Source organism: Passer domesticus, chromosome 1, assembly GCF_036417665.1.
Source record: "Passer domesticus isolate bPasDom1 chromosome 1, bPasDom1.hap1, whole genome shotgun sequence".
In the NCBI taxonomy this organism is placed as follows: Eukaryota; Metazoa; Chordata; class Aves; order Passeriformes; family Passeridae; genus Passer; species Passer domesticus.
Window position 1 is genome coordinate 2871608 of NC_087474.1, and position 72089 is coordinate 2943696.

The following is a 72089-nucleotide window of genomic DNA, read 5'->3' on the forward strand; positions in this document are numbered from 1 at the left end:
AACTTTTATTTCTAACAAAAATCTTTTTTGTGCGTTAGAAATATTGTCCATCTTTTGTCCAAAAGTCCTCAATTATCCATCCTCATTGCCCTTCCTTCCTTTTTTTTTTTCATTTAAGGCCCTTCAGACATTGTCTTTTTTTATTTATTTTTTTTAATGAGGGGAATATTTCTGGCTTTTATGAAACAGCTTCATAAGGCATGAGCAGAATTATGGATCAGTTCTTAAAAATATTTCATTATCCCTGATGTGCTGTAATTAGCTGACAAGAAGTGCAGCCTTTCATGTGTGTCACCTGGTTGGTGAAGGAAAAACCAATAGCCTATTTATAAAGATTTTGAAGCCAAACGAGTACATAACTTGAAACCCTTTGATTAATTTCAGTAGGATTCAGACCTAAAATTCTCAAAACAATGGATATATTTCCACTTAACAGACTATGACCTTGTGTGTTTCCAGTAACTCCTCTGCCCTGTATTTAAATTCTATAATCCTGGCCCAAAAGGGAGCAAGACAGGTACAACAGGTTACAACATCCATCTTGGAGTTCAGTGCTTGGAAGCTTTCCTTGGCATCTTTGATAGCACAGGTACTGCTCTGGAATACTCTGTAATTTCCCTTGCTAGTTATTTCCACTTAAAACAAGATTTTTTTGTGCTGCTCCCCAAGCCAATGATCTTCATCTCTGGTCCCACTCCTTGTTGTTCCATTATCCATTAACCTTTCTTGAGGGTGTCTGTAGTGACTCTCCAGTCCCACACCATGCCACTGAAAATGCATCTTCAGGAACTGTACTTCATGTGGCAAAATATTTAGTGAAGCAGTTAATTACTGATTATTCCAAGGCTGATCCCTTTGGATAATGACTCCATTTGCTAATTCTCTTTTTATAACAACCAATTTCAACCAATCCTTTCCTTACTTCATCCACTGCCTGCAGTTCTCCCAATGTAAGATGTAACCAAAAGTATGTATTCCATTTCCAGGTGGGGCAGCGTTCTTGATCTTTTCCATGATTCATCCCTCACCATTCCAGGGGGATATCTTCTGTTCATGGCCACTGAGTGTCCCTGCAGGGCTGATCAAATTCCAGCATCCCATGGGGAGATGCTCCGCCCAGGGCAGGAGCCAAGCATTCCTACCTGGATACAATCTGAGCCTGGAACAGCACAGCAGCCTTTGCCCACTGCATTCCCAGAGGAGCAGCTTTCTCCTGCCCTGCATTCCCAGAGGAAGAGCAGGCCCATCTGCAGCAGCCCTGGAGCTGCAGAGGAAAACTGCAGCCTTGTGCAGGATCCCTGCTCCAGCAGAAGCACAGCTGGCACTGCAGGAGGGCTGAGCCCCCATGGGATGGGACTGTGCCACCACCCTGACACACAGGGGCTCAGCTCCTGCTCTCACTCTGGCAGTGGTTTGTTTGTACTATTGCATTTGTATTTTTAATTTTCCTAGTAAAGAACTGTTATTCCTCTTCCCATATCTTTGCCTGAGAGCCTCTTAATTTCAAAAATATAGTTATTTGGAGGGAGTGGATTTACATTTTCTATTTCAAGGGAGGCTCCTGCCTTCCTTAGCAGACACCTGTCTTTTCACAAAAAGACATCCAACAACAGCTGGTCCCAAAGTGACTCCAGTGAGAATCTGACTTTGTAATTTTTCCTAACAGGAAAATTCACCCGTGAGTTTTTCCTCACTCCAGTCAGTATTCGTTGGATCCCTACACTGTACCTTTGCCATTGGTACAGCTCTAAGGACCTGATGGTGCAATTAAGGATTCTTTTTCCCAATAATCCGTCTCCAAACAATGTGAATATGTGTTTCTCCCTACTGACACCTTCCCCCCCAGTAATTCCAATTTCATGCTTGTAGTCCTGATTCTCTCTGAGATCCACACCCTTGCTCCATGGTATTACACATTTTCTTATCTGTTCACATGTAGATGTTTCTATAGCTGTCATGGCAGAAAGGGAGTCAATGAAAGACATGATAAATACAAGTAGAGTTATGGCAGTTCCACTATTTAGGAGTTCAGATGTTCGAAACAGTTTCAGAGTTACAGGTAGAGACCAGGATGGAAAAGGCTTCTCTAGGCTTTCAAAATCACTTAATGGGATTTAAACACTTAAGCTCTTTTTCTGAATCACATTTTAGTTTTACTTGAGAAGTGTTTGGGAATTTGGAATGGATGGATTGAATATTTAGGGAAGTCCTCTGTTAGAAGATCAGAACTGAAGAAATTCTTCCCTGTGAGGATGGTGAGGCCCTGGCACAGTGCCCAGCGAAGCTCTGGATCCCTGGAAGTGTCTGAGGCCAGGCTGGATGTGGCTTGGAGTGCCCTGGGATAGTGAAAGTTGTCCTTGCTCATGGCAGGGGGCTGGAACTGGTGATTTTAAGGTCCCTTCCAACCCAAACCATTCTGTGATTCTTTCAATCTATAACTTCACTCTTCTCAGGTTTAGTCATTTAATCTAACGTCATGATCAAACTCTTTCACAACCAGTGGAAAGGCACAGATTTCCCTTTAAATATTTATTTTGCTATGGCCTGACTCTGAATAAATCTGTCCCTCCCTCAGATTTCAAAGGGAGTTTAAATGACTGGTTTAATTTCCAGTAGCTAAAATCAGATGGGTTGAATCCTCTTTTCCATACCAGTTCTGTGGTTGGTGTCAGCCATGGAAAACTGGCCTTAGAGGTAAGATTTTATCTTCCAGTCTTTATTATCTGACTTGACTAAGTATTTCAGCAGACCCAACAGATTTGCCATCAAGCACATAAACAGCCAGGTTGTGTTTAACATTTTTGGTTCCACACAAACGCTAAAGGTAATGTTTAAAGTGGGAAACATTAGTGTTTATATTCCTTAACCACAGAATCATAGTCATCAAATAATTTATAATGAAAGGACCTCTAAGATCATGAATATACAAATCTTACCATTTTCTGTAAAAAGATGTGACAAAGATATTATTGTCCATAAAGTGATGTTTGCTGATAGGACTTTTTACTGCTAATGTACAAAGATGGGAGCTTTGTCACTGAGTGAAAATGAGTTTTTAATGTGGAACTGCATTACTGCCCAAGGCTTGGTTATGTTCAATTACTGCTATAATGGTGAAGTTTCAGTGGCTCAGTCACTGATTTCACACAGTACTCATACAACTGAGAAGAGGTTTTGCCATTGATTTCATAATCCAGTCTAGGACATACTGGAAACTTTTTCTGTTCTTCTGCTTTGACTGAAACTTTCCTGTTACTCATCTCTTTAGCATCAAGATGCCTTGACAGGCAGGCAGGCTGACAGATAAAGTAGAGGTGGTGAGGAAAACAATTCTTTTGGCAAGGTATGTCCTCAGCAAAGCTCAGAAATTTCTTCAGGCTAAGAAAGAAAACTTATGAAAGGCTGACAACTGAAACTTTCTCTCAAATCACTGGAAAACAAAAATACAGATAACCAAGACACTCCTTTAAAGGAAAAAGAACCCAAATCAACAGAAAACCAAAACCAAATATCTATGGACTTTAAATTGATAAAGATATCTCTCTAAGTAATTGTTCTGGACAGTTTTATTTCAATTTCTAAGCCCCCTATAGCTGCTAATAATTTTAATTATTTCATTTTAATTATTTCATTATTTTAATGTCATTTTTCCTATTGTAACGATGGGCGACCAAAAACAAAAAGAGCCAAGCCCTGACCAAGATTATTCAAGGAGTCTGTGGAAAATTAGAGAATTGAACAAGGTCCCTTAACTTCTAGGCTAAGAACATATTTAAAACCACCAGCCAACAACAGAAAGATGTCAAAAAATAAGAAACAACCATAAGTCACCCCCCGCCTTGTTGTTTTTTTTTAAGTAGCATCTAAGGTGTGAGAAATGTTTTTCACCAAAGGCTGAAGAAAAAGCCCCAAAGCCTCACTTTGCACCTTCAGAGCTGAGCACCATGAAGTGAACAGCATTTTGGAGAGCCAGCACTCAGCTGCAGTCACTCAGAAGTTGTGTGCTGTGTTTTCCCTCGCTCCTCAAACACTCAGGCACGTTTTCTGATGACAGCTTTATGCAAGTGACAGCTTCTCTGTCAGCAATATGCTGCTTCATGCAGGCAATTTGGCAAGCAGAAAGCCCCTTTTACCAGAAACAGGGTGTGAGATAATGTCATTTCTCTACAAAGATATCTTCTCCTGGAGGGGACTCAGACCAGTGAAAATACCTTCCCTAATAAATATTTTACAGCTTTTTTTTGGTTTTTTTACAGCTGTGCTGTTCAAATCCTGCCTTCTATGTATGCACACCACAGATAAAGTGTTGTAAATCAGTTTTGTGTGCCTTTGCTTTGTGTCTTGCAGAAGCAAGGCAACATTTTGGAGCTGGGGATGCTCAGCCTGGAGAAAAGGAGACTCAGGGCTGCCCTCATCACTCTGCACAGCTCCTGAAAGGTGCCTGTGCTCAGCTGGAGCTGGGCTCTTTCTCCAGCAGCACTGACACAACCACAGCACACAGCCTCCAGCTGCACCAAGGGAAATACAGGCTGGATATCAGGAAAAAGTTTTTTCCCAGAAAGAGTGATAAAGTTCTGGAATGGCTGCCTGGGGAGGTGGTGCAGTCCCCATCCCTGGGTGTGTTTAACAAAGCCTGGATGTGGCACTGGGTGCCAGGGTTGAGTTGAGCTGTTGGGGCTGGGTTGGACTCAATGACCTTGAAGGTCTCTTCCAGACTGGGAATTCTGGGAATTCTGGAAATTCTGTGCTCCTTGCTTTGACACTGAGATTTGGGGTTAAAGGCTGGATTTGTGTCAGGGGAGATACATCTGACCTGCACAGAGGGAGGCAAGGTGGAAAAATGTGGGGATGACTCCAGAGGTGCTGCTCATGCCTTTGGATGAGAACAGGTGGAGGTGTCACAGGCACAATGTTGGGAATTTGTTGTAATGTAAATATAGACCTTCAGTGGGGTGGAGCAAATCTAGGAAATGAGCATTGCAAAAAATTGGCAATTTTTTGTTTCTTTTCTTATACTTGCAATTAATGAGTTGTCATTCAAATTTTGTATTAAATTCCATTTTGAGATTATCCTCATTCATTTTATTTTTTAGAATAAGGATTGCTGTATTATGTTTTAGTTCTATTTGACATCATGGTAGTTTTTAATTTAAATTTAATCCAGACTAATTTATCCTTATAATCTGACTGCTGTATATAAGCACACAACTATTTAAACACACAAATGATCCATGAAGATTCAGAAGCACAGATCTATTACATATAAAAATGTAGACAAAATCCATCTGTGTAGGCATAAAAAAATGCAGATTAAAAACCAAACTGTGAATTTATTTCTACTTCTTTTTGAATTTATTCAATTCAAAGCTTGAAAACAAAGCTGGCATAGAAGACATCAAATATACCGAGATATGTCTAGCACAAGTCAACATAAATTGTACTGTCAGTGCTGTCTCCTTGCTTACACCACCAATTTGGGAACAACTTTTAGCTTTGATTCAAATGCCTGCTCATTTTGAAAATGACAAATGAGTAGGAAAACATTTTTACTGACATGGGGACATTGGTTTCTTAGAACCCTCGGCTACAAAAACACTGGGTGGTCAAAATTATGAAAAATTGTATTCCATTTTCCCTGGGAAAGATGTATCTGAGACTGCCCAATTTCTTTTTATGCACTGCCACATTTATTACTATAGTAACAACATACAGCTTTCTAATTTGCTTGATTGCAGGCTGGGGATCAGAGAGAAAAGCAGATTGGTGAAATTTTCACTAAGATATGAATCTTTCTACTTAAAAAATTGTCCGAGAAGGAACATTCAGTTCTCTGCTGTTGCTATACAAAAATGAAGCCATTTTATTTTTTGTCCTCAGCAAGACCTGATGGAAGAAAAAACAAATTACTTTGGCTTTCTTTTAGCTTTTATTTCTTTTAGTTTTGTCACTGTGAGAATAGAACTTTCAAAAAACTTCCCCAACATCGATGCTCTCCATCCACTGTTCTGCTTTTTTTTTTTTTTTTAATTTCATTTTGGATTGTGGGGTTTTTTTGTCATTGTTGTAACACCAGCAGCTCTAAAATCCAAGATTCCACTTAAATTTGTTTTCTCTTCAAATGCCTCATACAAAGAAAGAGGAATCTTCTCGTTGCTATCATTGTACAATGATTTGTGGTTAAGAGAAGTGGATTTACTGATTTTTTGGCACATCCTTTGCTCTGTTTTTAATCTTATGGACAACAAACACCATTTGTGTATTTATCCTCCTGTACTTTCAAAAGGCTTGTGCTGGTAAATTGGAATATCTGAATTTCTATTTGCCAAGTAGGGCAGCAATGACAAATTTTCCTGTGCTCCAGATGTCTCCTGTAGTTACAGACACACAGAGAAATGTCCAGAGCAGGATTTCTCCCTACATTCTCTATATATATATATTTGAAAACCTCTGGCAGAACTGCAGGAGAAGCACCCACAGGTTCTTGACTTAGACATTTACAAACAACCTGGTTGAAATGCAGCCACTGCCACACTCACTTCAAAGCAAAGAGTGCATTTTTGCCCTGCTAAAGCTCAAACCTATTTTGGTGAATCTATACGATTCAGATTCCATAAAATCAGAAAGCCATTTTTTATGCTATTTTTCACTTGAATGTGAAATGCTGTTATCCTGGGAATGCAAAACAGGAAATGAATTATATTTTGCTTGAGAAGAAAGTATTTTCGATAGGAAAAAAAAAAAAAACAGCTCACTTGCCTGGAGCTGTTATTATGTCTACCAAAACCAAAAGTGCTCTTAAGTTACCCTTAAAGCAGCATAATATGCACACAGCAAAAAGTATAAAGCAGAATCTCTGCAAGTTACTCTCCAGTGTAATTCATTCTCAGGATCCAGCTCCTCCAAAGTCATTATACACTTGGTAATAGAATGCTGCAAACCAAATACAGGATATGTTTTCTAAAGCCTATTATGGCTGACATCAAAAGAGTCAGGAAAGCAGAGATTTCATACAATTTAAATAAACTAATTTAAATGCACTGCATCTGCCCAATGATCAAAACAACGTGTGGGACTGATAAGGCTTTTTTCTTTTTTAGTTTTCCTCTTCATGCTTTCAAGGGTGGTTTTTGTTACCATTTCCATCCTAATGGCCACAATTTGTACTTTTTGAAGGAACTCATAGGAGATTTAAGTGAAAAACAAGGAGAGAAATACCAACATCTACATGAAAGTGCAGAGGTCATACAACTTCATACTGAGCAATGTATAAACTGAAACTCCATTGAGCAAATTGGCAACAACTTCTGGAAAATTCCTATGGATGTAAAGGCACCATACCATGGAGAAGAGGATCAGAAATATGACGTACAGGATCCTGAAAATCAGGGAATCATAAAGTGGTTTGGATTGGAAAGGACCAAATCACAGTTTGGTTTGGAAAGGACCTTCAAAATCATTCAGTTCCATCCCTTGCCATGGGCAGGGACACTTCCCACCATCCCAGGCTGCTCCAAGCCCTGTCCAGCCTGGCCTTGGACACTTCCAGGGATCCAGGGGCAGCCACAGCTTCTCTGGGCACCCTGTGCCAGGGCCCCAGCACCCTCACAGGGAGGAATTTCTTCCTAAACTCTAAACCAAGTTTCCCCTCTTCAGTTTGAAGCCATTCCCCTTGTCCCCAGTCCCTCCCCAGCTCTTCTGGAGCCCCTTCAGACCCTGCCAGGGGCTCTGAGCTCTCCCTGGAGCCTTCTCTTCTCCAGGTGAGCACCCCCAGCTCTCCCAGCCTGGCTCCAGAGCAAAGTTCTCCAGCCCTCAAAGCACCTTCGTGGCCTCCTCTGGACTCATTTCAGCAGCTCCACATCCTCCCCGTGGTGTGATGAACCCATCCCCACCCGAGGCTCTTCTACAAGGTTATAATGCACTAAATCCTATACCACAGCCCCATAGGATGATCCCAGTGATAAGGATAAGGCCCAAAATACTCAGGAGATAAGGAGACGAGGTGAAGTCAAGCTTTTCTTTGAAAAGGGGGGAAAATCAGTTCCCTAGCTTGAAACAAGTTCTCCACTTTTAAACGGTTTTGTGTTGGCATTTTTGGTTGGTTCCTTTGTTGGGTTGGTTGGTTGATTGGTTATTTTGAGGATGTATTTTTTTTTTAAGACCAACCATACCCATTGAGAAAGGTAAAAGATCATGAGTTAGCACGTGCAAAGGCACAGTAGAAGCATGCAGCTTAATGGATATTTTGGGATGGTTGTACTCCTCTTAACTCATAATAGGAGAGAGAAAAAGAGTTCAAAATGTGATAGATGTGTCCTCATTTAATCCTTTAAAAGATAGAGGTCTAATCTGGAGACAGTCACTGCCTTTGACATCCATGGAGAGAAATAAACCCTCCCATGGGATCATAAAATTAATCAGATGAGTGAGCTCTGGGGGAAACTGCTTCCAGTGACAGAAGAGAGCAGAAGGTGATCACTGATGTCTTTGACAGAAGAAAATACAGAGGAAAGAGTTTAATGTCTTCCAGAATTAAAAAAAAAAAAAAAAAAAGAGTTACTTCCACCAGAATTTCATACACTCTCCTAAATTAATAGGTGTCTGATAGTTTTGCACATGAAGGCATGACCCACGGTGAAGCAAAGCTCAGGAAAAATGTTCCTTCAGATGAATTCTGGAAGGTGTTTTTCTAGGAGCACAGACATCCACTTCTCCCAATAATTACATTAAATATGAACTGGGTTTGGCACAGAAACAAGTTAATAAGTGTGAACCACTCAGAAGAGATGCTCCTCTCATTTTAATCAGTTTCACATGGGTAACTGTTAATTTCCTAGCAAAGTGAATAATCCTGTTGGAGAAACACAAATATGTGAGAGTAAACAAGCAGACTATAACCTTCAGCTGAGAGGGAAGGGGAAGGACTTCCAGAGCATGAAGTACAGTGAGTGAAAAATAAGCCATATGCCAGCTATTACCCCTTGATAGTTGCTTTGGATACCGAGGAGCATTACTCTGTCTGTTTGTGCAACGTGAGAAGTGGAATTAAGATTTCAGAAGCACAGTTTATTATTCAGGGAGGCTAATACATATGCATAAGTTAGGAGCATTAGTTTTAATAAAAAAAAAATCATTACATTACCTAGAAGCATTTTATCCATTTTTATTAAAAATCCAAGTGATACTCTGTTACAAATAAATTACTGCTGGCTGATAAGCCCCAAATTATTTAACTTCAACCTACTTTGTTATTTAATGCAATGAGAGTATATGGTTTCTTCAGTGCTTTTGTGAAATGGGGGAGCTATTAATAAATCTGATTTTGCTTGGCTTTCTCTTCAAGGAGATCTTTAAAATACTCATATATTAATATTGAATTAATTTTTGGGGAGGGACAGACCCTTAGCTGGAAATCACTTTCTCTTTTCTGCCAAGGGCATGATTTATGTTAATTTACTTCAGGTGAAAACTATGAATATTTCCATACATTTAAGTTGCTGAAAACACAACTAGATCCTAAAAGGGGCAGAACTGCAAGCTTCCTCTGCAGTCTCTAAAGCTCCATGTTCAAAGAATTACCTATAGATAAAGTCTCTTTTGCATTAGTAATCTCATCAGAAATTAGAGGAATTTATTTATGTACCTGGAGAGGAGCTCAGGTACCTGATTCCTTTATGGAGGTCTCAACTGCAACACCTAAATTTACAATTTGGGAGCCTTTAGAGAGAGGACCTGAATTGCACCCCTAAAAATAAACACCACAGCTTCTGTCCCTCTTTTTCCAAGAAGTTATTTTCTCTCAGTCTCATTTAAAGGTCTTAAAATTTTAGAGTTTGGACAATTCAATCCCAACTTGTAATGGATAAAGGAAGATAAAATTAATGACTGGGGGATTTCCCCTAAAACTTTATTACATTCTAAGACATCTGAGGAATAATAATTTAAATAACCCATTGTTGCAAAGAAATGATCAAACCTACACTTGTCTATTGTGTTTATTTAATAAAATTCTGTGGCTTTTAAAACCACACAGCATTTCCCATTCCAGCTTTTGTCTGTGGAGATTGGAACCAGACAGCAGAACATTTTAATGTGCAGTGAAAGTCAGCAGTGTAAGGTCTCTCTTTTTCAAAGAAAATAGGGCAATGAACGTGGAGAACCATGCTGGTGACAGACTGTGAAAAGGAGCAGGAATGTATCAAGGTCTTTAATTGAGCTCCTTCATTCTTAAAATGAATCCCATGCAGCAGCTCTTTGGCAGGAGTAGCTGGGCTGCTCTGAAGAGCTGTCTGACAGCAACCACAAGGCCACATCAATTCTCCTGACACCTGAAAGCATCACACCATCACATGATGACTTCATATTCATTAAAGTCTCTCCTAAACCACCTTTGATAAGCTGCAGGACTGCAGAACAAAGAAGAAATAGACTTGGTGAAATTACTGCTCCTAATTTGTAGGACAGAAGTCGAAATTATCACTTTCTGTAACTCCCTGAAAAGAGGATGTGGTAAGGGGAGGGTCAGCCAGTGGCAGGAAGAGAGGACCTGGCCTCAAGTGACAGGGGAGGTTCAGGCTGGACACCAGAAAGGATTTCTACATCAAAAGGGTTGTTAAATATTGGAATGTGCTGCCCAGGGAGGTTTGGAGTCCTCATCCCTGGAGGTGTCCAAGGAACGCCTGGATGTGGCACTCAGTGCTCTGGGCTGGGGACAAGGTGGGGATCGGGCACAGCTTGGGCTTGATGCTCTTTGAGGGTTTTTTCAACCTCAATCATTCTGTGAAATTCTATTCCATTATCCTTTTTGAGGCTTTTTGTCTTCCTGACTACAGCATGAAATGAGGAAGTGTTTGATATTGCCCTTTAGCCAAGAAGTGCTGGCTGATCATGTCCAAGCTGCTGAAGTGGTGGTTGACCATGTCCAAGGTGTATGAGAAGTGGAACCCTCTGGGAAAGGAGCCTTTTCCTGATATCCAACCTAAACCTCCACAGAAATCACATGAAAACTGTGTTTTCTTTTTTAAAAGGCCAGTTTGGCTTCCTTCATAGTTAACAGAGGCAAAGAGAGAGTTATTTCAGGACACGCTTTGTTTAATCTATTTTAGATATTTATTTGGCAAGGGGTGAGTTGGTCACACAATCCACTGAATCTCCACTGTCAGAGGCAGTCAAAGGTCAAGTATAAATATTGAAACTATAAATATCTACACTTTGAATATAAAATCCATATTCCACGTTGAAAATCAGCCAGTCCCCTGGTTCCCAAACAGCCAATCTTGGGGAAAGCAGCAGGCAGCAACCACCATCAGCCTTCCCACTACCAGAAACAGTTCCTACAGTGAGTGCACTTCCAGCAGTGAGCTCCCAGGAGCAGATAAATGCTTCCTTTGGGATATGCCCACAGCCATGTACATTTGGATGGCACGGAGCAGCCGAGCGTGTAATTCATATTTATGTGCTGTCAGGATTTAAAACCCAGTCATTTCTCCCAATCCAGTGAAAAGACATACAGAAAGGAATTTTTTTTGCTGAAATTATAGGTTCAACAAATTGAGGCATTTTCTTTTTTTCCTTTTTATCCAGTAGCTTGTGGTGAGATTTGAAATTTTTCTCAGCCAAGGAGAGCTAAACCCACGTAAACCTTTTCTAACCACTAGGCTGAAGTCTGGTGGGTTCTATAATTCTCTTGCCAATATTTTTTTTTGTTATTCATGCTAATTACCAGTTACCCATGCTCAAGAAAGGAATAGGATTTGTGGTTAGCTGATGCACCCAGGAGACAGGGAGCTGCATGTTCACCATGCTCTGATGAATGCATACATTACACATATTAATTGGAAGTGAGACTGAAACCTTGCTCCCTTTCCTCCAGTAAGTAACTGGCCTCTGGGGCTCAAAATCACATTTACTAATCTCCCTCTCTCTCAGTGGTCCAATTCATGCTGAATTATTTCATGCAAAGTGGAGCAGCCTAAGGAGAGAGTGGAAACATCTGCTTCCCACACACCAGACAAGTCCCCAGGAGCTGGGAGCCTTTTGGCTGGAGGTTCTTGTGCACACACAGAGGGTTCATCTTTGGGATTATGCCAGGGTTTCTCACCCTCAAGGGGGAGGTTCTGCTTCCCAGGTAAAGGGTGGTAGCATTTCCTTCATGGAAGAAAGGATTCCTCTCTGTTTTGGGACTTATTTTTGGTTTGTCTGTTTGATTTTTTATATAGACAAAAGACTAGGTTGTTAAATTCCAGGAGCATACATAACTGTGAATTCCCCAGAAAGAGAAGGCAGGTCTTTACAGTTCAGCATGAAACACTGAAATCCTCCAGAGTAGTACAATTCAAGGGACAAACCTTCTTTAAAGTTACTTTTTGCCCAGCCAACATTTTCCCATAGGCAGGACTGGCTGTTTTAGCTCTCTTCCTCCTGCAATTCCAGTTTGGATGCCTCTGGATTGTGCTCAGCAGCCTGGCACCTGAGGGCACTGCCACCAGTAGCACTGTGACACATTATCCACCACCCTGCATGTGACACAGAGTGATTTATTAACTCTCACACAAGAAGTGTGTGGCAAATGGCAGGGCTGAACCTGTTTCCTGAGCCTTAATGTAATATCTTATCTGCTGGACTATGCTTTCTCTGAAGGTTTAAATTCTGAAAGTTTTGACAGCCAGATGCCTTTCAGTTACAATTTAATGTCTCAGAATTCAGTCATGCACATATTGCCCTGGTCAAATTCTGATTTGTGGTATCAAAGTCAATTATTTTTCATTTTTTGCTTCCTGGGTAGGCAATTTGTAATGTGAAATGTAACTTGACTGTCCTATTTGATGTATTGATGGCTCCTTTCCTACTTCAACTGGAAAAGATTATTATTTTCCTAAAACATTTTTCACATGCAATAAAATAGAATTAGTCCTTTCTCTTCCTCCCCCTTCTTTTTCTTTCTTTTTTTTTTTTTTCCTAACACAGCATACAAGGGACTTCTCATTCAGGTTACTGAAGCTTGAAAGAGAAGAGCAATATCTCCAACAAGGCTTGAGTCCTCAATGGAAATAAAAAGTAGCTGAGCAGGACTATTTGGACTAAAAAAACACATTCATTTACACTATTAATTTTATTCTGTGTGGGAGGGTTTAGTCCTCAAAAATTAAGGACATTTTACACCTAACAAAATAGTATGATTATCCTTATAAATCTGAACAAACCAACTTGCCCTGCCTGCATCCAGTCAGCTAAATTTCAGACTTTAGGGTGCCAAAATCCTAAATCAGGGGCAGGGAGATGATGACACATGACCAGACTGAGGAAGGTGATTCTCCCTCTCTGCTCTGCTCTTGTGAGATCTTGCTTCCAGGTCTGGGATCCCCACTATCAGAAGGATGTGGAGTTATTGGAGAAAGTCCAGATAAGGCCACAGAGATGCTCCAAGGGCTGGAGAACCTTGATATGACCCACCTCTGAGGGATAATGAGTGAGCGTCTTGCTAATAGATCCCCTGGGTGAATTAGAGTGAAACAAAACTGATTTAAAATTCAGGTTTATTAAAAAAACAGTGGTTGCAATGGAAAGAAGGTATTTGGATGTTATGGTTCCTTTCTGTAAAATATAATGAATATTTATGTAAAGGAAGGAAGGAAGGAAGGAAGGAAGGAAGGAAGGAAGGAAGGAAGGAAGGAAGGAAGGAAGGAAGGAAGGAAGGAAGGAAGGAAGGAAGGAAGGAAGGAAGGAAGGAAGGAAGGAAGGAAGGAAGGAAGGAAGGAAGGAAGGAAGGAAGGAAGGAAGGAAGGAAGGAAGGAAGGAAGGAAGGAAGGAAGGAAGGAAGGAAGGAAGGAAGGAAGGAAGGAAGGAAGGAAGGAAGGAAGGAAGGAAGGAAGGAAGGAAGGAAGGAAGGAAGGAAGGAAGGAAGGAAGGAAGGAAGGAAGGAAGGTAGAGTGGCCTTTCTTCCCAAAGAAAGAAAAAGAAAATAGTGCAGATGAAAGATATCACAACCTATGCATCCAGTGGCAAGTCTTGAACCTTGTTCTGTTGTTTAAAATACACAAATTTAGTTGTCTAAACACAGATATCCACATATGTGCAAAGAATCTGAGTGCTTCTGATGGCCAGTGAAGGTCTGATCAATGCTGTGGACTCGAGAGGGCTGTCCCAGGCACCAGGTGGAGGATGGAACACCAGGATGGATCTTCCAGCACCTCCCTCAGCAGGCTGGGTTTGGTTTTTTGGAGTTTTTGGTGCCTTGGGCCACCAGTGAGTCACAGTGGATGACTGTGAGCATCTCCAGGACCAGTTGACGCTTGTGTTATCACAGCAGAATCAGGGGTGGGGTCTGGACACATTGTCCTCTGTGCAGGAACAAGGGGCTGTTTGGAGAGAGAGGGAGAGAGAGATCAGAACTGCAGCCTGTCTGCTTTCACATGGGAAAATATTTGCAGACCATTTGCCTCTTTGGGGTTGAACAATTTCCTTCTCCAGCAGAGCAGGGAGAAAAGGTCACTCTGATTTTGAGATAATGGCTGCTGTTATCTACAAGAGGGACAGGATGTGAGCACTGAAGCTCTTGCTTTGTGTATTCCAGACCATAAATTCCAGAGGGTACATTATTCTGAGAGTTTCTTACAGGGAGGGCTACAAGATTTCTCTTCTCTAATGAGCAGTGAAGGAAGGAACGTTATGTAAGAGGTGAAAAAGTCACAGAATCACAGAATGGTTTGGGGTGGAAGGGACTTAAAGATCATCCCAATCCAAACCCCTGCCATGGGCAGGGACACCTCCCACTGTCCCAGGCTGCCCCAAGCCCTGTCCAGGCTGGCCTTGAGAACTTCCAGGGATCCAGGGGCAGCCACAGCTGCTCTGGGAATTCCATCCCAACTCTTCCTCACTCTCCCAGCCAGGAATTCCTTCCCAATATCCCACCCATCCCTGCCCTCTGGCAGTGGGAGCCATTCTCTGTGTCCTGTCCCCCCATCCCTTGTCCCCAGTCCCTCTCCAGCTCTCCTGGAGCCCCTTCAGGCCCTGCAGGGGCTCTGAGCTCTCCCTGGAGCCTTCTCCTCTCCAGGGGTATATTCCCAGCTCTCCCAGCCTGGCTCCAGAGCAGAGGGGCTCCAGCCCCCAAAGCATTATATTAGATAAATATTTATCTCAAATATTTGAGACACATAATATTCTCAAAGAACATTTATCCTACTGCCCCAGTCACTTTTTAGTTTTCACTTTCTGGTTTTGGTAACTGCCTCTAAAATCTAGCAGCAGCTTTTAATCCTCATCTCACTTTCTCCTTACTTAATTTTTTACTCTGGAGTAACAATCAACCAACCATAGTGCCAGGGATTCACAATTCCTTGTTGTTCTGTGTCTCAACAGGAGGATTCTCTGGAGAGCTGGGTTTGATTCTTGACTCTGACATTGAGCTGTGGCACAGTTTTGGGTAAATCCCCTTTCGATTTTGTGTTGGTTGGTTGAAAATTCTCATCAAATTTAATTTGTTTAATGTCCATATTTCTGTTTCTAATCTTAGGTGAGATTTATTTATGCAAGGAGGGCTGGTTGCCTTTCAAAGCCTGACCTAGTCATCCTTTAAGATCAAAATTACCTTCTTAGGTGCCTATTTTTCCTCAGTGACTCTAAAAAATGGAAGTCTTGCATAGACTGAGAGATGTAACTTTTAAATATTTATAATTAGGTGAGATGAATTTCATGTTTTATAAGTAGGACCTCAGGCAAAAACACTTTCAATATGTTGCTTATTTAAGTGGCTTGAATTGAGAGCTCTCATGGTAAAATTAATTGTGATCAATTAACATATCAACCTGAATCCTTCTCTAAAGCTTGGAGAAGCATAACATCTTGTGGTTTGCATTTGGCAGCAAAACTGAGAAGAAAAAGAAAAAAAACACAGTTATGAAAGTTTTGGGGTTTGTCAGCTTTATTTTCTGTCATTTATGTGGTCAATTAACAAAAAAACCATAACACAAATATTTTTATTTGCCTTTTTTGCTTTGGGATTTCAGCAGGGGCAGACTGCATAAATAGAATTATTTTATAAAATAATATTTTATTTTAGAATTTTATTTTAGAATTCTTTATTTTATTTTTGTTTTATAAAATAATTCTATAATAATAATAAAAAAATATAAAATAAAAAGCAGGGCCTCCCTTGGAGAAGGAATATAGGCATCCTCTGGAGGGCTTCCCAGCTGCTTTCCAATGATCTTTTTGGTTTTATGCTTGTCTGCAAGGAAAATCTAGAGAGCGTGTCTGTCAGGCCACGGCTTTCATTGAGAGGAAATTGAAGGAAATCAGGACCCAGGCTGCACAGAGAGCTTCCAACCAGCCAGCTGAGCTCCTTGTTAGTGATACATGACGCAAAATGCACAATGATAATTTTGGAGGTTCGTTACAGCATCAAATTTCATGTTTATATGATCTCCCAAATGCGTGTTGTTATTCCTCTGTTAGCCTCTTCAATCATTTAACAGCACAGAACAAATAAATTGGCTCTTTTTAGGCTACTTGGAAGATGCTTGACAGGGAAATGCTTGATTTCCTGGAGCAGCATGTGCTATGGATAAACAGGCATGGAAATGGCTCCTTTTTCTCATGAATTAATGGCAGGGGGAAGAGCTTTTCTGGCATCCCAGTCTGGGAACAGTGGCTGAGCTTTTCCCTCCTGTGCTTTCCACAAAAAGGATTCTGGAAGGCATTAGGTCTGGAGTGGCAGAAGAAAGGTGGCAGGAAAAGTCCCTTCTGAGCAGAACCCCATCCACTTGATTAATGTGTGGAGAGATGATTTATGCTGGATATTAACAGCACCAACTGTTTGCTGTGGTATTTTTAATGGCAGCATCTGCAGTTAAGTCCTGACCACAATAAAAATCAAGCACTCATCCTTAATATATAAAATCTTATATATTTTAGAGAACGCCTCTCCCATGCTGGGTTTCTGTTGTGCTTCCTTGTTTCAGCTGTCCCTGACTCAGCTCTTCTGAATGAGAATTGCTTTCATTTTCATCCAACTTTCCCTCTGCAGGGAGGAAATCATTCCGGGCTGTTCCACCAGGGAAAGAAAACTGCTGATGTTCAAGTGGTTTGAGCAGCTCTGTGTTTGCTACCAGCTGACAACGAGTCCTGCAGAGCAGTGACTGGCAGATGATGGACAGATATTGCTGCCTGGAAGAGATGAACACGTAGGAAAACAGTCAGACAAGCCAGCAGATGAATAGATCTGCTGCTCCCTGATTGTTTCTGCTGCCGAGATTACAAGTGTAAGAGACTGACTGATTGATTATCTTCCTCCTCAATACTTAATGGTTATAATAATAGCTGGGGTCAATCTGCCAGCAGTTGCTCATGAAAAGTAATTAATCTGGTTCATACCCTCACCCAGGGGAAGATAAATTATGGATGTATCTTCCTCTGGTTGTCCTTTGCAGAATTTCCTGGCTTCTAAAGCACTCTCACTCCAGATACAGAGTGAGAGTTTCTTTATGGAGAGAAATAGAAACTTAATATCTGTGAAAGCACAGAAGGAAAATGTCAATCATCTAAAGGTGAAAGCAATAAACTTGGAGTCAACTCTTCATCTCTGCATTCACATCCTTGGTACCCAGAAGGAATTGAGTTCTCTGTATGTTCACTGTCCTGCAGTACAAACTGCTCGTGGGGATGAACAATCATCTTTTGAAATCCCATTGTTTTGGGCAGACAGGTGAAACTGGATTAATTTAATCTAAAAGCAAAGTGTCTTTTGAAGTGAATTCATCAGATGGTTGGGCTGGATCGTCATTGTAGGTCCCTTCCAGTGGAGAAATTCTATTCTATTCTATTCTATTCTATTCTATTCTATTCTATTCTATTCTATTCTATTCTATTCTATTCTATTCTATTCCATTCCATTCCATTCCATTCCATTCCATTCCATTCCAGTCAATTTTTGAAGCTAAATGTGTAGGTGGTCAGGGGAGACACAGAGATTCACTCAAAAGTCAGTGAATCTCCCTCTAGGATGTGGCCAACAGAGGCTGGATGAAGTAGAGGTGGGAAGTTCTGGATTCCATCTCCCTGGATTTCATTTTAATGACAGTAGAGATGTTCTGCACAGCCAGCTGAGATCTGATTCCTAACTTCAGGCGAGCTAAAAGAAGGCAAGAGAACTTCAGCTGTTTACTTGTTTTGTCTGCACTAATTAATTTCCATCACTCACTGACACTGCTTTTCTGTCTCTGAAGGCTTCCTGAACACATTCCTGCCACCATTTCCCACAGCCTCCCCTGAGGCAATGTCTAAAAGTTACAGTGATGTCTAAATTAGGGATTTAAAGCTTGCTCCAGCAATTAGCCATGTAGGTTTAATTACCATGCACTCAGATTTATGCATCATCTGTTATGCACCTTTGAAAAATCTTTCCCACCACCTAAGCAATAAAGATACACAAAGACTCTCTTCTGCTTCCAGGCCTTTAGCAGCTAAGAGGACTAAACACTACAGAGATGCTCTATGGGGCCATGAATTTTGATTAATTCCCCTGCAATTTGCATACCTAACTAAACAGATTTCCTTCATCATCTGAGCACTGCCACAGTTCTTAGGATTATGTTTGGTTCTCTTTTCAAAGCTGCATTTTAACTTTAAAAGAAGTATTTCATAAAAGAAAATGCTGCTTCTTCAATTTCTGCTGTTCCAGTTCCTTCAGACTTTGTTTTTCCTGAGACTCTGAAATGCTTGAAGTCTCTGTGGTTTCGTTTCCTTTCTCTTGAGGAGACACTACAGAGAGAGACCAGAACCAAGCCTTGCCTATGGCTTCCAGCCTCCAGACAGGCTTTACAAATAAAATAAACATTTTCTCAACTCTAACACTGAAACCCTGTGTCCATGGTAACAGTGTCACTGGGTGAGTGCTGAGATCAGTTTTTGTGGGACCCATTGTAGCTGGCCATTCTGCATTGCCCTGGGTCTGCAGAGCTGCTCCTCTCACATATCCTCACTCCTTTCTCTGGATGAAGTTGCAGGTGGTTTCCCCCCCTTTTTAACTCTGTGCTGCCAGAGTCACTCCCACTGTCACTGATGGGATTGGCCTTGGACAGTGGCAGGTCCATGCTGGAGCCACATTGGACATGGGGGAATATCAGTTTCTCTGGGTCTGGATTGAAGGCACTCGAGATGGTATTTTCATGTTTGGACTCAGCTGTTTATTATTTCTTATCAGTAAAACAGTCTCGCTACTGTGAGCTCAGCTTTTCATTAGAAGGCACAAAATGGCCACAATCTCTTGTTCCAAGGTCTTTTAAGACTAAACTATCCAATTAAGAACTGACACCTAGATTATTTTCCCTTTTAACCCAATAACTGATCCCTGGAAGCATTCAATGAAGACTTTTCTGTCCAATTACAAAACATCACCCAAACCCATGAAGAAGAAGGTAAAGAAGAACAGCCTGCCTCCACCCTAAAACCTCCATCTTGCTTCATATTTATTTCTATATTCTAAAATCCCAGACTCTAAGTTTTCCACCCTGTGATATTACATACTTGTTACCAACTACACACCCATCATCCCAGTGCTATCAATCAATTTTGGAAGCCTTCTCCACAGCCTCAGGTCAATCGCAGTGTTCTCTTGTGGGTCTGTGCCTTTAAGCACAGAGAGTTTAAAATTCTCTGCATCCAGGATTCCAACAGGGGAAGCTTCACAGCTTCTCACAGAAGCCACCTTGGTAGCCCTCACCACCAAAACCTCGTATGCAAACCCAATTTTCATATGAAAATCGATACAGCTCATACATGAAACAGGGAAAGAATGTATGGAAAAGCTTGTTCTAAGGTAACTTTATTTTAGAGAATAATAGAAACGAGACAGAAGAAATCCTGAAGAATTCATAACACAGATTATAAGATTTTCTTGGTTTGATTGCTTTTTGTTTATGTAAAACTTTATTTCATGAATACTGACCAAGAAGAGCTGTACAGAAAAGCAGATTGCAAAAATCAGTTCTAAGGTTCATGTTGCAGGTCTGCTTGATATTTTCAGTTTGCTCTCTGGCAGAATTCAGAGCATGCAGCAACAGGTTCCTCCTCCTCACAGCCCCGAACATCTGAGACATCAGGGGAGTAAATTAAACATTTCACCTGTTGAACATGTCCAGGGCTGTCTCCTGAGTCTGCTGCAGAGGAGACTGAAATAAGCAGCACAACAAAAAAGAGGGGCAATGGAACAGGATTTGACGCTTCTCAGCAAGTTCTTTGTGTTTCAGCTGCTGCAGAGAAACTGCCCTAATTTTCTTTATAATGTGTAGATCTGTCTCTTCTGGTTTTCTTTGGTGGCAAGCTGCATTTGCCATCTCTTTTTCAGCTTTTGTGCCCACAGTGTCTCACAGAGCACCTCTGTTGCTCATTCTGCTTCTCTCTTAACTTTCCCTCTCACTCTTGGTTCCCTGCATATCTTGTTTCCTTAGAAAGCAGTGGGATACTGAAAGGTTGAAGGGTCTGGAGCACAAATCTTATGAGGAACAAGTAATAGAGCTGGGGGAGTTTAGCCTGGCCAAAAGTAGGATGAGGCCGGACTTTAGTGTTCTCTGCAACCACCTGAGAGCAGGTTGTAGTCAGAGCCAAGTTTCTTCTCCAAAATCCTGAGGAACTTGAGTACTTGACCTCAGTTCCACCAGGGGAGGTTTTGATTGGATATTAGGAAAAACTTCTTCCCAGAAAGGGTTGTCAAGCAGTTGAACAGGCTAGACAGGGAAGTGGTGGAGTCCCCAGCCCTGGAGGTGTTTAAAAGACACAGATGTGGCATGTGGGGATGGGGTTTAGTGGTGGGCTTGACAATTCTGGGTTAATTGTTGGACTCAATGGTGTTAGAGGGTTTTTTTCCCCCCTCCTGAATTATTCAATAGAAAAGATTCATCCCACTTTCAGCTGCAATTCAGTTAAAAAAAATCACTTACACATGCATGCATAGAGATAGGATTCAGCTGTGATTCTTGAATTGGGATTCAAATGCTGCAATTTAGACACTTTTAAAGTCAGATGTCTAAAAATTAAAGTTCTAAATTAAACAGAGAACAATTTAAAAGCCACTGCTGAGTGATAACACATCTGCAGTGTGGTTCATTTCACTGTTTTACACATTTTGCTTAAAAAAAAATAACCAACCCCTAGAGGTGCCTGTGTACCCTGCTGATTCCCTATGAAGCCTCCAACACACACCTTGATCTGGATCTGAGAAAACCCAGCAATGTGGGACACTATTTAGGGTCCAAGACAGATTTTTAACAGTCATCAGATTCCCAAAGTTTAGCCACTGTAGTTTAGTTTTGCTGAAATATTGTCAAGAGAATCAGAAGAGGGATTGCATGAGTCAGAGGGTTTGAGACAGTAATTTTTAAACTTTACATCTCTGCAAAAGGAAGAATACTTTGTGTTTCTGAGCTGCCTTCCCTGGCTGACTTTTACCAGGAAGAGCTTGAGTTACACTCTACTTCTTAGGCTTGATCTCATTTATATTTCATACCTTGGCTCAAAGATCCGTCCTGAATCTCAGAGCTGAATTCCTGATGCACCTGTGCTGAAAATGGCAAGGCAACTTTGGCCTGACTGGGACTTTTTTCCTGGAGGTTTTGGTGACTTCTACCTCAGGCAGGTTTCTAAGCACACCTTGCAAAAGAGAGTGTTGGAGACCTGGCTGCTGAGAATTCCAGATTTCCTGTGCTGCCAGGCACTGACCCCCAAGAGAACACTGCATTGACCTGAGGCCGTGGAGAAGCTTCCAAAATGGAATGACAGAACTGGGATTGTGGGTGTGGAGTTTGAATAGAAGTGTGTGATATCACAGGGTGGGAAACTTAAGAGTTTAAGGTTTTAGAATATAGTAATATAGATAAAGCAAGATGACGGTTTTACGGCAGAGGCTGGTCCTTCTTCTTCACCTCTTCATTTTCTTCTTGTTCATCTTTGTCTGCTCCTTCTTCTTCTTCTTCTTCTCATTCACCTTCACCTTCTTCACTTTTTTCTCCATGGGTTTGGGTGGTTTTGTGTAATTGGATAAAAAAGTCCCCATTGTGGGCCACGGGTGGTTGATTATTGGGTTAAAAATAAAAATAATTGAGGTGTCATTTCTTAATTGGACAGTTTATCCTACAAAGGCCTTGCAGAGAGAGAGAGATGGGGCTCCATTTTTAGTTTGTCAGAGTGCAGGGCTGCAGAACTCAGGGTTTGTGAGACTGTGACATAGATAAGAACTGATAAACATCTGAGTCCCAACAAGAAATTCCATCTCATACTTGTAATCCTGACCTTGGCAGAGAAAAGAGGCAAAGAATTGACAGAGAGCTGCTCCCCAGCACTAACAGCCTGCCCAGGGCTCCCCTGCTAGAATCCCTCTGGCTGCAGGACTGATTCCTGCTCTCCAGCTGAGCACCCACAGCCCAGCAGCTCGTGCCTCCTCGCCCTGTTGGGTTATTTATCCAGGCTCCCCTGCTGCACACTCCCCAGCAAAGGGCTCTCACTTTGTGTTTTCCCCCAGCACGTGTCAATCCCTGCAATTCTCTGGCTTTCAAGGTGAGCACAGAGCAGCCACAGAGGCCTTGGACTGCCCTGCTGCTGATTCCTCTGCTTGCTGTTTGCCCAATTTTGCTGCAAAAAGCCTTGTTTTTCTCATAAAAAAAAAAGCCCTCAGCACCCAAAAGCCTCATGTTTTTTATGAGGATCTTTTATCAGCATATGTTCCATCGTTGCTTGTATCTACTCTTGCTGATGGCACTCGCTGGCACAGAGTGGTTTTAATCTCTTTATTAAGACATTTTGCTGGTTACAGTTCCTGGAGATATTTTATAAGTGCTCAGGTAAACAGACATATAGGGGGAAAATTATGTGGGATTAGAGAATCACAGAATCATGGAATGGTTTGGGTTGGGAGGGATCTTCAAGATCATCTCATTCCAGCCCCTGCCATGGGCAGGGACACTTTCCACTGTCCCAGGTTGCTCCAAGCCCCATCCATTCTGGTTCTTGTGTCATAAACAAAACCAGTATTAAACAAATACCTGTTCCAACTGCTCAGAGGAGTCCTAAGGAAAATGCCAAAGTAAGATGTTCATAACTAGTCATGGTATTAAATTGCAGTGAATTGTTCAGGTCTGAAATCTGCATCTGAATTTTAGTTCTTCAGATAGATCAAAGATTTCAGCATGGACTTGATAATCTTTTCTCAAAATAAACAATCTGTGAAAAACACATTGTTTTCATTAAGGAAGGATTTTTGACACACACATTGAACTGTAACGAGAACACTTCATTTTTCTTTCATTATTTTATATTTTGTTGTTTAAATATGTGGCTATAAAGAGAGACAATTGGAACACTCAGAGTAGTACATGACCAAAAGCAGAACAGTCCCCTGTGAAGCAAAAAAGCAGAAAAATTAGAGGAATTTAACTTCCTGTTGTCTCAGTCTGTCATTACATGAGTCACCAAATATTCCTGTCCATCACACATCAGAAGCTGAGGCACCAATGTTCTGGCAGTTCTCTTGCTGGGTACAGAGGTAACAACTTCCTTCTAAAAGCATCTGAATTGTTGTGAAATAGCTGATAAATGCAAGCATCAGAAAGGAGAGGAGGGGGGAAAGGAAGAAAAAATAAAAAAGAGAGAGAAACAAAAAGAACCAAACATTTGAAATGTGAATGGTGAATTAATCCAATTAAATGTCCTCCACTGAGTCTCTGGGAGGAAAGAAAATTACTGGTGTTTCAAAAGCTTCTACTTTATTAAAAGCCACTCTATTTTTTCTCCAAAGCTTTTAAAGCAGAGACAGATGGAGATTAAAATATAACCAGTAGTTAAAAGCTACTTTCTTTTTGTTACTGAGGTTCTGAAAGAGCACTCAAAAAACAGATGCATTAAAAACTGAGGGAGGAGGACACACAGCACTTGCACCTGGACGCTTCAGTGTATTTTGCCCTGTTCCCATGTTTATGTCATGAAAAACAAAGCAAGTTCCATGTGCCAGGGAAACAGGTAAGTAAATGCTTAATTTGGTACTGAAAAAACCCTTCAGGATTGTCTGTGTAGTTAGGTGAGAGAAATCAGGATGTGAAAGAGCACTGGGTGTATTTAATCTTAAAATAAACCTGCAACTGCACTAGTAACCAAGACTGGAGCATAACTTCATTTTTAACATGGTCAGAAGAGCTTCTCCAACACCCAGAGCAGAAAGCAGGGAGAGCTGGGCTGCCACTTTCTGATCTGTGACAAAATTGGCTGCCCCAAGAAGTGGCTTTTGAGCCCCAGTGGACCCAGGACAGAGAGCTGGGATGAGCCCAGTGCCTGCATGACCATGCAGGGCTCTGGGAGTGTCCTGGATGTGAGCCCTGGGGCATCCTGTGGGATGCTGACACATCCCAGTGCAGAGCTTGAGGATGCAGGAGCTGCCCGCTAAAACTGGTCACAGCTACTGGGAACCAGCTTGGAGGGGACTCCAGGGTGGTCTTGAAAACTGCAACTTTCAGAGAAATGTGGAATGGTTTGGGTAGGAAGGGGTCTTAAAGATCAGCCCATTCCACCCCAGCCATGGCAGGGACACCTCCCATCATCCCAGGGTGATCCAAGTCCTGTCCAACCTGGCCTCGGACACTTCCAGGGATCCAGGGGCAGCCACAGCTGCTCTGGGAAACCTATCTCAATACCTCACCACCCTCACAACAAAGAATTTCTTCCTAATATTCCACCTAACCCTTCCCTCTGTCAGTTTGAAACCTTTTTTTTTTTTTTTTGACCTGTGCAGTGCCAGCCACCATTTCCTGCTGCGTCTGCTGGGAGGGACCATTCTGCCAAAACATCTACAGCTGATCCAGGGGGGATTCCTTTAAAAGTTAAGGAGAGACAGAAAGGGGAGTCTCCTATGCCATTCATCTCATTTTTATACTGAAATTCTAAAATGGATCAGGTAAATCACAACTCCAAATATTCTCTTCTGTCTATAAAGAGTCTGGGTTTAAAGACAGCCTGGGTTGCCTGGGCTGAATTTAGGCACCTACCTCTTAGACTACTAAATATTGTCAGATGAATCCCATCTCTTTGCACCTTCCTAGATGGTAAAAAAGGTAAAAGTTTATTCTCCTATTAAAAAAAATATGAGGCACATAATTCCTCTGACATCTCTTCAACAGGAAAAAATAAAAGGTGGCCAACAAAAGGGAACTCCAGGATATTTTCCTGCAGTAGATGAGAAATGTATTTTGATTTTTAATGCTTTCTGCATTTCCTGATTAAAAATACTAGTGCAAATTTAGCATTAATAGAAATGAAACCAAATGACTGCTTCAGAATAATTCATAATTAAGCCTGTGTTCAGCACTGAATATGGGAATGGGTCAATCTGTTTCCCACAGCTGGTGTGGACTGTTGCCCAAAGATGCAATAACCCTTCAGAAACATTACAGGGACCCTAAAATCAATGAAAATAAAATGCTAATTTTCAATAAAATGTCAATATTTCCAAAATGTTCCATCTAGCCCTGGGTATGACATTAATAGTAAGTTACTTTTGCCAATACTTGCATTGCTGCAGCCTTTTTTTCTATTAGGAGGAAATTGCAAAAGCTATTTTCAGTTAGAATAGGAATGTTATTTTCTAATCCCCTTTATAAAATATAAAAGCTCTGGAGATTGTGACAGTGGTATGTGGAAATATTTCCATTAACATTCATCATTCCATAGCATCCATCAATATTCTTAAAACTCTTCTCTTCTCTTCTCTTCTCTTCTCTTCTCTTCTCTTCTCTTCTCTTCTCTTCTCTTCTCTTCTCTTCTCTTCTCTTCTCTTCTCTTCTCTTCTCTCTTCTCTTTCTCTTCACCAATCCACAAAAAAATCCACTTTTTTTTCTTCAATGAAACCTAAAGATAACCAACCACCTGCCAAAACCAGAATCCATCTTCACTTCAGGTTTAGCTTTTACCAAAACTGATCCTGACAGAGGTCACTATAAACCTACAAAGTATTATCTCAAAAATCCATTGAAGTGTATTTAAATAACAAAAAATCCCTAAGGAAACAAAACAGCAGAGAACTGCTGAGGTTTTGTCACAATACTATGGTGGCACTCTGTGATTTTTAGAGCTGACATCAAAAATGTGTTCACTACTGTCACAACCAAGTGACCAAGGGGACACCATGAATGAATTTCCCACAGCTGAGCAGCCAAGCAGCTGTGGCACTAAGCCCAGGCCAGCTGTTAAATTTTTTTTTTTTTGACATCTCAGGTGGATTTAAAGCTTGAATGGAGCTCTGTGTAACCACAACAACCCTGCTGCCTGCACTGAGCTCCAGGTTTTTCCTCCAAATCCACATTTTCTGGGTGTTGGGATGCATCCTGAGAGCCCTGCTCCTGGCAGGAGCTGCTTTACCTCAAACCCCAGCTCTGAGGCACTGGTTAATCCACCCAAATGATTCAGCATTTGCTTTGGCAACTTTGCCATCTGCTGCTTTTCCAGAGTGAGGGGATGGCCCCACAGACCATCCCCTCCCAGGCACTCCACCAGCAAGGCAATGGAGTGCAATTTATTCCCACCATGTCTGAATTTTTCTATCTGCTGCCATGGAATATCATAATGTCCCCGAGGGTGGGTTCCAGTGTGGCTGGAAAAGGGAAGTGACACATCTTCCACTTGGCTCTGAGTCACCAGTGTCCTCAAAATCAGCTCCCAGGCTGAGTGCTGGGTGGTCCAGGAGACTGGATGTTATTCAGGGATGAGTAGGAGCTCCAGCCATGCCTAAATCCACACCTGGGAATCTCACAACCTGCACAAGGCTTGGCAGGTTGTTCTCAAGGGCTCCTTGGGCTCACTCCACCAAAGGATGTCCAGCATAAATAGGTGGCACAACCTTCCTGCAGGACTTCCAGGTATTGTATTAGTGAGGTTCCCAGACAAAGGAAGGAGTGATGAATTTGACTCCTTGTTTTAGAAAGTTAATTTATTGTTATGTGATCCTATATTATATAAAAGAATGCTACACTAAACTATAGTAAAGAATACAGAAAGGATACTTGCAGAAGGCTAAAAGGATAATAATGAAAACTCGTGACTTCTTCCAGACCCTCGACACAGCTTGACCCTGATTGGTCATTAAGTCAAAACAATTCACATGTAACCAATGAAAAAATCACCTGTTGAATAAACCATCTCCAACCACATTCTAAAGCAGAAAAATACAAGAGAAGCAAATGAAATAATTTTGTGTTCCTTTTTCTCTGAGGCTTATCAGCTTCCCAGGAGAAAAATCGTGGGTGAAGGAATTTTTCCAGAAAATATGACTGCCACATCCAGGTGCTTTTGCAGACATAAAATTGTCTAGATTGGGAAAAACATCTAAATCATCGAGTCCAACCTGGACAAAAAGCAAGGGAAAGAAAGACATAACGTCCTGGCTGTAGGATGGAGGGTGGTGTTCATTGGTGTGGAAGGCTGAGGGTGTCACTGGATGGGTGGTGAGATAATTCACCCGCTGGATGGAACATCTTAATTGGTGTGTGCCGAGGCAATCCGGCAAAAGGAGAATCCTGTGGCACAGGGATGGGGTCTGGGAAGGTCCTGGCTGCCATCTAGTGGAGTAGGGATGTGTCTTTGGGCTAAAATAAATATATATATGTAGCACATACCACAGAGAACCAGTCTCTGATCTGTGGGATAAATCACGTCTTTATGAGAGAAAAAAGGCATAAAAAATAAAGTAGCCTAGAAACCAGTGAAACTGGGGACAGAACCACCTTCTAATTGCAGGAAACAGGGGATAAAAGATCAGGATGTAAAAAAAACCCAACCCTTATCACTCTATTCTGGAACAGTTTGTGTCCTACTGCTCACCTCCATGGAAAACTACACAAGGATTTCCATTTGAAATAGAGACATTTGGGCTGTTTTCAGAGTGATCAGATGAAATTTCAGTTCTCCCACCCCAATTTGTGGGCTACTCTGTGCTCTTTGCAACACCACTGCGCTTTTTTTTTTTTTTTTTTTTTTCCCAAGGAAAGGGGGCAGATGTTTTAACTGGAAGTTCACTTTGGAACTTTCTGATCAGCACTTGGTTTGTGCTGTCCATCAGTGACAATGGTCAAACCTCACACCCAGAGAAGAGGGGAAGCTCAGGGCAGGCATGTGATCTGCTTCCCAGATTCCCCCTGGGCATATTCCAAATTTTCCATTTATTTCTCCAACCTTGTCTTGAACCCACTTAGCCTTTGCCTCTCTGGCAATGCTTTCAGTGTTGAGCAGGGTGTGAGGGAACTTTTCAAGGAAAAACCCTTTCACTTCTACCCTGATGTTATTAATTTTCCTTTAAAATGTTTCATTTTCCCTTATGGCATTTTACCTTTTCACTGTAGGTCTCTCTGACTGAGAAAGCTCAGTTAACACAGAATAAACAGAATATCTGGGGTTGTTTTCCCATCAAGTTGATTTGGACTCAGAGTTCTGTTTTACTCGCTGTCATTATCTGTTCACTCAGGAGATGAAGAAAATCCTTAGCTTGTTAAAGGCACTCTGTGGATTAGGTGTGGGTATTTCTCTGGTTTCTAAAATCCCTTCAAATCATCAGAAATTAACTCTATTGCCAAAACCAGGTGTTTCTACAATTTCCTGTAGATCTAATCCTCTGGAACATGGGCTTTTTCTGGCTAGAAACCTGAGTTATGAAAATAAAACTTGTGCTTAGGAAGGGGAGGAGAGGCACTACCTCACCCTCTCATCATTTCCTAAACTTGATTTAGCTAAAACAGCTGGAGATAAATCTCATTCCCAGTTTAAAGGTGTGGTTTTAGTTTTTCCTGAACCACAGAATTCAAGAATGAGTCGGAAGGGACCTTAAAGATCATTTAATTGCAACCCCCTGCCATGGTCAGGGACACCTTCCATAGACCAGCTCTGCACAGGCCCAGCTACAGTATAGATAAAATGGTCTGAAAAATAACTGAGTGTTACAGAGGAAATAAAGAAACACAGATCCATTGCAGACATCTGTGTTAAAAATATTAAAGATATATTGTATGTGCTCCTATCTCTTTAAGAAAGGTATTTATTGTCCACTTTGACACAGTGGTTTTGTTCAATCACATCCAAACTGACAGGAAAATCTTATTGATCCATAAAATTACAAATAATATTTTAGCACTCTTTTGTTGTACTGTTAAATTTCAATATATATTAAAAACTGGTGGCATTTGAAGCAAAATATAGTAGAAATAAACATTCCAGTCATTTAATTTATGTCACAAAATATGAACATGATGTATTTTTATTTGCAGTTAAACAATATTATGTTCTGCAAGCCCAAAAATCATGAAATATTCATAGAAACTGCAATTCTTTTTTTTTTTAAGCTCTTTAGATATAGGATTTTCGTAGTGTGCCATAAAACAATTTCCACTGACCAAAATCTTCCCCATCATTCTGACTAATTTTGCAGTGAGCAGGATCTGATTAAAAACTTTGTCCTTTAGAGACAACGGCAGAATTGAAGAGTACCATATTAACATCTTAATTTGGTAATACCAGAGCACAACTGAAGCCAGACAGTGCTGGTGTAAACGTGATTGTGTCTCTTGCTATCAAAGCTGATCTCAATTTCGGTTTCCAGAGCTCTCCCTGACCATCAGGGAACAGCAGAATCATCATTAAAGGAAGTTCCAGGCTTGTTCCCACCCCATCACAGACAGACAGAGACATCTCCCTTTTCCTACAGGCATCACAGCACATCTGGGATCTCACATGCAAGGATTTCAGCTGCAAATTGGTTCAGGTAACAAATTATGCCAGTAGAATTTTTATTACAATAATCAATCTAAAGGACCTTTGGGCCACTTTTAATATTTTTATGTTTTCTCTTCTCCAGTGTCCTACTCTAAGGTCAGTGTCATCACTTTGGGACATCCCTTGGAAGAGGTTTACTGCAACAGAGCTTGAATTATAATTCAAATAAAACAAAGTATTGAGCAGTTATCCTTGCTTCACTGAAAATTGAAATTATTTCATGATATAAAAACAATAATAGTGACCTCTCCTTGATGTCAGATAAAGACAGAAGAACCTGAAGTGTTCTCTGATAGTTTTTATGAGATACGCTCTTTAATTTTGTTAATATAAATTATATTCTGTTAGTAGAAGAGAATTTGCCATTAAACTTAGCAGTTACAGTGTGTGGGGAAGTATGTAAGGCACTAAGCTAGACAGAAAAAAATCTGTGTAAAAGGGTTATTGCTTCACTGAGTGAAGATGAAAAAATAATGACAAAACTAGTGGGCAAAAGCCCAACAGAAAACGCCACCTGAATATGAATGTAAAAGAAAATAACCAAGTGCTGCCACAAAAAAAAAAATGGGATATTTCCATTCAAAAAACTAATTGGAAGGGATTGCTTATTTTTAAATATCTGGCAGGTATTTCTGAGGATAGGAGCAGAAAAGTTAACCAATATCATACAGTGAGTTGTGGTAAGGCACTAAGTTCAAGATTAAGTTATTTAACTTACACCTAAGCTGGCAGAAACTTGAAAATTAACACCTAAAACTGTTTTGGTTTTTTTTTTTTTTTTTTTTTTTACTTCTGCAGCCTGCAGTGAGATCAGCTCATACCCCCAGGCCTTGAAGCACCTTTTTATTTCTGTCTTTACTCATTGCATTGTAAACCCTGTAGCAATTTGCACACGCTGGGAATAATTTTCTGTCTTCAACCCAGTTTTTTGTTGCTCTGGCCCTACTTCAAGTGAAAGTAAATCACACTTAGCCATATTTATTTTTCAAAGGTTAAGGAGTTTCTGCTGCTTATAGTTTTCATATTTGTGTTATCAAACCTTGCATGTGACAGACAAGAACGTGTAGAAAAATAATCTTATGTGATAAGTGTGCACATGCTCCTAAACTCATGTTAAGGCCATAAAAATGATCTAAATTCAATGCAATTCCCATCCTGAAAAGCTGAATTGCTTCAGGTTTTGAACCCTGCTCAACATTTTATATTCAATATAGGATTTAGTAAAAATGTAATGCAATCCTAATCTCCATGTCATGCCTTGTCATAACTGATATGAATACTCTAATTAAATATTTTGAGCCATACCTTGTGATTTTAACCACTTCTGTTTCTAGATTCAGCCATCCCCAAGCAAAATATTCCCTGGACAGTAGCTAGGATTTATTTCAGGAAGGGAAAAAATGATATCTTTAAGACTCCTGCTCTTTTTCATGCTAGAAAAAGCTGAGATGACAGGAGAAGGACAAAGACTCACTCAGTGTGTAATAACCCTATTTAGGTGACAATGGATGCCACAGGTACTGGAATGCAGCCAAATATTATTATAGATGATACAGAACCAATGGAAATTATTTGGGCAGACCAACTATATTTGATGCAGAGGGATTTGGGTCAATCCCTTAATCCAAATTTCTCTAAAAACGAGAGCCCTGAGAAGTCCCTGTGTTCATATTCCTTTATATCAGTAACTAACCCATTCTTTTAAGTCAGAGTCAATGTGGAAACCCCATTTCAGAATTTCACAGCCTAATTACAATCCAGAAAATCCATTTGATATGGTCAAGAGTCTTAATATGACATTTTAAAACACTGTTGGAGACAGGGAGACCAGAAAGTGCCATCACACATTCAGAAATCAGCTGAGCCTCACAGTGCTTGATCTGTTCAGGAGAAGAAGGAATTTTATTTGGTTTTTATTGCTTTTTGTCTTATGCCTTTAGAGCATGATGGTGTTCACAGTAAATTCACTGATTGTCCCACCAGCAGCAATGCAGCAGCTGCACGAAATTTTCTATCTAAACATTTATGGGGAGAGATGGGTAAAAATTACCAGTCTTTCCTGAGTTATTATCATTTTAGCTGATAGAGACCATGATCTTGGGGAGGCTGAAAAATATTCCTCTCCATGAAAGAGTTCGTGTTTGCTGGTTATGCCACTTTTCCACCAGAGCTGGGTGCTGTGGCACACTGAAAGCCACGAGAAGGCTTCTCTCTGTTAATCCCTTTATCTCCACCCAGATCAGCCTAAATTCTTCTGGATAATGGAAGGAAACCAGTAAAAAACAATGTCTTGGGCTTCACATTGTAAAATGTGTTCCAAGGAGCCACTTTAGAAATGGAAATAAACTTCTCCCAGCCTCAGCCATTGCTGCAATTTTCACAGGTAGAAAAATAACAGGAAAAAAATATATTTTTTTTTTTTTATTTTTTTTTTTTAATGAAAGAGGAAAATGCCTCCAGGACAATGAACTTTTATAGAAAAACTAGGTCAAGCAACTTTCCATTTCTTCAGGTTAGCTGTAATTACCTTCAAAGCAAATGGAAATTTCTGATTTTTAATCAGAAAAAACTCACTGAAATGCTCAGAAGAGCAGGGTGAAGTGTATTGATGCAATGATCCTCACTGGCTGGTCCAGCTTAACTTTCTTCACCCCTTTCCAAGCCCTGATATTCCCATCAAAAAGTTTAATCAATCTTTTAATCTACAGGTTACAATCACTTTTGTGGAAAAAACCAAAAACAAAATAAAACAAAACAAAACCACTCAAGTACAAACACAGGAAATCCAAGTTTATTTTCACGCTTCTGAATCTTTTACAACACTGGAGAGCAAAAACAGTCACACATAAGAAAGTATTTAGCAATATTCCTAGCAGTCTCCCAGTCCATCTCCTGGGGGTCTCACTCTTTTTCTGTGCAAAAATTGGCTTTTTCTTTTCATTTCCTTGCAAAGAATTTCCTTAATGATTATCATATGGAGCCTGGGCCTTCCCAATGCATCCCTTTCCTGCTACTTGGCTGTCAGGAATTTTCTAACCTGTAACACTTAAAATAACATCAGAACCTGAGAGCGTTTTATTGTGAACTTTAGTAGCAAAAAGATTCAAAGAGAAAATGTAAAAAGACAAAATTGAAGGACTTTCTTTAGTCATGGTGTTGGAGTTTAGCAAGGCTGTTGGTTTATTATTTGTGTGTCTGCAGAATCAAAACATGGAACAAAGCTTGAACAGGCTGGATAGACTTCAGCCCCCATTAAATTAGAATTTAATTCTGTTTTCCAGAGGTGGTGTCACTGAAGGGTGCTACTTGTGAAAGTGTAGAAGTGAACCAGGTGATTTTTATGTTTGCTGTGGTGCAGAGTTTTCACTGAGAGGGTTATTTTGTGTTTAGAAGGTCAGTCAGGGTTTAATCTGTCCTTGCAATGCTTGTCCTGCAAAAAAGCCCCATGGTCAGAATTGGAGGATCCTGTTCCAATTTGCTCAGGAAAAACTGCAATAGTTACATTTGGTAAAATTTTGTTTGGTTGGTTGGTTTTTTTCCCCTCCAGAGCCCGAGGCCGTTTTCAGCACACAGATGTGGTCATTTTGACCCCAGAGCTGGAGGGCACAGTCCACCTGGTCCTCCTCCACACTGGCACCAGCCCGTATCTCTTCCCATGCCACCTCCGGCCAATCTCCGTTTGCACCTCAGGAACAAAGGAAAAGGCTGTTTTGTGGTTGATTTCTTCTGGGGAGCACACAGTGGGAAAGAAGCAGGACAGAAAGAGGGGCTAGAAAAGAACTTTTTCATCATCTCTGTCCAATTGGTTTCATTTTTAGCTGATAGGGAGAAGTAGAATCCTGTCTCAGCATGGCCATCCTTCTGCACTGATGAAAACTCCTGAAGTTCTATCAGTACTAAGCTTGAGGTCTCTAGCACTACAAACCATTTTCTCCATTTCTAAAATGTCTTAGCTTTTTTCTATATACCTTCTCCTTTTTTTTTTTAATATTCCTATGGATATTTATTCTACCATCAATCTCACCAGCAGAGTCTACACAATTAAAAATATTTTCTCCACATTGCCTGGTCTTTCTCAGTTGCTAAGGGATGTTGTCTTGGTTCCATCTGCTTCTAGAAAAGTATAATCTGCAGCAAGTTTCTTAATCAGCATTCTCCAATTTGTGGCTTTGGAAATAATGCTGCTTTGGCATTTGAGATGATGAGGGGAAAGCCAGCAGCAGTCAGGAGAGGTTTTCTGTGTGTTGTTGACAGCTGTGGCATTGTGTGTTGTGTCCTGGCATGTTCACAGGAGCACAGAGAGGGCCCAGGCCACCCACTAAAGCCTCCTGTCACATCTGATTCTTGTTAGGAGTGTGCCTGCCCAGATGTTTAATAGGAAGGGAATTTCTGTATGGAAGTGCTGTGTGTCTGGAAGTCGAGCTGGATGTGTAGCTGTGGTCTGTGGTTAAAAGGGATTAGGGTTATTAATAAACTAATGACAGGATTTTTATCTAAACACAAGCATCATTAGAGCAGCCAGTAATTCATGGTCATAAACTCAACCAAAAGGCTAAGAATGTTAATATATTTCAAAACATTTAATTTAATATTTCAGGAATTTCTGATATAATTCAGAAAGTTTGGCCCATGGCACATGTAGGTGATTAAATACTGTTTGAAAGCTTAATCAGCCCTTGACTTTAAACTTAAAACTGGAAAATGAAGGTTTAGTCAGTACAGTCCAGGAGTCTGGAGTGACCAAGGATGAGATTTATCTCCTAAACACACCTTTGGCACTCCAGGGATACCCTTTCTGGGGACAAGGGTGGGCATATATGGAATTCTCCTTTACAGGAACTGCAGACAGAATCCAATAGAGTGTTAGTCTGAAACTGAATCCCAGTCATATTCCAAAGGAGCAACCTCAGCTACTCTGGAGTCAGAAAATGAGGGAAAATTCCAGAGTTTCAACATATTATAAAATATGGAGGATAAATTTTCTGTATAATTCCTTTAAGATGCATTATTATCACATCTAGACTGTGTAAATGGACCTAGACACTAAGCTAAAAGGAAAGATTCCTCTCTGATCAACAGCAAAATTCTGACTTAAATATTTTAAACAGATTTACCAACATAAAGAACATAAAGAAATACTGAGTTGCTTCATGAGACTGTCAAAAACACTAAAAAACCATATATTTCACTGTTGGGGAAAAGTATGCAATTCTTTCCAATTTAAACATAGACCTTTAGTAAATGGAGATGTCTCTGCATCACTGAAGCAAGTTATATTTTTTGATCTGGACTTAGCAGGAGTTTTCCAAGCCCTGCTATAGTTAAAAACGTGCAGAAAGGATCCAGAATACTTGACAGAATAGCAAAGTAGTAAAAGTTCATTTCTCCACTAGATGGCTTCATTCCCATGAAGATCATTGAAATGAAATTCATCAACATTGTTACCCATGTAACAGCCATAAGAAAATGAAAGATTTGGTTATCTTTTGTATGAAACTGATTGTTAACTACATATTTGCCACTGAAGGCAATATTGTAGAAGATAAATCGGATATAGTTTCCTTACCTCTTGGTTCAGGAAACAGTAGAGAACTGCCACAATAAACCCCTGAAAAAGACCAGAAGAAAAAGTTTAACACAGTCAGAAAATGTTACTTGCATTATCTGCCTTCATGGTATGTGAATTAGTGAGTATCACTATTGGTGGGAGATTGCTGGAACTTGAAAGATAATTTATGGATCTCCAGTAAAGCTGAACAGATTTAAAGATAAACACCTGGTGAGTGGCATTTCATCAAAATCAGTCACATACTATGAATTCACAAATGTGATTGATGGTTATGGAAGTGTGGTCCACTCTCCAGCCCAACACAGTGACAGCTGATTCTTTATGCACTCTAAAGAAAGTAAAACAGAGACAGCTGAAGAGGATCCATGGATGGAGCTCACATAGCTCTCCAGTCAAATTCTGTCTCTGTAGACTACCAGATGAGATCCAATTCTGGCCTATTAAATGTATTTGTTAAGATTCTGAACTAAAGTAAACCCAGGACAATCCTAGGAGGTCAAAGGACCTGTACAACCAGATCCTGGCTAAACTCCTAAAACTTTTATTCCATCAAATTATTCATTAACTATTCATTAACCCATTGAAGGTCTCTTCCCTGTACAAAGGGTCAGGATTAATGGACAGAGTTTGTTGGACAGGACTGACACAACAGATTCAATCCTCAAGAGGAATAAACCAGCACAAAACTCATGGATTGTTGGTGATGCTCCCTGAGAACCATCCCATGAACAATCCCGTGGAATCATGCAGGGAGAGATCTGTTCCCTGGGGAGGTTTTGTGGCATTCCCACAGCTGCTGCTTCGGACTGAGATGCAGCACAGGGAACAGGAGGGACATAAAGGGAAATTGGATCCTGCCAGCTCATAGCTCAGGCAGCAAAACCATCTGGAGGGGACACCAGAGCAGTTTTCTTGTGGGCATCAAGCTCCTCAAGCTGTCCATGCCCTGTGTGCCAATCCAGAGCAGTGGGGGGGATCAAACCAATGTTTGCAGGAGGGGAAGGGATGTGGCATTCCTTGGGACAGCAGCTGGTGCACGCACCAGGCACTGCTTGATGCTTATGTTTAATTATCAATTTATTCTTTGACAAAGAATTAGCAAGGGGGCTGGACCTACAACTTTGATTGCCTCTGGGGGATTTAAATCAGCCCAAGTCAGCTTGAATTTGTTAGTGAAGTCAGGGAAGGCAGGTGGACAAGTACTGGTAGCAAGGAAGATTTCCCATGTTCGACTTTGGTCCCCCATCCAATTTACACACTTATCTGAAATTTTGTATTTGTAAAATCTGGAGGCCATCCTAGAGCCAGGTAGGATTTGTCACCTCTTCAGACATTTTAATTCAGCAAAGAACCAGGAACTCTGTGAGCAGACACTGGTTTCAGGATCTGAGGATTCTTTTTGCGCAATTCTTGTTGTCATGAGGACACAAGGCTAAAATGGAAAAACTGGTAAGAAGGAACCAAAGGATCTGTGGGAATTTTACCTGAAAAGAGCCAATGCAGAGCTCCAAATAAAGCCGAACCCCCAGGCTGGTATGTTCTGGGAGGAAGTTGAAGACAATGTAATGGGTTCCAAACAAAGGAATTAGAAGCAGAGTCGACCTTGAGAGACGTCTAGCACAAGAGATGAGATGAAATAAAGTAATATAATATTTTTTTTTTAGTAAAAACTAAGGCACTCAGTGAGCCACAGCAGTGAGCAGAAGTGAAAAAGAAACTAATATATATAAATACATATATAAAATAGAAATAAGTATGCTGGCTTCCTTTACAGTTCTCATACAGAGAAAGGGAGATATAGAGGTTTAATGTCAATTGAATTAATTTAGTTGTCTCCCCATTGATTTTAATTGGAAGCCAGACATCTGAGCTGATCTGAATACATCCCATTAGCCAATATAAGGTGACTTGAGTCTCAGCCTTTGACTAATTTCCTTTGGAATGGGATAAGGTTGGGAATTCTAAAATTTAATTCCAGTTAAACTGAGCCTGTCTGTGACACTGAACAAGTACTTCTCTGTTTAGAAAAGACAACATAACTTTTTATTATTATAATTAAAATAATTGAGTTTTTAAAAATTATTCCATACATTACCTGTACTGAGAAGAATTATTGAAGTTGATTTGTCTAGGGTCTAGTTTTTTCAGCAAAATTCTGATGATGTTGATAAATAGAACAAAATTGACCTGTTCACAACATTTTAGGGGTGGGAGGGAACAAAAAGAAGAGGTTAATTTCTGATGTAAAACTTTGAAGTGAAAATATGGTAAGTTGTTTTTTTTTTTATTTATTTTAGTTAGAATGTAATTTCTGCAGTTTTAATGTAAGGTCTTTAATACTATTCCTTCTGGCATCATTCAAGAATTTAAATAAGTTGTATTCCTTCTTGAAGAAATGGCTGAAGATGAAAACTTGAGACTTTCACTTTGTTCAGAAAAATATTTTCATCACTAGCTTGTGTGACTCTCTTTTACCTTTTGTAGCTCAAATCAGTTGGATTTTCCTTAGAGACAAACATTGCATTAAATTCTGGCTGATCTCTCTGGGCAGTATTAGAATTCTTCTGCCTAAATACCTCTACAATGAGATATTTCCATCAGAGCTGATCACCCTGTTCTGCCTTTGCAGCCAGTGTAGAACCAGCCAGGAGAGTTAATAGAGCTTCAGGTGGGCTTGGGGCAGCTCACCTCCTCCCAAGGTAAATACTTGTTTTAAATCAGGTGAATCTGAATCTGAAACTTGCCAAAAGTGCATATTTCCATTTGTTGGCTCTGAAGGAGCCCTTGAGGAGCATTAGCTCAGCTCCAAAGCAGTTAAGGTCAATCCTAACTTGCAAATCAATTCTTCTACAGTTGTAGTTTGGCACAGCTTTATGCACAGTCTGTGAGGCTGTTCAGTTTTTCATGATCAGAGGGATTCTCCCCATGCATTTTTGGAGTGTCTGTACACATCAGCTCTTCCTTCGGTGAGGCTGAATGTTTAATTTTGTCCAAGAATGTCCTCATTTTACCAGAAAGTCCAACCTCATTCTATCCATTAGTGATGCTCTATGTCAATTCTAGCAGAAGAAATAACAGAGGTAGAAGGACATGAAGTATTTTATTGAAACACAGTGAGCTCTGGCTAGAATTCTACTTCAGATTCTTCACTCACATTGTTTGTGTGGATCTTTAAGGTCCCTTACAACCCAAATTCTCTGATTCCATACCCCTCATTTTCATGCATCTGTCCTCCAATTAAATTAAGTTTTAATAGCTGACCTTAAGGTCACCCATTAACTGCTTTCTCAGACACTGCTTGGGTTTAATGACTTGTGGGAGCAAACATTTATGATAATCATTTAAAGCCCATCAGTTTATTCAATAAATGCCAGGCTCAAGAGCTGTTATCTGTTGTCAGCTCTGAACAAATCCTATTTCCCTTGACAGTTTTGTATTAAAATTTATGGCAGAATCTGAGCTCTTACACTAAAATTTTTTTTTCAAATATATGGAGTATTTAGTCCAATCACTTACTATTAATTTCAACTAAACTGACAATTCTAAGAAAGTTTCAATTTGTTTGAAAGATGAACTTTTTAGTTAGCATTGGACACAGGCAGTTAACAGTAGACATTTACCATTCCTCTTCCTACAACTCATCAAAGAAACCCAATTTTAATATAAAAGCCTTTTTTTCTTGTAAGCAATATCAGCAACCTCAGAAGTACCTACCCCCACAGAAATTATAATTGGTCCTTTGATTAGCCACCAATAAGGAGAACCTTGATTAATATCCCAGCATCTGTGAACATGATAGCAAGTTTAGAAAAAGATGAGTATGTAATCACAGCAATCAATTAAAAATGCAACCCAAGGATATAGAATAATGTGGGAAACAATGACTTACGCTGTGTCTTCAAAGTAGAATTTTGTCAATATCCATATAAGGGTGAAAAGTGTTGGAAAGCCTGTCAGACATTTTAAAATAAGGTATAATTAATTCAAGCCTTGTCCACTGAAACTCTGCTACAATGATACAGATCAATCATTTATGAGAGCTGGAATTATCTTTTGGAGTCAGTTCCTGTGGCAGGAATTGTTTTAAACAGTCCTTAAAACACAAAAAGTGATTCTGTTTGCTGAGTTGTCAGGCCTTTCTTAATCTTTGATGGCAACAGACCATCCAATCTTTGATGGATTTCCCTCCCAAAGGCAACAAAAAATTCCTCTGGCCAAGTGCATTCACCTGCCATAGAGGTGTGCTCTGCTTTTTCCTTCCCATAGCAGCTCTCTGTGGGCACCCACTCGGTTTCAGATTTCTAAGTCAGAACAATTCAATTTATTCCAGACAACAACAAAATCAGAGGGAGATGTTGCTGTTTCACTGCCTGTCCTGTTATTTAGTGGACAGAGCTGCTTCATATGATAGCCCAGTGCAAAAGATGGGTTGTAGAAATACCAGGAATAAAAAAAATTCCTGCTTAGGAAAAAACAATTCCCTTTCCCAACCTGTGTAACCATTCTGCACAAACAGGAGCAAGGCACATTGAACTCTGGTGTTTGTGATAATTCCTTAGAGGTGTTTTCAGTGGGGTGAAGAAGGTTAAGGCTGGAGGATGTCTCCTCGTGCATTCTCAAATAGAATTGATTTCCCACCCCTTTCACAGGGGCTTTATTGCCATAAAAAACTTGATTGCTTCTGGCTAGTATGCACATAAAAATAAAATGGAAGTAAGGCCCAGATTAGGGGCCTTATTTAGTTAGATCAATTGGGTACCACATCCAGTATTTTTAATGGGAATGGATCATGGAATCATAGAAACATAAAGTTGTAGAGTAATAGAATCATAGAGCCATGGAATCATGGGGTCATAGAATGGCCTGGGGAAGAAAGCACCTTAAAAATCACCTGGCTCCAACCCACAGGGACACCTTCCACTGTCCCAGATCCCCATCCAACCTGGCCTTGGACACTTCCAGGCATGGGGAGTCCACAGGCCCCTTGGGCAATCTGTGCCAGGGTCTCACTGCCCTCACAGTATGGAATTTCCATGTCCCATCACTCCATTCCTTGGGAAAAGTCCCTCTCCAGCTTTCTTGTACCCCCTGGAAGTTGCTCTGTGGTCACTGTGGAGCCTTGTCTTCTCCAGGCTGCACAGCCTCGTTTAACACCTTGCCTTTTACTAATTTCCTGTAAAATCTGTAAAAACCTACCCCAGCCAAAGAGAACCAGCCACCAAAAATATCTTCTTCCATGAGAAAGGGATGAGAGCAGCAGGCAGTTCAGGTAGAGAGCCTCCACCAGCAGCCACATGAAATTGGTCATCATAAAGTAATGGCAGAAAACCACAGAGATCTTGCATTCAGTCTGAGGAACAGGAAAGTCACAGTTTAGGCATGGCTTGGAGATACATCTCTTTGGTTTGACCGTGAGGTAGACATCTGTGATATTTGCTGAATTCTACCAAGAACAAGAGCTTTAAACTGATGTTTAAACTGAGAGCTTCAAATGTAACATGGATTTATGAGTAGTAAGGCTTTAGCCATCATAACACCTTGGAATCCCCTCTGCATTCTGCTTTCTATCTCTGTGTTAGAAATATGACTTGGGCTCCCAAGTGTGGCATTCACATTCTCTGGAAAAATCCCTTCGCCCAGGATTTTTCTCCTGGGAAGCTCAGAAGCCTCAGAGAAAAAGGAAAACAATTCTTATCTCATTTGCTTCTCCTGTGTTTTGCTGCTTTGGAATGTGTTTGGAGATTGTTTACCCACAGGTGATTGTTTCATTGGTGTCTGGTGTGAATTATTTTGTCTCATTGGCCAATCAGTGTCAAGCTGTGGGGGGACTCTGGAGAAAGTCACGAGTTTTCATTATTGTCTTTTTTAGCATTCAGTAAGTAACCTTTCTGTATTTTTCAGTATAGTATGGTATTATTTAATATAATATAGTATCATAAAATAATAAATTAGCCTTCTGAGGACATGGTGGCAGATTCATCATTACTTCTTTCACTGTGGCACCCTGCAAATACAATACCCAAGCATGTGATCTCTCGCAAATTCACTGCCTTGAGTGTTCCTTCAGTGTCAAATGCTCCTTGAATAAAGGTTCAAGGACCCATTTTTCTCCTTATGCTCAGCTCTAAAATTTTGTGGTTGTGAGCAATGCAGAACCATCCCATAAACCTCTGCTTGAAAACCATTGCCAAGATCTGGGGCTGGATGAATGCTAAATTCATTGCCTGGTACCTTGAGTGCTTTGTGGTTTACAGAGCAGAACAGGAAATCAAACATTTCCAGAAGAATAAGCTTTAAAAGTCGTTCTTTGATGTACTCAGAGATCTTTAATTTTAGGCTTCAGATTATTGAAACACAGTGTAATGATACTACTTTGTTCTATGTGAAAGTCCAAATTTCATTTAGAGTGCTGCAACATCACAAATTGATGCTTTAAGAACATAGGAGACCATAATGTACATATTTATGCAAGTAAAATATACTGAATGAAAGAATTTTATAATTTTCATTACCAGGTTAGAAGGGGAAAAAAACCAACAAAACAAAAGAGTAAGTAGTAAAAAAGAGGCATGAAAAGTGAAACCATAAATAAATGGTACATAAAAACATCAAATACCACAATATCCTGCTTTTCATGTACTTACTGTAGAGAAGCTGCAGTGATCAATGCCTTCCTCCTGGAAAAGGACAGCATCCTTAATGAAAATGGCAATAGCCTTTAAGATGAATGTAAAAAAGAGCTGTACATGGATATAATTCCTGGGACAGCGAAGCCTCCTGGAAGAAAAGGAGAGATCCCTCAGAGTTAATTAATTTACTTGTGCTGGTAGTAATTAAAATAAGCAATAAGCCCTTGTTTTATCTCAGGTACTTCCAAACATATTTAGGAAGAACATTTTGATCCACTGAGCTCTTTCAGAGAGAGGCAGAAAACTTCCTCATGTGAAGCAAATCAGCCACAATCTACATCTTAATATCTTTCCTTTTAAAACAGAATTACAGGTTTTTTCCTTACTGTGCCAAAGTTATTTTGATGATATAAGTAAAAGCACAGAAGAGCTTTACAGCAATTTGGCACATCTACTTTAAATTCAATTTGTAAATCTACCTTAAATTCCCAGTTAATTAAGATTAAATTTTTGCTGTTATTATATACAGATTTTTGAGGGAGTTATACAGCTTCATGTTTTCATCTGGAGATGAGGACTTGAGTTAATAATCCAAAAGTTCCACTAAAAGCCAAATTCTATCCAGACCCAGTAATCTGAGGGTCACCTAATCTGAAAGTTCACCTGGAGTGTGCAGAATTTTATTGCTGACCTCAAATGCCAACCCCATTGTTAATTATGACTTTTTCCTCCCTATTACTACGTCTCCTTATGTCCATTGTTTCTTTCTTTCCCCTCATTTGGGCTGGTTTGTTTTCCTGAGGTCAGAGTGGATGTCAATAAACATATCTGGTGGCTTCCAGACACGAACTAGGAACCAGCAGAGGTCAAGAAATTTTCCCTAGAGAACCTTGATTCTCACAGCATAATAATAAAACTCCTGCTTTTTTCTTTCCTCTTTTTTTCTTTTTTTGTCTCACAGAAATACAAGAAATAAGCAAAGATCAATAAAATAAATCCCATATGGTGGCAAACATTAAATCTACATTACACGATAAAATATTTTAAATATTCTTAATTAGACCTGAATATACCTATAAATATGTATAAAATACCTAACTCAGTAAGAAAGAATTCTCACCAAATGTGACCAAATTCTGAAACAAACTTTAAAACATGTCTTTAGTGGTAAATGTTTCAATAGTAATCTATACAATGCCATGGGAACTTTCATTCAGAATCAAGTCCTTTGTGTATATTCTTATTAAAAATTCCCTGGAGCCATAACAGGCAGGCATGCATAGTTTAGGAAAAAAAAAAAAAAATCTTCATTCCAGCCTAAAGCAAGTAAATTTTTCTGTTGGTTCTTCAGGATCAAAGTGAGTATCTGAGTTTTGCCAAGAGACAGCCAGGATTTATTTCCCAAATCTAAATCTTCTTATTCCTGGCTCTCTCTAATGCCTTTTAATTTCCAGCTTCAGTTTCATATTATTTAACCAACATGACTGGAATATTTTATTTTTATTCACCTAGATTTCTATTTCTATTATTTTGTTATGCCTAATGTTGTCTTCCATAGTCTAAGAAATTAAGAACTGTGAAAAGAATTGAGGTTAGAGGACACCTTTACCTGAATGCAATCAGAACTGTCACAGCAATGATGAGGGAGGCGATGGACACGCTGTATCCCACAGTGTAGATGATCTTTATAGTAGAAAAGTAGGATTGCTAGAAAAGAAAAGAACAATTTGTCACACAAGTTGCTGTTAAATAACAGCTTTTTTACTGATACTGTCAGTTTTGCTTTGTTTGCTGCTTCCATTCTGTTGACGTCCCTGACTGCCTCTGTTCCCCTCTTCTTTCCCACAGCAAAATTCAACTTAAATCACTCATTATGTTTCTTTTGTGTAGTCCCATTCCATAGTTATGTGGATACAGCCCAATCTGATGCTGAAACATGTATTGGTCAGGGTAGTTTGAAGCTCATTCAAAAACCATAAAAACCTGCACCGGTCTTTCAAAAAGGCATTGTTCAAAATTTTATGCAATTTTTATAAATGCTGTGCTCTATACCATGTTTTCTCCCCAGCAGTAGCAGGACAATGCTGCTGGCAGCATGATTAATACAGAATTCTGTCAGCCTATCTCTATGTTTCTCCTCTTTCCTACTCTCTGCTTCCCTACTTCCATTTTTGCTGCCTATTCCTCCTTTCAATTTTTATTGTGTTGTTATGGGTTGATTTGTTGTTTTCTTTTTTCAGGTGTTGTTTCTTTCCTCTGTTTTTCTTGCTGCCAAACTCAGCTACTGCTCTGTTGGAATGTCAGTCAAAATCCATTTCAATTTAAGTGGCTCCTCTATCAGACACAATCTGAGTAAAAATAAGTTGACTTCAACTGTCTCAGAGGAAAGCAGAAAACAGAATGAAAAAGCTCTAGGCTGCAAATCTAACTCCAGTCTAACATGATCTGTCTCTTGGGTCCCATTTAAATGCTTTTATAACCTAAAATCTGCACAGCTGTGAAGTACATTTCTACAGTTCACTTGGGGAAGGGGAGATGCTCATTTTGAGCCTTAAGTGGAACTTTAGGCATTATAAGACTGATATTTATTTAATGTATTTATGTGCTTAAAAATTAGCTGGCTAAATATGAATCTGTAGTAGAACGAGAAGAGCCTGGCCACAGGGCTGATCTGTTTAATTATTAATACAAACCTGTTTTTTCTCATCCTTTTTCTTTTATATTTAATGAAGGGAAACAATCTCAGAAGACAATTCAAGTCTTTAGAAAATCAGACCACATTGGTTTCTGTGACCAACAAAAAGGATCTATCACTACACCTGCCTTAGAAAGAGCAGGTCATAGACTCATAAATCCTTGACTGGTTTGGGTTGGAAGAGACCTTAAATATCATCTCATTCCAACTCCTGAATTAGTAGAGTGAAATCTTTTATGCCAAGGACTTTGCATCCAAATGTCCAGATTTATGATTATCCACAGTCTGATCTGGGCTGAGCTGTTATCACTGCTCAGAGCACAGCAGGTGCACTCTGAATTTACCTTCCAGTTCAATTTTATCCATAAGAAACCAGATTATCCTTTCTGAGAGCATGCCTCAGTGGGAATGCAGTAAGTGGGGACAGCCAAGAGATATCCCTGCAAAATTCCCACCCGATCCTGACTAAAGCACTAAGACAGATCCATGGTGCAGAGATCAACTCCAACTTTCCCAGTTAAATGAAGAAGTTAAATGGGGTGGAAACCAGGCATAATGGGGTTTTTTTGTCTAGTGGGTGAACTGTGAGTTGTATAGGATTACCCAAATTCCTGACTGTGCACAATTCCAACCAGAGCTCACTGAAGAACCTCAGAGCTCCAAAGCTTGCCAGGAAGTCTGGATGCACCACTCCATGAGAAACATCAAAACTGTGCTAGGCTGACCATAGCTGGCAACAAATCAGATGTGAAAAAGAGAAAATAATCAACTCCTTAAGTGGATAAACCTACAACTGAGGAGTTTCCTCTAGGTGGAATAATGGAATCATCACAGAATGGGTTGGGAAGGATCTTAAAGAACACCCAGTCCCACCCCCTGCCATGGCAGGGACACCTTCCACTATCCCAGGTTGCTCCAAGCCCTGTCCAACCCGGCCTTGGACACTTCCAGGGATCCAGGGGCAGCCACAGCTTCTCTGGGAACCTGTGCAAAATCTCCCCATGGTGATATGAACCATGTTTTTATCCTTATCAATTAGGGGTCAAGCACTATATTTTCCCTCTGCCTTTAACCTCAAGGTATCACCAACAATGAAAGTCTGGCTGAAGAAATATGTCAAATTCTGATCTGCATTACAGAGATTGCAAAGATTTTGGGACTCTTTTTTTCCATTGTTGAATTAGATATTTCATGCAGGATGAGACACCCAAAACCCCTCTTTTCCTTACATTGCTAAATTTTTAACAGTGGTCTTTTAATAGCACATTTTCTGTACAGATGCTGTGATACTACAAATTCATCTTGCTGACTGATATTACTGAAATGTCTTAATACACATTTATGAACATTTTGTGATACATCTTTGTCTGTTATACTTGTGAATTTACAGCTGGCTTTGTTATTGTTACACCTGAATAATAAAACATTCTCAGTTATCTTACAAAATAAGTAAAAATTGGAATTATTGACCAGAGTAAAAATTGGAATTATATCCCATACTTAGAAAGAAATTTCAGCTTCTTTTGAGTTTCCCTCTTCAGGAATATAAAGGAATACTATAACATCAGCACACCACTCACATATATTTGTGTAATTAAACTTACTTCTTCAAGAGGAATCTCATCTTCTACTGGACAGGCCACATGGTAGGGAGGGAATGGGTCAGACCAGCCCTTTTTTGTGCAGTTTCTTTTTATCATCCCAGCTGAAAAAGAAGTATTTAATTTTCTCAGTGGAGGACGAGATAATATGGAAAATAAAAACCAGGAGAAGATCTCGGACTGGTACAAAGTCGTACCAGGAGAAGAGGATCATTAGCATCTCACAGAGTCAGTAGGACAATTTTCCTGTGCACATTCAAGTCATCAGATACAAAACTTTGTATTTTATTTATAGGTAAGCAATGGGAAGAAGGGAAAGAACAAAGGTGATGGGGTAGAGGTGGGAATGACTAAGGAAGGAATTATATCAGGCACACTGGAGAAGAAGCACTGCTCCATAAATTTCTGTTCTGCACAGCACTCATCCATCCACCATATCCCTTCTCATTCCCACCTCCCCTGGGGCTTTCTCTTCCCTAGCAGATCAGAAGCTGGCATAAGCAGCCCCTTCCATGAGGACAGCACGCTTCCACAAAAAAAAAAAAAAAAAAAAAAATTAAAAAAAAAAAAATTATGAGTCAGATGAAGGAGAAGTCAAAAATCCCAGGGCAGGAAATGAATCTGCACAGATGAAAGGGATTTTCCTTATCCCTCGTTTATAAGTAGCATGTGTTGAATGTGGCAGAGGTTGGGTTTTGCAGTTTCTTTTTCTTGTGGAACTGCCAAATCCAGGTATTTTCTGGAAGGTGGTTTGCTCTTTGTGGGCTCACATTTTGTTACTGGCCATGCTCACCCAGAGAGGGAGCAGACACAAAGGTATTTGTTTGCAGTTTTGTAGCACATGTGCTGCTCCAAGGGCTAAAGTCTGCTTTGCATCTCCAACCTTGGTCTTAAAGAACAATCATATTGTTCATTCCTCTGCCTTTCATTTCATCCCACACCAATCACAGCATAAATCTCAAGAAACCCCAAGCTTAAGTTCTGACCTAGACAGCCTCCAGATGAGCTTTGTAGAAAACTCAAGCAACAAACTGATCCCAGAGTGCATGGAAACCAAGGAATCACTCCTTGTATTGCAGAAGTGAAAAAAAAATAATTTTTGATCCAGGATCTCATCAGAAACTATGGAAATCAAATCCACTTATGGATAATCCTTAAAATATTACAAGAACTGCTAAGGTCCCTCAGATCCTCCTAAAAATCTTTGCACTTCTCTGATCCAGCTCATGGGAACATGAAATTCTCTGTCTTCACCCTCCCTTTTAGAAATGCTCTTGCCATACACACAACAGGGGTAACCATGGTAGGACATCACCTGGCTCCTTCATGAAGTGAAAGAGGATGTTTGGACACGGTAAGGCAAGAATCTCTCCAGCATCTGCTTCTGGCCAGCACAGCAATTTGTCCCAAGTTCTCTTGCAACCTCAGACAGAAAGTTAAATATATTTTTAAGCATGGTTAAATTTGAGCAAAATAAAACCCCAAACCTTTTTAAACTCTGCCACTCCACCCCTTCCATATCTTATAAATATAGTTTAGCCACAGTTTTTATTATGAGAAATAAACACCCTCAAAGTGCTATTTAATCTGCTTTAGTTAGACCCCTGTGTTAGACTGAGGTGAGTTTTCAGAAAGAATGCAATAAATGAAGAGTGAGGCTGGAAAAAAGATCAGATCACTGTAATTCCTCAGGAGTTGCCCTATTTTTAAAGATCAACACACCCTCACAAACAAGCAAGCATGATGCCAAGGAATTGGACAAGGGCACAAGGATTCACTCTGATAAATTGACTGTCCATATTTGAATGTGAAGGACTGTGGGAAAAAAGAAAAGTATAGAAAGGAATGGGGGTAGATGGAAGAAGAGCTGACAAGACAACAGCACGTGGGACCTTTGGCAGCCTGGCCATGTCCTGACTCTGGTCTCTTCCCTCTCCCTCACACATGGATGGATACCTGGTGATGTTGCATTTCCATGCTCTTGTGGGACCTCCAGACATTCAGCCTCCTTTTTCTTTAGCTCTACCATAAAATCACATTCTGGGTGGACATTCCCAGCAACCTGTAGGGAGGAGAGTTTAGGGGCATCAGATAGAAGGGGTTGGATGGGATCCCATCAGGCATTAAGTCCAGACCTACTTTTGCATCTAACAGGGCTGGTTTAAGGGCATAGAACAGTGCTTAAGGTTTCCATCCAAAGGCTGCTTGTCTCTGCACAAGCTGGTGGTTATAACTCTGCACTAGAAAGTTTATCAATTCCTCTGGCTACATTCAAAATAAAAGATCTCTTTGCTAGAGCCTGAGTTTAGCTAGACCCTGTTAACTATGGCCCCTGCCCCTAGCCAGGTTCTTTTCTCATCAGTGAAGGGCTCAGTGCTGCAGGAAATGCTGCAGAGCCTGTGCACAGACAAACCCCTGCCAACCTCCAAAGAAGCATCACCATGAAATCACAGACAATTACTGCAAAACTGTCACCTGAAAGAGCTCTTCACTTCAAAAGGAGTGAATCTGTTCTCTCCCTTCTGCCATCTGCCTTTCTTTACACAGGGTGGGAGGCAAAACTCCTTTATTGGGGGAAAAAAAGCATTCTGCACCAATGATGGTGTAAAGAAAAAAGTGACACACAGGGTTTTAATAGCAGGAGACATTCAGTTTGTTTAGTCCTTATTTAGACTTATATGGGAACTACAGGAGGATCTGAAGGCATCCAGAGAACTTTGGGCAGAAAAAAACAAATTCTGCCCAGGCTGTTACACCCAGATTGCTGAGGATGCACCCACTGGGCAGGAGTGCACAGGACTATTTCACTCAAATTAAAATATATGTGCCTTGTCCAGCCTTAACCTCTGTCCCCAGACCCCAAAGATGAGTTGTGATCAGAGACACTCTGACTTTTATCTCTTCACCCTGGCCACTAGTGCTGATGAAGCATTTGTGAATATAGACATAAAAACACAGAGACAAAACAGAAAATGAACCCAGGATGAGACTTGCATGGTGAACAGGTGGCTGGCATATGGCTCAGTTTTCTTCCACCCAGAGAAGATTAATATTCAGGGAATTTGGAAAATAACTCTGTGGCTTTCAGTTCATTCAGAGGGCAGATTGTATCCTTTCCAATAAGCTGGTCTCTCCCCTCCATGTTAATGTCCATGTCTCATGTTGGCCTGCAGAGCATTTGAACTGCATATTGACCAAAAATTCAAGGCTCTCAAAATGCTGGAGAGCAGTGGATTAATTACACAGCATTTGTTTTTCTGGGGTTTGGGCCCTGGTAGTTAAAAATGTCATTATTTCCACATGTTTGCCCTGCAAGATTATCTGCTTCTCATTTACTGCACTTTTAGGAGGATGTGGTTTTCCTGCCAGATTTGCAGACAGCAGTGCCATGGATCAGTTTAAGGCAGCAGCAAAAAGCAGGGCTCCTTCTCCAGGCTGAATGGAGTTTGGTGTGTGTGAGAGGAGGGTAACTGTGGATGGATGGATGGATGGATGGATGGATGGATGGATGGATGGATGGATGGATGGATGGATGGATGGATGATGGATGCATGGATGGATGGATGGATGCATGGATGGATGATGGATGGATGGATGGATGGATGGATGGATGGATGGATGGATGCATGGATGGATGGATGGATGGATGGATGGATGGATGGATGGATCCATGGATGGATCCATGGATGGATCCATGGATGGATGGATCCATGCATGGATGGATCCATGGATGGATGGATCCAGGGTTGGATCCATGCATGGATGGATCCATGCATGGGTGGATGGATGGATAGAGCACAGCACAGACATTGCCCTGCCCCAGGAGGAGGAGATCTGACACATGCTCCAGGAATGTCATCCAGATGAGTAAAACCAGGGGATCTAGGGAGACCCTCCATTTGTCTTCACTAAGAAATGCAATGTCAGGCAGAATTACAGAAAATTGGCATCTTTCTTGAAAAGCTTTGCTGTCTTGATGCCTCTTTCCATGCCAACATATATTATTTCTCCCCTTGTACCCACCCTGGACAGTGACTACAGGAAAACTCCCTAACCACGGTGTATAACAGCTATTGCAAGAAGCAGCTTTATTAGTCAGTAGAAAAAACAGTCAAACCATTTACTGAAAATCTCTTTTACAACATTCTCTTGGTTCAGTGAACTGTGCCCAGAAAAACCTCAGCAGGAGGAAATTCATCTATTTGCACTATTCTAAATTATTTCTCCTGGCAAAAAGCATTGCTAGATTTTGCCTGTCCAAACTCCCTCTGCTCTCTGAAATGTCCATGGCAAAAGCAGAGCTTGTTTGGCTCATTCACCAGTCCAGGAAACTCCAGGAAAGTCTTTTTTTCCACTTTTACTTTCTAAGTCTCCAGATTGTGAGAATGCTTAATTTAGCACACGCATCTCAAATGAAAAGATGAAGCTGCTCAAGTATCAGGTATTTAAATTGTTGCCTTCTGCAAGAAGAACCAGCCTTAGGAGGTGCTGTCACAGTTTATTTTCAAGTCAGCACTAACCACTGCCTGAGCAAGCACTGAGAGGGAGATCTGATATGACAGAAACTCAGGTTAAATAAACTAAAAATATTTATTCCAATCCCAGGCTGTCTTTTAGGTACATTTATCACCCCAAAGCACTTTACCTCTAGTAGACCCCCACTTTAAGGCGATGAGAGTCAGTCTCTCAAGCATTCCAAACCTTTCCAGGAGCAGAGTTCATGTTTTCCAGAGAAAGTATATGAAAAAATTATACCACCAACAAAACCAGAGAGCTGCTTTTCCATCATTTTATACTCAAATGAGGTTTGTTCACCTATCCTCTAGTATGCAACCCATGCTAGGATATTTTCATTGTACACTAACATATAGACTTGGTTTTGATCAATACATAATAATACAGAAAGCAACCCAACTTTGTAGGAGAAAATTCCGTTTCTCTTGGCTAAATGAGGCAGGTTCTTACAGAGACCTTCAGTCATATTTTAAACCATTAGCACTGAGTCCTGCTATTCTACTTAGGAACAGTCAGGGAAGTGGGTTTGTCACACAGGTGGTACAGAGGAATCTCTTGTTTCACATCAGTAAAAAATCTGTTCAGCCATTTCACAGTGGTTTATTTTCCTCAATGAAGGAAAAAACTCCAAGCTGCTGTGTCACCCTTCATAAAATGTCCCTTCAGAGAAGAGATTCCCAGGAAAGAAGAAGGGATGTAGAGGAGGCATGACAAAAGGAAGATGCTGAAGATGTGATTATTCTCAAAAGTAAAGACAATATCCTTCTGATTTGCACAAACCTTTCCTGATACTGGTGTGATCCTGGGTCTTGGTTTGCCAATCTCTATCCAAAGATATTACCAAGCTATTTAATGGCTTTGGATTTTTCTAAATCTGCCCTAAACATCTCTGCTGGTTCCACTCTTGTTACCTGCAGCATCTCAGCTGCTTACATGCCAAAAAATATCAATGCTACCACTAAGGCAGATGAAATTGTAACAAAAAACCTGCAGAATCTGAAATGAAAGAAAACTCTATCAAAACTCAGCTGCTCTGGTGTAACAGCCCTCCTCCAGTTTTTTCTCCTGTCACTGTCTTTCAAAGCCCACACACACAAAATAAGAATTTCTCTTTATGTGTTTCTCTTTACTGAGTGTGTCATAAGAAAGCAGAGAAATAAACTGATATAAAGATCTCACAACGTGGGTCCCTTCTGCTGCTGTTCACACTTTTCATTGCATCTTGCCTTGTTTAACTGGAATCCAAAGAAAACAGAGAGAAAAGAGACTCATAAAAAATTATTTTAAAATAAAGCTGTATCTGACCATCTGCTCCCACCAGGAAATGAACAATTATTGAAACACAATGAAGTAAAGCTTTTTTTTTCCCCATGCAATTACTTACAAGCACTGCCAGACTCAGGGTGTGCAGAGCACAGTGATATAAAGAACAAGAGTTCATTTTCCAAAGCAAGAGCCAGACCTCACTTCTTCATCTTCTCTTAGCATCTTTCACCTGCTTTTTGACTTCTCTTTCTCCTCTCAGTTGCTGATTTGAAGCATTTATCTTTTTGCACAGAAGTGACGTAGCAGGGATATGAAGTGGGAGATAAATATTAACAATTCTCCATGCTGTGTTTAAGCTTTGCAAATTTTTGACTTTGTTCAAAGACTGGACTGGATGAATTGAGTGATTGATGCTAGGATTATGGGAATTCTCTATGCTCCTGGCAAAACTCATTTATTTTAACACAAAATGGTTTTTGGGGGGATGGACAGTTCTAAATGTTACTAATCCCATATTAAATCAACATGATTGGCATAAGAGAAACACTCTCTTAACAGTTATTGTCAATTTTTTATAATGAAACCTTTTTCTTATATGGGTCCAGTGTATCTGGGAGTTTTTATGGAGTGTAATGACCACAGTGCTACACTTTAAAATGCAAAATCAAAGCCTCCTGACAGGCACATGAACACAAATTTGTGTACCTGTTTGGGCATTGAGTTGAAGGCAAAATTCACAGAGGATTCTTCCCAGTTTGTGTCAGACTTTTGATAGTTCAGTGTCTGAATATCAATGAGTCAAGTCTTTTAGCCAAAGTCTAGAAATACAAACACTCAGCTCATTCATCTCATCCTGAGCTTCAAGGCAGGCCAGCTGAATCCCACTCCAGAAATACCCATTCTCACTCAGAGCTAAAGGAAAATTTATTTCATTTGTCTCTCAGTTTGTACCATCTTGAAGGACTTCAGATTCCCCATCAACATTAGGCAAGTGTCAACATTGCAAGACCAGAGACTCAAGATAGGAAATACTTTTCAAATGTTGTTCTCTGTTCTTTCTCATCTCATGCCATTCCTTAAATCAATTTATAAACCCCAGCTCCCAGCTTCCCACACAAAAGTCCATCCTACAACCCTGCTTCCACCTCCAGCACTGCTCTTTGTCCATCAGCCCTGCTCATCTTTTTCAATTATTTCAAGTATTTTCTGTCTGCTTCTCTACACAGATTGTGGGAATGCTGAGAGCCTGGAAAGAAACCTCTCACCTCCCAGAGTCACCACAGCTGTGAGGAACTAAGTTATACCTACTTTTGGGAATATCTGTGGGATTGAAGCCTCCAGGACCTGTTTGCAGGTTGGGTCTGAGAGGGAACAGAGCATACCCAGTGCAAGAAAGTGTCTTTGGAGAGCTGAAGTGGGAAAATTTTCCTTGCAGTGTGTTAAGGATTTATTTCATTCTCCCCTAAAGCCTTATGCATTCCTTAATTATGCTAACTTTCAAAGTCTTGTCTAAAATAAAATTATAGCTGTGTTCCTGTCAGTTTTAATCAGCTCATTCCAGAGGATAATGAACACTTATAAATGTATTTATCATGAGCAAATCTCATACTTTTTCCTAAACTTATTTCAGAAGCTACAAAATCTCAAGAACTGCAAGATTTCCCTGCAGAGGTGTAACATGGAAAAATTTCAGCCCATAATGTTAAATCTACTTTTTCAGTAGTTATGAAAAAAGCTGGTAAGAGAAATTAAACCTATAAAGTTTTAATTCACCATCACACATACTTTCAAAATGATGTTTGGTGACAATATTCAGTTCTTACCTGCATTTTGCTGATTAACTTGCATTGCCATTTGGGGAGAATGTAAATATTCAGGTTGTCCTGAATTCGAAGTGCTTTCAGTAGTAAGACTATAACAGGGAGTCTTAGTTGTCTTACAAACATTTAATATTATTATAACCCTTGAAAATCTTATAAAACCATCGTGACCAGTGCTGTCATCACAAGCTCATGCCAGAATTTGGACACATTCTCTCTCCCCTCCTTCCCAAAAACATTACAATTTAAGAAAAAAATTCTGACTGAGCATCCATCAGGTTTCCTGCAGTGTATGAGTGTTTTAAGGTAAATAACCTTTAGGCTGTCCACAAATTGTCTACTGACCATCCACCCCACAGCCATTTCAACCAGTGTTTGAAGAAGGATCATGAGCAGACCCATTTCAGAGAAGCAACATCTCCCATTCCACGGGGATACACTTTTTTGGTCCATGTATTAGAAAAATAAATTGCCTCTGAGTAAGCTGCTGGTGTCCACACCAGAATTTTCCATTTCAGCCACCACATCTGAAGCACTCCATGTGTTTATTCAGTGCTGTTGAAGTCATGGCTATAAAAACCACAGAAGGCATTGCCTGCCACTTTTCATCCTAGGAGGGAACACAGAGAAACCCAGTGTAAGGTATCTCAAAAGGTTTTCATTTTTCAGGCAGAATGAATATCGGTATGGAGGGGTTTTATTCTGAAATCTACAATATAGGAACTCTGATCACCATGGATCATTTTGGAAAACCTGGCTTTTCTGTCTTTTCAGCCTGATTCTGCCACTCTGCAGTGCAGACATTCCATTAAAATGAGTTCCTTCCTACTGTCGCTGTTGTGTGCAAATTTCCAGCTGTTTGTGGTTAAGGAGAAAGACACGTCTAAAGGAAAATAATGGGCTTATGGGTCTTTTTTATTATTATTATTTCATTAAAATAGCTTTTTTTTCATTTAAACAAAAAAGTTTCCACAATAACCAACAGAACTTTGAGCTGCTTAGTTTCACCATAAAAGCACATCTGAAGGACCAGTTTTCCACAGGCTCAAACTTCTCACTTCCTACCAGTCCTTGAACAGCACCACCTCTGCAAGCCTGCTCCCACGCTCCTCCTGAGCAGAGGCAGGCACGTAGTAGATCAGTAATTACTACATCTTCTCTCCACTCATCACCTCCACCATCAGCACACTCCCTGTTCCAGCAGCTCCTCTGCCAAGTTTTCTAGTGGTGGCAGTTTGCCTTCAGGATGGCACAGCTGCAGAGGAGACACTGGATGTGCAGTAAAAGGAGCTGCTGTTCTCCCCTTGAGCTTTCCAAAGGTGAAAACCTGATGTTTTCATGACTGTCTCAGGGATTCCCTTGCAGCTTTTCGTGGAATGGTTCTAGATTTTATTAAAAGTTTGCATAATTCATAAAATATTGGTTGATTTCACAACAATTTGTTGCATCATCCCAGCCCTGCCTTCTCTGTTTCTGCACTCTTGTCCCTACACATAGAACAACATCCCAAAACTTATAAAACATCTTGGATTTTTTTCTGCCACTTTTTCTCCCTCTACAAGACCCTTCCATTATCACAGAATCACAGAATGCTGTGGCTTGGATGGGACCTTAAAATCATCTGGTCCCAACCTTCCACAACACCAGGGTGCTCCAAGCCCCATCTAGGCTAGAATTCAATACTTCCAGGAATGGGGTTGCCACAACTTCTCTGGGGAAACTCTTGTACTTACAAAGACATTTACACATAGATTAATCTACAGTTTAAGTGTTCAACAGGGTTGGACAGGGCTTGGAGGCACCTGGGATAGTGGAAAGTGTCCCTGCCCATGGCAGGGGGTTGGAACTGGATGGTTTTAAGGTCCCTTTTGATATAAATCAGTCCATGATTCATGATTTTAGTTTTCTTATGATGATGGAAAGATGGAGGAAACCTTAACACTCTAAATTATTATTTCACAATATAATTAAAAAAGGGAGTAACAACTTACTTCATTGACATATAAACCCCATGGATTTTCCAAAGCTAAAAGCAAACAATTTGAGTTGAATAGTTACAGCTTCTGAGATGACATTGCTGAAGCTTCATATTTCCCAAAGAACATGCCCAAAAAAAGGTATTAGAATTCAATACTGGGGTGGGGGGGGGGAAAACTACAGGTGACATTTTTCTTGAAGTCATTAATGCAAGCAGCAGTGTCCAAAGTGAAAATGGAACTAGGAATGCTTCTGAGGGCTACCAAGGTCACTCTGATGGGCACAGATTGCTGTGGTGAAATTTGTAATACTGGGAGCAAATCTACAGGGAAATGAAAGGAAATTTCAGTCCCTACTGGTGTCTCACAGTCTTCATTGCCATGATGTTTCTCTAATACTATTGAAATTTAGAGGGAAGGTGTGGGAGGGGAGGGAGGGGAGGAGGAGGAAGGCTGGGCCTAAGTCACGTAACCACAGCTCCAAGAATAGGCGGTTTTGCTGTGCAGACGTGACAGATGAATGTTTCATTTCCCAGGACAAAGGGAATGTTCAAAACTTTACACAGCCCAGAGCACAAAGGGGCATTATAAGTGAGGCCCTGAATTATCATTTTTTAAGACTGAAAAATATGCAGAGTCAATAATTATGCAGTCAAATTAATTTTTCCTTGAAGTGTAAGAAGTTGATAATTTTGCCCCTTTTTGCTCATATCATTTATGAAATGGGCTGATGGATTTCAACTAAAGCTGCTCAAACAGCACAAAATGTAAAGCATTAACCCTTTATCATGTGGAATTAAATCTGTTTAAGCCCTAGAACACTGAGGCCGGTACCAGCATGCTTCATTGATTTTATTTCCACTGGGATATTTTTTTTTTTAGCTTGGCAGCAAGGCTGTGGCACAGCTACTTGCCCACACAGTGTTTCAGCTCTTCTTTCCTCTCCCATTTCAACTTCTTTTGGGCTGTTCCCTCTCTGCCATAGCTATTTGTGGGCATTGCAGGGAGCTGAAGCAGGGAGCTGGTCTGGGCTAGAAATAAACCTTCTTTCCCCCACCAGAATCAGTTGCCCAGGGCACCTCGTAAATGCTAGCCGTGGGAGAGAGAAGGCAGCCCCTGGTAGAGTAGTGGGGACAGTTTTAGGAGAGGGCAGGTGCCCATCAGGTGATGTTTCCAGACAGACTTTGCCATTTGAGTGCTGCATTTAACATTTCTCTGAATGGGGAAAAAAAAAAGAAAAAAAGAAAAAAAAACCCATAAGTTTTTGTATGCTGAAATATGGGAAGATGATTACTGTGTGGTTCAAAATACCTCTCTGTCTTGCTCCTCTTTTAATTAGTTACTCATTAGGACCTTGCAAGTTCTAAAATTGTCCTTAAATTCATAATTCCTCATTATCTGCTGGTCATACTCAACCAGTGCCTTACACCAGAGAAGGAAAGTAATTCACTTTCCACCTTAAGAATTTTGGGACAAAATATGACAGAAACAGCTGCAAAAATCAACAGGCCTCCAAGAAAGCACCCAAGGGTTGAGGTGGCTACACAGGTGAGTAAATTATGTCAGTGATGTCACAATACCAGAGAAAGGGCAAAATTATTGGGTGTAAAAATGAGGGATTCACTTATTTCCTGGATAAAGCAATACTTAGGGTGGCAAGCAGTCAAACTGCCAGAGCAACTTGGCCAGTCTAAGATAAAGCCTTTTTAGGAAGTATTTTTCAAGAAAGCTTTGGATGTGCAGGAAAGAATCCAGAGGCAAGCAGAGAGTTTGAGGAGAGGCCAGGAAAATGCAGAGTAAGGGGAAAGGTCGGAAGGAAAGCAATGGTTTTGCCAAAAGAGAAGATGAAGTGGATACATCACAGAACCACAGGGTCATGGAATGGTTTGGGTTGGAAGGGACATTAAAGATCACCCAGTTCCAACCCCCTGCTGTGGGCAGGGACACCTTCCACTACAGCACAATGACATGACACATCTCATATTGTAAAAGACCTTTGGAAAGGAAATAGGAATGATTTTGCTCTGTTAGGTCGGGCAAAAAGACACTGGTAAAGGTGCAAGAGGGAAATTGTGAGTGGGATATCTGGAAAAATCTTCATGTCAGTAAAAATTGTTAAAATCTTTAATAAATGAAGAGGAGAAAATGTGAAATCCCTGTCATTTGATGTGTTTTGAAAAAGATCAGACATACACCATGGGAGTGATGTCTTAGACTGCCTCAAGGCTGGACAATGGCTTGGTTATGTCTTGAAGTCTTTTCAAGCTGTTTTCTTGTATTTTTTTGGAATTCTATCAGTCACAAAAGATGAGTCCTTGAAATGCTGTGCCAACAGAGTTGTCTTTAGGGGTGACAAAGTGAGTAGAATTTGAGAGGAGAAAACAGTTTATAATAGTGTCATACTTCCTCTTACACACCAGAAATTCATTTCCTAGTTGAACTGGCAGGAAAAACAGATTTAATTATTCTACTTTTTTTTTTAAGTTATCAATGAGATAAAAGACAATTTTTCTCCCCATTTTCTTTCTAGACAACAGATTGAAACTGTCACTATCGTGTCTGTGAGATGAACTTCAGTATGAGCTCCATTATGCACATGTTCCAAACCTTGTAAAATCTCAAAATATTTTTACTGAAAGAATGAGTAGGAATAAGATATAAATGGGATATTATTTTTCTAAATTAATGGAACAATTCCTGGCAAGAAAAAAGTCTTAGTCAGTGGAAATAGGAATGTTTCAGACCCACTGAAGCAGTCATTAGGTGCCTTTATATTTTCATTGAATAGAGTAGGTCTGAGGTATTTTTTTTCTAACTCTTCTCTAATAAACTATTGCTATCCTGGCCAGGGACTAAGCAAAACTCACTCAGAAAAGAACATTTGTATTGAATTAAGCAGGTGGATAGGAATTTCATTACTTAAATTATAACCCTGTTCTTTTACAAAATCACGTTTATTTCTTTCGAGCCCTTGAACTGCCAAATTTTACTTTGGGAAGGGCACTGGCTGTTCTTTTGATTGTATCATTGGCCAAAGGTTAAGATAATCAGTAAATCCCTGAACATCATAATCATGGGAGAGGCTGAGAAAAAGTGGGTTGATGACAGACACCACTGAGGCTTTTTTGGTCTTTATTTTCCCCCTGACTAATGACAATACCAGAGTACTGTGCATTCAAAAATGGAATTCATTAACCATGGATGCTGGAAAAGTCAGGACTCTGTGGTTCTGCTTAACAAATCCAACTCTTTTTAATGCAAGAACACAAAGTGCAGCCATCTCATGACCTGGGGTGAGCAGCAGTGTAGTGAAACCTATAAAAGATGGCTGAATATATTTCTTTTGACAGTGACTTTTTTTACCTTCCTAAGGGAAAATTGCCTCCTGACACGTTGGAAATGTCCTTGTGGAATTCCATGTGCACCCAGACATCTGGGATGGGATTCAGTTACCTGACCATATGTGGTTATTGATATTTGAGCTGTTCTGGTTCATCCTGCTCAGCTTCCAGCCGGGCAGGAATAGCACAGGTGTTCCCTGAATCCATCAACATGGGCTTCTTCAATACCCTGGCATTTCTCAAATGTCCCCAGACATCGTGTTAGGACAAGGACATTGAGTGCCTGGGTCAGAAATTTCTCCCTCTGCACACATATGTTTAGGTGCTGAAAAAAAGGTGTCCAGATTTCAGTCTGGACCTTGTCCCTGGCTCTGCTGGGCCAGACTGAGGTGGAATTAATTTTCCACAGAGCAGCTGAGCTGTCTGTTGGTGGCTTTAAAGGTGCTGGGGACACAGGGGCATTTTGGCAACTGCTGAGCATTAACCTGTTGGAGTGAGTCCAGAGGAGGCTCCAGGATGATCAGAGGGATGGAGAAGCTCTGCTGGGAGAATTGGAATTGTTCAGCCTGAAAAAGAGGAGGATTTGGGTGACCTTGTTGTGGCCTCTCAGTACCTGGAGGGAGCCTGCAAGAAGGATGAAGAGAGATTGTTTACAAGAGCTTGGAGTGACGGGACAAGGGAAAATGGCTTCAAACTAAAGAGGGGAACTTGGTTTAGATTTTAGGAAGAAATTGTTCCCAGTGAGGGTGGGGAGACCCTGGCACAGGATGCCCAGAGAAGCTGTGGCTGGTCCTGGATCCCTGGAAGCGTCCAAGACCAGGTTGGACAGGGCTTGAAGCAACCTAGGATAGTGGAAGTTGTCCCTGCCATGGCAGGGGGTTGGAATTAGATGAACTTTGAGCTTTCTTTAACCCAAACTAATCTGAGATTCTATTATTTTCTCCAACATTTCTCTCTCACTAGTAGATAGGGTTTGGGCAGGATCTTGGGAAAGGACACAGTCAGGAAAACTGATCCAAACCTCACTTACAGGATATTCTGAGTTGGAAAGGACCCACAAGAATCATCAAGTCCAACTTTGAAATGAATGGCCAATGTAGGGATTGAACTCACAAACTGGCACCTGACCAGAGGGATGTTCCACACCATATCACATGTGCTCAGCAATAAAAGTTCAGAAGAGGGGCTGGGAGGGCATTTGTTGTCACAGCAATTGTCTTCCAGAGCAGCCACCAAGTATACTGAAGTCCTACTTCCCAGGAAGTGGGACAGCCCCTTCTGACACCAAGTAGAGAATAAATTTTTTATTTTTCTTTGCTTCTGCATGAAGCTTTTGCTTTATTGAGCAGGCTTTTCTTGACCTGTGACATTTTTCCATTTTATTTCCTATCCTGATGATAGGGTAGTGATACGGTGGCTTGGTGGGAACCTCACATCCAGACAGGGTTGACCCATCACACTCATTTAAAAATTCTTATGATATTCTCCTTCTAGAATAAATGGACAGAAGAAGGGTCAAAATTTGAGTAAGGTCAAAGACCAACCTCTTGCTCAGAGATCTTAATTTCTAGAGACTCAGTAATTATCAGACATCTTCACACAGCACTCTTCAGAGTGGGGGCTCAGACTGGAAGGATAAAAAAGCCCAATAATGAAGTCAGTGACACTCAAGTGGTGATGGTGGTGTTAATTATGAGTGACATGAGATGAGTTAAGTCAACTCTTCTCTCTTGGTGGCCCATGGGCCACAGATAAGCCCGTGCTTGTCGTTATTCTGCAGATGGTTTCACACTCTCACATTCTGGGCCAAAAAGTAAGGGTTCTGGTTGAACTGGTTACAATAATGATGAGAAAAGTAAAAAACATATTATTATTTTGATTGCACAGTAGTAGCTGAGTAATTACACAACGTGGTGATCCAGGACTGACTAAAGAGAAAAGAGAACCATAATTAACTCCTCTATCTTGCAACACAGACCCTTATTTGAGGAAATGACATAATAACATGGAAGTGCTCTCTTTACAAGCCTAAGGGCCATAGAAATAGTTCTCAGCTCAGACAAACTGTTCACCTTCAGGAAAACTGGAATAAAAGATTTTGAAGGAAAACAGCAAGGAATATATACAAATAAAAGTATAGATGAGTGTGGAAATGATTCAACTGTGACGACTGTGATACATTTTCAAGTTTGGGAGAAGAATAAATTCTGTCTCTTTTTCAACAAGCCACCAGATTCAATGTATTTTCCTGCACAGGTTTGAACTGCTTTTCTAGAAAGATCAGGAACTATTTTAATTTTGAAGACTGCATACTTGAAATCCTGAAACCAACTTCAGGGCTCAGTAGACAGACAAAAGATGAAATTAACCCAATAAGCCAAGCCTTGTTTCAGCCTCTACAGACAGCTCAGGATATCTATGGTCTGATTGCCATATTTTATCTGACCCTTGAGTAGCTCCATAATGTAGCAGGAATTTACAAAGACTCAAGGCCTTGCCTATGAAAAACTGGGGGGTTTTTCCACAAAAATTGGTTGGTTTTTTTTTCCACAAATTCTCTGTCCCACTCCTAAGTACTATCTTTAAAAATCAGAATTGATCACTGCTCTTTTTGCTTACTCCTTAAAGCTCCTGGTACCCTCCAGAAGTTTGTGTCTTCCTGAACTAAAGCCCTGTGTAAGGATAAAAACCATCCTTATTTGCAGCAGAGAAAAAAGGAAGGACAAATTTCAAATTTTAATATATTTTAATAATTCTATGATAATCAGATGTGACAGCTTGCCATGACTTTTTTATCCACTACCATTTACACTAAGGCATATTTGTACCTCTTTTCCTTACAAGGAATTCCTCATTCAGCTTCCTGGGATGCAAACAGATTTTGGAAGCTTACTGGAAGAGCCACGAGATATATTCCCCATCTATTCCACTACATTTGCCGTATTTTGGTGGTTTCTTGTAATGGATAAATAGAAGGAAAAGCAAAATGTAGCAGCTGTTTTATTACACAACCCTTCATATACACAGGGCATAACAAAAGGAAAAAATAAAAAAAAGACAAAACTGAAACAAAAAACAAAAAATCAGGTTTCTCTTGGGTTATCCATAATTATGAATACCAGTTATGCAAGACTCACTCTAACTGCAATAACAGCAATAACTAAGTATTTCAACCCTAATCTAGAACTACAATGGAGAATTAATTCTGCAACAGATGGCTGTTCAACCACAGAGATCTTCACTGACAGTGATTCACATCCTCCCCCTGGCAACCAACTCCACTGCCTGGTTTTCCTTGTAGTTATGAAGATTTTTTTTGTAGTTGTGATGTTTTTCCTAATATTTGGTCTAATTCCTCCCTGCTGCCTTGTAAACCCATTTCTCCTGCCCATAATGATGAGAAGGAATAACTGATGTTTGTCTCTTATGTAACATCTATTTTAGCCATCCTCAGTTAATCATGAATCTTCCTTTCCCTCTGGAACCACACGCCCAGTTCTTTAAGGTTTCTTCTGGATCTTGCTTACCCAGCTTCTCCATTCTTGCAGCTTTGTCTGAGTTCACTTTGGTCCTCTGCTTTATTCAATAGCAGAGTTACAGTATTTATAAATATATTGTATTAAAAAAAAAATAAAATTAAAGATTCTTTTAAATGCTTCCATGTAAAAGACAATGTGTCAAAGGCTTTGCTCCCAACCTAAATGCCACCAAAAGGACCATGACAATTCTGCCAAAGATTGGCTATAGAGAGTAAGAAACAACATGGAGAATTTTCCAACTTTTCTGCAGCTCTCCAATCCCTCCTGCTCACAGAACTGGACAGTTCTTGTAGAACTGTGGGATTTCCACACCAATGAGTTGTCTGGAGGGTTCAATATTTTCATTGTAAAGAAAGTGGCTCTACCCTTATTTTCTCCCAGCTGATCACAAGCCTGCAGGAAATTTTTCATGGAAAGAGTGATAAAGTTCTGGAATGGCTGCCCGGGGAGGTGGTGCAGTCCCCATCCCTGGGTGTGTTTAACAAAGCCTGGATGTGGCACTGGGTGCCAGGGTTGAGTTGAGCTGTTGGGGCTGGGTTGGACTCCATGATTTTAAGGTCTCTTCCAACTATGTGATTCTGGGAATTCTGTGAAGTTAAACTGCAGGGAGCATCTGGGTTATGTGGTTTTCTGAGCTTTGTTTGTCATAAAGACAAAAGGAGAGGGCTGAAAATGACTGGGCCATCTCATTGGAAATGGACAGTGTGACCCACTGACCTCTGAAACAGCAAAAGTCATCGAGCTTCCCGTTTGTTCTCTGTTCAGAACAGGGGAAGTGTAGTAATTTCCCTCTCTCATTCCCCTCTTGCTGTGTCAGGACAGCCACCCAACTATCAAATCACCACATCCATGCCAGGGTGGGGAGAGGCTTGTTACAGGAAGAAATCAAACAACTGCAAACAAAGCCGAGTTGTAAACTTATCCAAGAGGCCTTGTCAGGAGCAGGAAATCATTTATAAATCTGCTTCACTTCTGGGAAGTTGGCGGTATAGGATGTAGGGAGGGCAGAACTTGTGCAACAGCAATTCTCATCTGGTAGGTTCCTAGAGGATAAGCAAGGAGGCTCAAAAATTTCCTTATTTATCATATGGTAGCAATGAAGTGCAGTGATCAGTGTGAGTGTGCATTCCTTGTGTAAGAACAATACAAATGAGCAGTGAAATGTATTGTCTTACCCTGATTAATACAAAGAAACACCCATTTCCCCCATGAACAGTAAGAAAAAAGCAGAAATCTGCCTCCCAAACTGATTCACCATTTCAGGCAATGCCCCTGTGTGGATCTCACTTCTGGGAAGTTCCAAACAGTGAAATCATTCCTGACACCTTGGCCCTGCCCAAGAACTACGTGTGATTTTCACACCAAAGTGACTCCAAGATGGGAAGTTTGGATGAGGATAAGAGAGCAAAGTGTCGGGAACATCTTGATTTGTGTGACACAGGACACAAGAATGTCCCAGCTGGAATTTCTGTCTCCAGAAGTGCAGCCTTTGATGTTGACAGCAGGCATCTCACCACGGTTATTAGATCACTGCTTGCCTCTGATCCCACCCATTAATGTGGGGTTGCTGAAACTCTGAATATCAGCCCAGAAAGAAGTGGTGTCCTGCGGATAAAACACATTATAGAAATTTTTGTCCAGGTTTAGCACAACACAGGCCCTCGCTCTCCCTTCTCTGATGGGTTGGGGAGGACAATTGGAAAAGAAAATAGTGGTCATGGTTCTGATAAGAACAGTTTAATAATTGAAACAAATAAAATATAATAGTAATGATAATTGTTACAATTAATAATGATCATTACTATATGTAGCAGAGGAAGACAGTGCCATAAAACCCAAAAAGGCAAGAGATGCACAATGCAGTTTGTCACCACCCAGTGATGGAAACCCAAATTGAAACCCAGTGATTGAAACTACCCAAACCCATCCCCTGGCTGTGACTTCCCCCCATTTATGCCCTGGGCATGGTGTCCCATGGGATGGAACATCCTTTGGCCAGTTCAGACTGGTGTCCTGGCCATGCTCCCCTCCAGATTCTTGTGTAGCTTCTCTCTGACAGAGCATGAGGCACTGAAAAGTCCTTGATTTAGGGTGAGCACAACTTAGCAACAACCAAAACACCAGCGTGGTGTCAACATGATCCTCCTGCTGAATCCAAAACACAGCACTGAACCAGCCACTAAAAAGAAAATTAAATCTCCCTGAGTCAAACCCAGAAGAATTTTGAAAACCTTTTAGATTAAGAGTTTAGTTGTGATTTTGCTGTTAGATTGTTTCTCCCTTTTCAGTACACATATATTCACTTCCACTTAGGTCATGAGGGGTGACTTTTGATTATTTTACTTTTCTTTTTAAGGAAATATTTGATTTTCCCTCAGTGTTACTATTGTGTGCATTGTCCATAGTCCAATATAAACCTTTTTCCAAAGACCATGTGACTAACATTGGTTGGTGGTTTTTCCTTCTTTTTTTTTTTCAAGTTAATTTTCTTCTTGCTATAGAGTAAACAGCTTTTTCCTTTTTCAATTTTTGTTTTGTTTTGGGGGTTTTTTTTTGTTTTTTTTTGGTTTTTTTTGGTTGGTTGGTTGATTGGTTAGGTTTGAGTTTTTCTGTTTGTTTGGGGGTTTTTTGTTGTTTTTTTGTTTGTTTGTTTGTTTTGTGTTGTTTTGTTTTTGCTGGGTTTATTTGTTTGTTTGTTGGTTGGTTTAGTTTGGTTTGGTTTTTTTTCCTTTGTTTGGTTGGTTGGTTTTTGGTTTTGTTTTTTGTTTGGTTTTTTTTGTTTGTTTGTTTTTTGGTTGGTTGGTTTGATTTTTGGTTTTTGGGGTTTTTTATTTTGTTTTTTTTTTTTTCTTCTCTCTTCTGGAATCTCATTTGACCAGAAAGACCGAGCTGTGAATGCAAGGTAACTCACCCCTCTGTGAGAATCTCATTCCCACTTGCAGAGCACATGCAGCCCATCAGCACTGCTTGGGTGACAATTCTGGGAGTTTCATGGGCACTGTGTCTGCCTGTGAGTAAGTCCCTTCCTACTGAATCTATCTTCTGTGAGGTTGAAAAGGTCACGAGGTCATCCCACTTGACCCAGACAAAAAGGCAGATATGTGGCTAAAGATGAGAGTTTGAGCAATAATTCTCCAGAGCGTGAAGAGGAACAGTTATGAAAGAAGAGAGGGAGATATTTATAAAACAGTTTTAATTGTAAACCATCAATGGCATCAAAGAAGTATCTGCTAAAGTGAACATGTGAGTTTAAAAACTGTATTAAAAAAGAGCAAAACTACATCAGTAGCATCTTCATCTCCTCTGAAGCACTTCTAAAATTGTGAAAGAGAGAGAGTTATTTTAAAAATCCTCAAAAGGTTCCAAGAAAGCAGAAGTACCAGATGACAGTGTTATCATAAACAGTCAGGCATTTAAATACTCAAATATGTAGTGTTTCTTTTTGGTTTGTTTTTTTTTTTTTTTTTCTTTTCTATGCTTCCAACTCAGACAAGAAAATCGGAATAACTCAACTCAAAGCGAGATTTTATTGTTTCTTTTTTTTCTTCCTTAATAGATCTCCAGAGAAGCATTGGTAAAACATTCAGAGAGTACCATGTTAGGTACTCAGCTTTGTTTATAGTCACCACATAGAACATTTTCTGAGTAATGAAAAAGAAAAGTAAAGGATATCTAAATTTCAAAAAATAATAATTCTGCACAATGTGAAAAAGAAAGAAAAATAAATCAAGTGGGACACCAGAGTATCCTTTTAATTAATTACACATTAAATTGTTTGATGTAGATCTTTTTAAGGTATTGCCCTGTCTTTTTAAAATATTAAAAACACACACAGGACTACAATGCAGCAAGGACCAGGTTTAAACACTCAAATCCGAAGAAATAGATATTAAGCTAAAAATATTTGCTATAACTTTATCCTGTGTAATTGTACCCATTAAAACAGTAGTAAATACTATTTGAAGACTGTGACTCAGAGTATTTGAGTCTTGAGAGGTCTTAAGTAATTAAAGTTCAAGGAAAGTTTTCATGGTAGCAAAATGTCGCTTTTGCAGTTTTAATATTAAAATTTTGAGACAGAGCTTGCTGCTAGTGATAGAGTTGATGTAAAAATGCAATTATTTTTCACACACAACCCCTGTCCCAGACAGAAATAGGAAAACACAGGCAATGACATTCACAGGCATTCAGAAATGTGAGCGAATTTATGTCCCACAAAATAATGTTGTGAACTGAGTTCCTAATGCAGTCCAATAACTTCAAAAATCTTACCTGAGAGGAAGAAAAGTGTGTTTGTCTTGTACATCCATATTTAGGTGTATGCTACAGTGTGACACCAGAATACTCTGAAGTCCTGCAAATATTCCAGGTTTGGATAGTGGGGGTTTTTTTTTGGTTGGTTGTTTTTTTGGGGTGTTGGTTTTGTTTGTTTGTTTGCTTTGTTTTGTTTTTTTTTGTTTTGGGGTTTTTTTAACCAGTTTTTATTTGTATACTGCTTCTTTTTCATTCAGGATAGCAAATATTGCCTAACATGATTTGTCTGAGACATGAATGGAATTGGTGGCTGGACCAGGAGCAAAACTCTTCCTCCACTCACACTTTCTAGACGTTAGCTCATGTTATTTGAAAGCTTCATGCTGCACCTTCACTGCTATCACAGTCTGCATTATGCTGTAAATTGGCATCACTTGGCTTCTGCTCTGCTTAAGTGGACCCCTTATCACAGCCCAAAAAAGCTCTCGTTGTGTGTTTTCCCAGAACACAACAATATTGGCACAGCCCCAGGCTGGCACTCTGCACCCTGGGCCCTGGCTGGGAAGTGAGATCTGTAAATACATCCCCATGCACCCTCCAGAAGCACTGCAAACTTATTTGAAATGTAAAAAAACCCCACCTTGATGCAGTTGAAAACACGTGTTCCCACTCTTGGTGGCTGTGAGCCTTTGAAGCCTTTCAGACACCAGCATTTTTAAAGTCCCTGTAGAAGAGTTGCTTAAAATGTTTAAATAAGGTTTAAGAAATCACTATTTTTTTGTCCTTTAATTAGAGCACATTGCTGGTGGTACCCCTTCCTTTCCCAGCTCCTTTCATTGCTGGCTATATTTATGAAAAGGCAGACACCCAAATCTTTCTGAGTAAGGATGGAGAAAATACATCAAGCATCCCACCCATGTGAACTTCCTGGCAAATTACTTGGGTCTCACTGTCTCCTTATTCTGCTGGTGTGAAGGATCTATTTTTATTTTTCTTTAAAGAGCAGAGTCCTTCAGAGTGGTTAGTAACAAGCCCTGTCTCTGGCTGCCAAAGGGACAACACAGAGCCACTTTGTGAAGAAGAGAGAGGGGCCTTACCAAGAAGTGCACTTGGATGGTGCTGAAAAACATTTGTCAAGCTGTCAAAGGGTCTGTGCACCCCATTGGAGCCAGCCTTGGGAGAGAGAGCAGGGAAATCTCCATCCCCAAAGTGTCTCTGTCACACTGGGAGGTTGAGAATTGGCCTTTGTCCTTGGTAAGAGCTGGGCAGGGGAGAGACGACTCCTGGGAGAAACCTCTCTGTGTGCAACACACTTCAACCAAAAATTGTGGAGGTTTCCCTTGGCAAGCTGTACTGGTCTTATGCCCTCCCAGTATCTTCAGACAGTGTTTTGATTGTCTTCAAAGAGCCTTTCTCTCACTAAATCAGAGTGTGTTCTGCTCATCCCTCTTTCCCAGCCAGTGAAAAGAACACTGGGCAAGAAGCACCTAAAGGAACTCACTGCATTAACTCCCCATGGTGCAGGAGGGCTCTGACACAGCTGAGAACTCTGAAGACAATGTGCTTTCCACTGTAGCAGGCCTTGGCTTGGCAAAGCTTTTCCATCCAGTGACTTATCTGCGTGGGCAGCAGCATTTCCCTCTCCCACCTCAGCCATTGTCAACCCTTCAGTCACAGCTGCAGCCCAGTCTAGCAGCCGTCATTTCTTTTGGCCACCCTTCAGATTGTTTTAAGCTATCTGACATAGCCTTGGAATGACTTAATCCATGGAGAAAACTCCTGAAGATTACATTTGCTGCAATAAATGCTGGTTTTAGATTTCCTGTCTCTCCCTTAGCTCAGGGGAGGAGGTGTGTTCCTTGGTGACATAATGCCAGCAAGCACAGGCTGGATACTGTACCCACCATATGATTTCTGCCTTTCTGCTGCTCAGATGGCACTGATATATCCCTGCAACAGGCCTCAAGTCCTGTCCTGACAGATCAGGGATGTGGTTTTCTCGTTCAACACAAATATTCTTCAGAACTGCATCACTGAAGGACGACACATGTCCTTCACCACTTGGATGTCATCAAAGGTTTGCTGCTCATTGGAAGAAATGTGAGCTTTGCCTTCAGGTAGTTCAGCTTGTGCTATGTCCCTATTTGTTTATCAGCCTAATATTTTTTGTCATTTAAAATTCTAATGAGGTGGCTGGGGAAAGGCAAGAAATCAAGCAGGACATCCAGATATTTTCAGCCAGCTGAAAATAGAGACAGCAAATTCTACAGCATTTTATGGAAATGCTCTAGACACAAATTAAGAAGGAAATCCAGGTCTGTAAAATGCTTTAGAGCATCTTTTTCAAACCTGATATATTTAAGAAAAGTATCTTTCTTCTGTGGAAAAAAAAAATATATATATATATAAATAAATTCAAGACAAAGAGCATAATAAAAACAAAATAAATGGTCCATCATTCACAGTCCAAGTCAAAGCTCTTCAGTGGAAATGCTACTGGATATTTGGGCAAGGAGAATTAAAAAGAGACTCCTAATTTTACTTATCTCAAAAGATGGGTGTCCTGAATACATGGATGTGCCAGAAGCCCTGTGAGAAGGGTGGGAGCTGAGCAGCCCAGTGCTGCTGCCCTCGTGGGCTGCTGGGTGAAGAACATCTGCTCTGAAAGCCAATGAGGGAAGATGCTGCAGAACTGAGAGAACAAATTCCTTTTAAGGCATTGACAAAGGTGAGAAATTCATCATCATCATCATCATGGAAATGATGCCTTGTGCAGGCTGACCTAGAACAGAGACTGGACAGAGTTAAAGAATAAAGCAGAGATTTATTCAAAGGATCTCCTCCATGGATCCACCTTGGGCAGCACCAGAGCCCAGCCAGGGCTGCACCCAAGATGAACCCAAATGGTCCCAAAATGCACGAGCGCTGCCGGGGTCTCTCCCTGGGCTCAGCTCTGCTCCATGTGCACATTGCAGTTCAGTGTCCAATCCCAGCTGCAGCCCCTGCAGTCCCATCCTGCTTGTTTTTCTCTCTCCAGCCCACGGGGTTTGTGCTCTTGGGCTGAGATTTGGATCCTTTGTCCTTGGTGCCCAGCTGGAGCAGGAATTGTTTTGTCTCCCTGCTCTGTGCAGAGAGCTCACCATGCCCTGATGTGAAGCTCAGACCCACACACTAAAGCAGCACAGAATCTGAAAATATAAAAGCTAAAACTTGAGATATCATCATCATCATCAGGGACAGGTGCTAAGCAAAGAAAGATACCAAGACCAGAGAGTTTGTGGATGTCTCATCCCTGAAACTGTTCAAGGCCAGGTAGAATTGGCGTCAGAGCAATCTGGTTCAGCAAAATGTGTCCCAGCCCATGGCAGTGGGTTGGAATGAGATGACCTTTAAGCTTCTTCTCAACCCAAACATTCTATGATTCTAAAATTGGGCCTGGACCAATGTCATATTTCAGTGTGAATAAGAGGAGAAGAAAATCATGTCAGGTTAAAAGTTAATGAAGAATATCTGAAATAAAAGATGAAAGAAAGGGAGACATGCAAAAAGAATGAAGCATTCTGACAATTGATATTCTCTGTAGCACAGCCAGCCCTGTCCCATCTCCAGTCTGCTTGGCTGAAGGAACAAAGCAGGACAACCTTCCTGAAAGGGTCTGAAAAGAATCAGAGAGCAGCTCCTGCTGTGGCTCATTTTTCAGCCTCCAGTTCAAACACAACAGGGGCTGTTTGTTCCCACAGTGCAGGCCTGACCTTAAAATCGCTCATGAGCTTCTACAAACTGCAGCCCAGCTGGTTGCAGAGCTCCAGCCATCTGCTTCTATTTTTAAAACTCCAGGTTGCAGACGGTTTCCTTTAGTTACCACTCCTCTGGGATTGCCTTAAACAGAAGTGCACAGAGCAGCGAGGCCCCTGCTCATATCCCAGGGACTCTGAGGGATTGAAGTGCCACAGGAAAGGCAGCAGGGCTGACCTTGTACAAATGAGGGTGTGTAAGGGAGCATCCATTCCTGTGAAAATTCACAGAATTCCCAGAATGACCAGGTTGGAAGAGACCTTCAAGATCATCAAGTCCAACCCAGCCCCAACACCTCAACTCAACCCTGGCACCCAGTGCCACATCCAGGCTTTGTTAAACACACCCAGGGATGGGGACTGCACCACCTCCCCAGGCAGCCATGCCAGAACTTTATCACTCTTTATGTGAAAAACTTTTTCCTGATATCCAGCCTGTATTTCCCTTGGTGCAGCTGCAGGCTGTGTGCTCTGGTTGTGTCAGTGCTGCTGGAGACAGAGCCCAGCCCCAGCTGAGCACAGGCACCTTTCAGGAGCTGTGCAGAGTGATGAGGGCAGCCCTGAGTCTCCTTTTCTCCAGGCTGAGCACCCCCAGCTCCCTCAGGGGTTCCTCTCAGGGTTTGTGTTCCCAGCCCCTCTCCAGCCTTGTTGCCCCCTCTGGGTGCAATCTCAGCTGAAATTTCAGCTCCAGAGGGGTTGGGAGGCTTCAGGCTTCCACATATAACCATCAGGCAGAAGCTGGGCCAGCTGAGTGAACTACTAGATGGATTTGGATAAGGAAAAATGAAATTTTCATGTCATTGTCAGAGATTTCTTGGCTTTAGGTGGCCTTTGGAGGCCACAGACATGGACAGGGAAAGTTTTATACACACTCGCCCTCCTATTGGAAACACTGTTTTATATATCCAAATTCAAGTTTTCTCATACAGCCTGGGACCCCATAGCCTGTCCTTCCTAGTTCCACCTCCATTAGAGCAGATTTTTACTCCAGGTATCCCCAGGGGATGCCCCAATTCTGTCCCAGGTCTTATGGAATACTGAGATCCTGAAAATCTCTGCAGAGCAGCCAAACTGCCTCCACCAGCCTGAGGCACGGATTAATCAGACAACTGTGTACTAAAATTTTAGTGTTCTACTGGATTTCTATTTCAGGACTGGCAAATAATTTCTGCCTATATCTAGATGTGATTGAGAGGCAGTTGACACAGCTGAATATAAAATCCTTCTTTCTCACCAGACAAGACTACATTTAAAGTCCTCTCCAGTGCTTGTCATTCTGTCAAGGAAATACATTTTATTTTTG

At 40.7% G+C, this 72089-nt stretch overlaps 1 protein-coding gene and 2 long non-coding RNA genes across 4 annotated transcripts; 2 read left to right on the forward strand and 1 right to left on the reverse strand.

Annotated features, from left to right (window-relative positions):
• Window positions 1-14337: 14337 nt before the first annotated feature.
• Window positions 14338-17426, forward strand: LOC135286828 (uncharacterized). 2 transcript variants are annotated; one of them, XR_010350853.1, is made up of 4 exons: window positions 14338-14483; window positions 15355-15418; window positions 16230-16382; window positions 17021-17426. It is a non-coding gene; the product is annotated as an uncharacterized LOC135286828 (long non-coding RNA). The 2 variants fall into 2 exon arrangements; XR_010350852.1 differs by lacking the exon at window positions 14338-14483 and adding an exon at window positions 14504-14673.
• Window positions 17427-23027: 5601 nt separating this feature from the next.
• LOC135286835 (uncharacterized) lies at window positions 23028-29770 on the forward strand. The gene is made up of 4 exons (XR_010350854.1): window positions 23028-23068; window positions 23852-24000; window positions 24767-24928; window positions 29615-29770. It is a non-coding gene; the product is annotated as an uncharacterized LOC135286835 (long non-coding RNA).
• Window positions 29771-32631: 2861 nt separating this feature from the next.
• On the reverse strand, window positions 32632-52394 carry GHRHR (growth hormone releasing hormone receptor). The gene is made up of 13 exons (XM_064400087.1): window positions 52181-52394; window positions 48238-48343; window positions 47597-47704; window positions 46285-46385; window positions 43595-43692; window positions 42001-42133; window positions 40553-40706; window positions 39246-39306; window positions 39071-39140; window positions 37452-37543; window positions 36841-36970; window positions 35354-35395; window positions 32632-33472 (listed from the first exon to the last, which is right to left on the reverse strand). Exons 1-13 carry the CDS (start codon window positions 52235-52237, stop codon window positions 33350-33352), a joined length of 1275 nt encoding a protein of 424 aa, XP_064256157.1. The 5' UTR covers window positions 52238-52394; the 3' UTR covers window positions 32632-33349.
• Between the last annotated feature and the right edge of the window lie 19695 nt (window positions 52395-72089).

Bases quoted from the DNA above. Each gene is read 5' to 3' on its own strand.
- GHRHR (XM_064400087.1), bottom strand. From the start codon at position 52,237: ATGAACTCTTGTTCTTTATATCACTGTGCTCTGCACACCCTGAGTCTG. The intron at 42,134-43,594 runs GTAAAGGTGTCC...CTTTTCTTCCAG, and splicing joins ACAGTTCTGATTGCATTCAG to GAGGCTTCGCTGTCCCAGGA. The intron at 35,396-36,840 runs GTAAAATTCCCA...GGTCTTTTTCAG, and splicing joins TCTGCATTGGCTCTTTTCAG to GGGTTTATTGTGGCAGTTCT.